We start from the raw sequence: 72089 nt of genomic DNA on the forward strand, positions 1-72089 counted from the left end.
TCCTTAAAAATATCCCTAAAAGATTTCAAAATATTTTATTCTCTTCTGTAGGTCAATAAAATAAAAGTAGGGGCGATAGGGTCTTCAGCCTCTTCAAACTTCTTCTAGAACTTGACCAGATCTTCCAGTTTGATGCTTAATTTATCTGAGGGTTTGTTAAATACTTTGAAACATGTCATTAGTGAAAGCCCTAGAGGATGTGCAAAGACAAAAATGAGTTAATAGAGGAAAAAAATGAAACCTGTACAGTTAACCTTCAATCAAACACCAAAAAAGCTCAGCTTCATGATGTCAGTTCAGGGATTACAGCATTGACATGTGCACACATCAAATTTTATTCCCCAAGCTGAATGACTAATATTGAATTTTACAAATGTTGTGAAGACAAAGTTATGCTATGCTTTGATGTCTCTCTTTGTTATAATAAATTCCCTGAATTCATTTAGATGACCTTGATTTCTTTAATGATAAAAAAGGGGCAAAGTTGCAGCCTTCCCTTGTCTTCTAGCCCTGGCACATCACAGTTTAACATGATGTCATTTCAGCTGAGAATTCTCAGAATATCAAAAAAATCTCATTTACTAATTTAAGGGTGCCCTGAGCAGTCACTTTTTTAATGGTAGGATTCAATTAGGCAATGCTCCACAGGAAGACCAACTTAAGAAATATTTTACAGCAGAGTTTTCTTCCCTCTTCAAGATGTCTCTCCCATGTGGACCCACAATTTAGAGAACTGGCAGGAAGCCACCTCCTTTTCCTTTCCCTTCAGGATAAAGCTAACTTGTCAAACTCTAATGAAGCCTTCTGCATAGTTCAGGTAATTAAGGATAAAGCAAGAGCCTGACAAAGAGAGGAAAGGAAGCTCAGCATTGACATCTCCCTGATGGTGGGAGCTGCGAGCAGAGATGTTTACCACAGTACAAGAAACATACCAAGAGCTCCACCAGATCTGTTAAGGGTTATGAGCTTGGCCCTGTGGAGCCAACTCAATGTGAATGAACATCCTCTCGTGGCACTTCTGTCCAAATGCACAAGTGTTGCAATGCTCCTTGACTGGCACTGAATTTTAAATGCCACTCCCTCTCTTCCCCTTGCTCACAGGTGGACCCTCCAGAGCCACATGTCCATACAGAACCTCACAGTGAGTTCACAGTGCCACTGACATGGCACATGGGAGTTTTGTTTGGTTGGTTTTTTGCTGGGGGGGTCGGGCATCTCACATGGAGACAATTTGAAGTATGAGATGTTCACACTGCAAATCCTGATCCTGGTAAGGAGTGAAATTCCACAGACATCTTTAGGAAAAGTCTAAGTGCTCTTTTACACTATATCATGATGCCTGACCACCCTCATATTTAAGATCAAAAGCCTTCCAAAATTTTACTGTTTTTTCTAGTCAGGCTGTTTACAGTTATTTGTGAAGCCTGAAGACATGAGTAGGAGAGTGAGAGCAGGCTGCTCACAGAGGGGTTTCCCTGCCATGTGTGGGCTGGGATTGTGCCCACCAGCAGGGCCTGTTCCATCCTGCTGCCCTCCCAGCTGTAGATGCAGCAGTGCCACTGCCTCAGCAAGTCCAAGTCTCACAGCCACTTACTAATTACAGAAGTTATCAACCACCACTTGAAATACAACGTCCAAACCAGCACTTAGTTCAAGATCCATGAACACTTCCACTGTCTGTGCCCAGATGGCATTCTGAAAATTGGGAGAGCTGCTCCTACCAGAGTTAACCCAGCCCCCAAAGCAATTCTGCATCACAGTTACCAGGAGTTACAACTAACTGGATCTACTGAGGCACTTAAAAAATGAGCCTTTGGGTTTTCACACTCGTTCTTTCATGATTGTGAATCACTCTGGAGCTGACTGCAGATATCTGACCTTAGGAAGGGCACTTTAGAGCATTTATGATGTGTTAAATAACACTGTACAGACCTGCCAAGCCATAGGCTTTCTGTGCTGTGCTAGCAGGAAACTCCACAGCAAATAGCAAAGCCCTAACACCACTTCTTCTTCTCATTCAGCACTTACCTGCCTGCCTGCATTTGGTATCAAGAGGCTTTTGGAACAGAAACCAACCACCATGACAAGAGCAAAGCAGAAACTGCTGCCTTGCAGCATTTGAAGCACATTTTACTTAGATTTTATTTTTTCATTTTAAAACAAGTCCACATAAAAGCTTTTTGCTTTTAAAGAGAAAAAAAATACACAGAAATGTTGTTTGAAGGTCACAGGAAAATACCCCACAGGAAACAACAGTGGACATATTTACTCAAACAAGGCTGTATCTATATAAGGCCTTTCAGCTTGGGATTTCAAAGCACTGGCCCCCATGGTGAGCATTGCACTCTGCAGTGTTTCTGCAAGAGCATCCCCACTTCAGCTGCCCAGTTTATACCATAAAATACCTTAAATTTAAAATGTCTCCATATCTGCTTTAATAGTTTTTTGAAACAGACACACACAAGCTGCATCTACTGCTGGAAGTAATAACATAACATTCCAGAGCCCTCTAAAATTTGAATTCCATTACAATCACTGTGTCAAATATTTTCCTCTGTGTTGTAGTAAAGTATTTAAAGATGGCCTGTCTTTAAAATCAGGAATAAATATAAAATAACTATGCAGATAAACTCAATCCCTCTATCCCATATTAGTTTTACACCAGAAAAAAATCCCATCTGACTTGAATTGTCTGCTGGGCAGAAATAAACTCCAGAAGCCCAAGAACAGGTCTAAATCACAAGATTTGGACTGGACATTAAGCAGAGCCAAAATTTAGGGTGTCCTTTACAGGATACCAAGCCATCATACACTGACCTAAATTTCAGGAAAAAAAAAAAAAAAAAAAAAAAAAGAATTGTGGTTGTACTGGCCAAATTACTGAAAATTAAAAGGTATTATAAGACATCTCAATTCCTCTATCCCCTTCACACAACAACACCCATGGCAATGTGTCATTTAATTTCTCTCTCTCTCTCTCTCTTTTTTTTTTTTTTTCTTTTTTTCTTTTTTTTTTTTTTTTCCTGCTGTCAATAATACAAACTTTTAACAGTTGTCCACTTTGCAAGGTTCCCTACATGGCTCTACACCTTTGGCAAGTGTGGGCAGTTTATTTCAGAGACATTTGTCACACGTTGCCCAAAGGCTGCTTCCCACCAGGACATTCCTTCCCAATGAAATACTGTCTTTGCCTCCCAGCACAGACTGCAGGGCACAGCTGCAGGCAGAGATGGTGACACCTCAAGCTGCAGCTGGTGCAAGGCCAGGAACCACCCCAGGGCTGTGGCACAGGGCTGGCCTGCATTAACCAGAGCCTGGAGGACACCTCCACATCTTCAGCTCAGAAGAGTTTAAATTTCTCACGGACTGTTAGGGTTAAATTTAATTATGACTCTCCCTTCCTCTCACTGTGTATGTGGGCAGCTATATCTAGAGTTTAGTTTCACTTGCTAAGAAATATTCAGACTTCCTTAATGGATATGGCCATTTGAGAAATTAACCTTTCTTCTTTTTTTTCCACTCCCCATTTTTCCTTTTTGCCTTAAAAAAAAAAAAAAATCTACAAGACATGTCAGGGCATGTCATGGCCACTTAAACTCCTCTGACATGCAGACCAGTAATAAAACTGCAGTATAATGCTCAAAAACAGAGTGATTTATGGGCAAATCTAAATGGATTCAAATGGAAAAAGCAAAAACTGCTAAGGTACCATACAGATAATAGAAATTGCACAGACTATTATGTAAAATATGAATAAACAACTATTAGTAGCTCAGCAACAGCAATAAAAAGATGAAAAAAATCCCAGAGGTCATGTAATGTGCTCTGATGTACACAAAGTGGGTTAACTTTCCCAAACTGGGAAAAGGCCGCAATTAACCTTCTAAAACACATGTTTAGAGGTCTAAATATAGAAAAGCATCATAGGAGTGTTGGTTGGGGATTTTTCTTGCTTTTTTTTTTTCCATGAATGATTTGAAGCATTATTTCTCATGTGATTTCAGTGGACTTTTGATTAATACCATCAGAAAAATAATGCAGGAATACAGCACATTTATGTTTCCAAGCTTGACAATTTTGCTTGAAGAATTGTGCTCCAAGGTATTTTTAATAGGCAAAAGGCCCAATATATGCCAGAGAACTTGCTCTATTTGTTAACTGAAGATAAATATCCATGTGACCAATCTGTAAATTAAACACAGGAGAAAAAAAATCCCCAGGAGTTACTGAGTTTCAGACGAAGATATCTGTAACTCCTCTGTGCTGGGGCATATCAGGTGTGCTCAGGTATAAAACAGAGGTGAATCACATAAGCTGTTTGTAGTTCCAGGTACACTTCCAGCCCTGAACAACCTTTCAGTGTGGGGTGGGGGATGACATGATAACAATAACACACAATTGAAAAAAGTCACCAAACCATCAAATCTGCTGACTGACTCCACAGCTACAAGACTGGATCTTTTATTGCCTCAAGAGAAAAGAATTTCATTTAGACTCAGAAAACTGTTTGCAACTGTTTGTCAACTTTCAGACCCCGGAAAACTCCCACTCCACCAACTGAGTTTCATAACTTCTGGATTCAGGCAAAACAATTTGAAATGAACCAGCAGCACATCACATTCTAATCCTCTTAGTGTGAATTGCGTCTACTACCAAACCGCACAGAGAACACCCCTCAAGTCACTGACAGTTAAACTAAGCAAGCTTAGCAGAGATAAATACTCATTCCCTGTAAATGGCAAATGTAATAGCAACACAATAATTTTCAATACTATTTTTAAGACAATGCCAGAAGTACTCTCAAGACCTTCTGGTTTTCTGACTGAGCTGGCACAAAATACTAATTACAGCTCCACAACTATAGATATACAGTTACTGACAGTGGTTTAGGCAAAGTTGGCTTCACAAGTGAGCATGTCTTCCCTTACGTGTACACAGTAAAACTGAAAATAGAGGCAGGAATTCTCTTTGTTTTGCTTACCCAGCAATGTCCAGTTAGTTTTGGGAAGTTAGTCCCTTAGAGTTATGGACAAATACACATTACATTTATGCTTCCCAAAATCCTGAAGTAATTTATTATCTTCTCTCAACAGAAATCTGAGTCTGGAAAGCCAAACTGGCTCATAAAGACACAACAGGCTGAAGGCAGACGAGTCTATATTAAGGCTTGAAGCAGTTAGAAAAATAAATTTTAGAACCCTTTATCATAGTGTCTTTATGCTGTCCACATAAGCAGCCTAGCACAGATACTCTTCATAATTCAGCAATCCAAATAAACCACTTAGAAAAAATGAGGAATTGTTGCTAATCAAAGCACATGGGCTGCTTTGACTAAAGTCTGAGCTTCTTTATGTTGAGATTACATCAATCCCCACTACAAGATACCTTTCTTAAACAGGAACAAAATACTGGAGACATTGTATTTTATTAGGAAACATTCCATCCCACACATTTGTTTTCTTTTCTTCTCAAATGTTGAGGAGGCCAGATACACTGTCTGCAGTACCTCCAGGGTCTCCTGGCAGAACTACAATACCTAAGAATAATAATCAGCCCAGGCTCAATTATTACCCAGACATACACACCTCAAAAGACTCAATTAACCTAATGAAAAAGCCCTGCACATTTTCAAGTTGCCATGTCAGGAGTTTGGCTTTATTTTCTGAAGTTTGTTTAAGGTCACCAAATGGTCAGATCAGTTTATCACCAAGACATCCCAAAAGTACACAGGTCCAGAATTGCATAGTTAATCCTCTCTTCTCACGTATTTCAGCTTTATCTATGACATATAAGGTAAGAAAATGGTACAGAACACACACAAACCTGACCCATAAAATACTTGCTGCTTTTTGAGAGAGACAGAATATTGCTATCAAGTTCCTCTGAGTCTCAAACACAGTTTGTTATTCAATAGTCTGAAAGTATTAACTGTATTATTGACCTATAAAACTTATCACATCTCATTTAATGAGATATCTCTAGTTACTTTATTTCTGTGCTTCCTACACATGCTTAAAACTTTTAACTAATATAAACCCGCACAGGGCTTCTGATTACAGTGAAGGTATGTTAGGGAGCTTCATTTTCATAACAGTATTCATTAAGTGATATTGACAATAATTATTCCAAAATATAAACAAACATCTATTCACCAAGCAACTGAACAGGACTAATTACATATTTAAACCAGAAAATGAGAATATTTTTATTTAAAATTAAATTTTATACTATGAGATTTGTAAGTGTGTTTTGTTTTCTAGAAAGTAATAAAGGAAGAAAGTAAAGAGAGTAAAGCCCCTCTTAAAAATTCTACATTACTCACGTACTCTTTGAAACACACAGGAAAACACCCATTATTGAGTAGAACTTACTCTGTAGCAGATAATGCCTTAAACAAAGATGCAGAAGCACTCAGAAAGACAAACTTCTCCTAAGTGAAAGCAACCTTCAGAGAGTGAAGGAAAAGAAACCCTTTCATCCCTTTGAAATACAGATTAACACTTAGATTTTTAGCTGCTGTAAATCTAGGTGGTACAAGTGATGTCAATTCCCACTGACTTTAAAGTGTTCATTTGAGTTAGACCAGCTGAAGATATTCCTGTAGATATATTTACTTATGGAGACCTCATGCAGCAATCCATTTAGGGAAGGATGGGCCTGCCTGAGAGGAGTGCACAGCTCAAAGTAGAATCCTCTCAGCCTCCACAGGGAAGGCCAGGAACTGGAGTCATTTGTGCAGTTCAGGTCCTGGTCATGTTTGCTTTGCACATGTCTTGCTTGCTTAAAATCAGTGCTTTGCTGCATTGTAAAAGAATTGTCCCATTTCTCCAGAGAACTACATAACAAAAGAAGGCATGGAAATTTTAAGCACATCTCAGCCCCCACACTGAAGGTCAAGGATGCATTGCAGACACCACAACAGAATGTTCTAGGAGATAGAAAGCCTCTGTATTGCCTCTGGGAGGTTGCCTGGTCCGGATTCGGATTCATGCACCTTGCCAAAATTCGTTGCTAGGAATGCAGCTGCCCTAGGCTTTCTGTGATAGAAGTGACTCCAAAAGTGTTTGGTTTGCTCCATCAGATAGCCCTGATATCCCTTACTCTGAAAATGATTTTCTTGTTTTCTTAAGTGACTCCAGTGAAGCTCAAAACACCTAGATGGTTTTACTGCTTATATGAAACCGTACAAGTCAAACTAACACAAAAGATGCTTTGTTACATTTCAATAAACAAGACATCTGAGGCTGAGTGATCCATTCTGCCTGCAATTATCCTGATGTAAATGAAGGAGTTGGGGTATTTGTATGACACGACTAAACGTTAGCCTTGATCTGATCAGATGTAACTGAAAACAGAATTTGGCCTACAGCTACAAAGTGTTCAAGTTTAAAACCCCAGCTTTATCCTCCCAGGCAGTCTGCAGTGCACAAATGCAGTAACATGTAGATTTGGCAAACAATGTACTGCTGGAAAGGAAAATGTCCCAGAGCAGCCCGCAATAACAAATTGTCGCTGTTCAGGCTAATAAGAACAAGCACTTAACAAAGTTGACATGGAGAACTAGACTGATCTTTACATGGTAGCAGGTGACAGCAGCGACAGAGACATTTATGGAATTTGGAACAGTACATGGAACAAGGGGACCGCTGTTCCTCCCTCTGTGAGAATGCCTTAGGCTGTACACAGAAGCATCAGGCTTTAATCTCCTCCATATTGCTCAGAACTGAGACCATAATCAGTATTAGATGAAGAGGTATTTTCATATTTATTTATATTCTGGATGGCAGAGAAACACATGCCATCATTTGAAGTCTTAGAAATCAGATGTACTGAGGGTTTTGTGCATGTGTCACCAAGCATTAAAGAAAAGTATCTCTCACTAATTTGCTAAAAGCTATGCTAGGCAGTTATAAAACAACTTTATAATCATCTGTTCGTGGTGACTGCTCCTTTTCTCTTTGATGCTGCATCTCAGATAGTACCCGACAGCACAATACCTGGTGGGATCATCATTCTGCTGCATACCCAGAGTTCATTTGCTTGTTTTTCCCTCACAAGCAGAAGCCAAGCCTTTGTTTCACTCATTTCTTACCCATGTTATCCATTAATTTAACTGGCTTTATACAGCAGAATAGTAGAATCAGAACCTTTATTACTACAGAAGACCTGAAAAGACTATCACTCCTTAATGTCTGAATAAGAAGTTGAAAAAGGATAAGGATGAGAATGAGGGATGGGGGAGGAATGTTTTGTTCATGGCTAAACAAGCACAAATGGAACGGCTCGAGGTTATAAATGTTTGCATTTTTTAACAGGCTGTTTAAAGGCAGTTTGAAGATAAATGCAGACATAAAATCATGCTTTGAGGACCTCAAAATCCAAACAGTCAGATTTGGAGAACTGCTCAGGATGATGTTGGACTGTCCTTCACATTTCCCTAGAATAAAAAGATCCTTCTTAACAACTGTTAGTATGTCCAAAAATTAGGAATTGATCTCTTGTGTTGCCCCTCTGACCCAAGGTAGTGAATGCAGCAGAACTGGATACAGATGTACAATGCTCTCCCTCAGTGTGCCTGAGGAAGCCACACAGACTGGAAATCTGAGTGCTCTCTGAAAGGCTGACCCTGTAATCCAGCCTGAAGGGGCCTGGTAAGTGGAGAATGCTGCTCCTGCACCAGTAGAGTATGGGGTACCTGTCCTTTCAGATCTGCTTCCAATTTACTGATTTGTACAGCAGCAAATGATCTTGATCTAAAAAGACTAGTGTGGTGGGCTTCTGCTAAGTCTGAGAAACTGAATCTCTCTCCAGAGTGGTGTCACTCCCAATTGCATTCTCTGGGACACACATAAAAAAGTTCCTAAATTTATGCCAACAGGCATTTCCTGTTTCTCTGCCCTGGTATTCACATTTCTTCTTGGACCAAAAGTTAAGGGTAGAGGGTGCCTTTAGCTTAAGAACATAAGAAAACCATAATATTCAAATAAAATGCAGGCTGTCCCAACAGGTCAGGAATGCATGTCTAAAGAAGAACATGAGGCAATAAGCCCATATCATGTCTTTTCTATGTATAAACTTTACGAGCTTCTAACAGTCAGTGTCTCAGGGGTACCAGAGCAGGAGGATGCCTTTAGACCACTTTGACAGAAATGGATTGATCTGTGAACACAGTAAGTTCAGTATGAACTCAACAGGCTTAGTCCTAGAGTTAGGAACAGATCTGGCACCATTCACCACGACTGTATGCATATTAATTAACATTAACATTTTCTACCTCACCTTTGAGGTGCAAACACCGACTGCAGAGGTTGTATTTCACTGCTCAATGCAGTGAATAACAGGTAGTTACACAGCCCAGCTTGACATTGTTATTTTGAAGCTGTTCATAATCTTTCTTGCTCAAGAGTTCACAGATATGTAGCAGAAGAGTTTTCATCACCACATGCTCTTGATCAGCAGCTCAAGCATTTGAGGAAACAGAGCCTACCTGGCAGTTCTAAAAAGCCATGACTCAGATTTTCTCATGGCCCAGGACAGGGTATGGAGCACACTCAGAGGAAGCAGAGTACCAACATAACTCCTAGGTCGCAAGAGAGCTCACATAACTGAGGGATAGCACTAGCTGCCCTCCAGATGTGTTTCCTTCACTGTTCACAGCATCTGTATGGATTTACTTCTGCTGTCAGTTTAAGGGCTGTAAAGGTCATGTTTGCCTTGGATTAATTTTAAGTTTGGCACAAGGAGAACAAATTGCAATCTCCTACTTTCATGCTATTTCCCTGTATCACAATCCCATGCACACTTACCAAATCTGACAACATTTACCATGGCTCCTTTCTCCCTACACTTCAGCAAGGGAACTTTTCAGAAGAAAGTCTGACACAGGTACCTCCAGAGAGGAAGTATTAATGCTGCTCACTTACACACTGTCCAGGTGATGTGTTCTGCACAAGGGCCTGAAAGTCACTCAGAGCTGGCTCTAGCAAACTTTACTAGATCTCAGTGTCCCTTCAGATATTTGCGATGCCTTTATTAGCACTTACTGCCTGTAGAGACAAAACTGTCTGGCAATGGTCGATACAGAAGACCAAAACAGATGACAATGCCAAATCTTTAGAATGTCTCTATTTCTGCCACTAGTTTAGATGATCTCTGAGTAAATACAAGCCTGGAAAATATATATTAACTGTAACTTCAGCAAATTCTGTTGGTAGATAACAGAGATAACCCTTTCTACTCGCCAACTTCACACGTGTTGAAAGTATTTAGATGAAATTTAACAGTCTTGAACTATTTGAGCTCCTTATTCTTATAAATATTTATCCTCAGCATGAATCCAAGACAGTGTCTCTATCTAAAAATAGCATTCTGATTTGTGGCTTTGCAAATATGAGATGGGAAGTCAGAGCATCACAAACTAAATACAGCAAGTGTGTATAATTATCCTCATTAAAACACTTTGAGTGGAAAATTTTCATTACCCTGTGATATAAGAGAAAGCAGCACAGACATCCCCTGGATCCTGGTTGCAAGACTCTTTTATGAAGCCCATGTAATCCTGTATTTCTAGCAATTTGCTCAGACTTTCAGGGACTTGCTTCCAGCCCTGCAGCTACAACCTGTCCATGCAGAGCTGAGGCAGATGCATGGCCACTTCCTGAGTAAATCCCTGGAAAATTACTCCATAGTTTTCTAGGAGGCTAGTGGGGAAACTCTGGTCTGGATTTCCAAGTGTCAGACTTGCAATTTGAAAAATCCTATGTTAAAGCTCTCAGCAGGACAATTAAAGCTCTGGTGTTCCCTTACTTCATTGTTTTAAAAGCAATTTGCTTGAATACAAGCTGAGTATTTGTTGTTTCCACTCAATGGATTCTGCCTACAAGTGGGATCTGGAAGCAGAAGTATAAATAAAAACATCAGTATCCCATAATTGCAATCTGTCTGATATTTGTAGTTGCCTTCAGGGGAATGGACATTTTACTCTCATTCTCCTACCATCCAGTTCAGTTTTAAAGCCCAAATCCTCAGCACACATTTGCTCTCCTACCCATTTAGCCTTTTTCCTTTTCCCCTCCAAACACCTTCCCAATGTTTCCCAGTGAACCCAGGATGTTTCCTGCCCTACTAAATGAGGGACCACGATCCTTTTCGCTTCTGCTCTGAATGAAAGCACAGCAGGAAGGACTCCTCTGGTAATGTTTATGCAGCTGTGAAAGTCTCCTAGAGGGAGTAGCAGAATTGCTAACACCTGAATCATTTAATCACCATACCCAAAGTACTGCACAATCTGTGTCCTCCACTACCAGAGTACAGCTGATCCTACATTGTCCAAAACTTCAAACTCGTGCTCCCTTGTTTGAAGAATGTAAAATAAAATACAAATTTAAGAAAAAAAAAATAGAAGTTGTGCATCAGATCTTCTTACTAGGCAATAAATGCTTTGTTAAGCTTCTGATTCTTGTCCTTTCCAATCCATGTTGTATGGAGATATACTCAGTTTGTCTTTCCTCTGCAGTAGATGGACACTCCGAGTACAGATACTTAAGGAATGGCTCAGGATAATTGACTGCAATTTAACAGCTTTAATCCTCCAATACACTTCTCCTCTAAGTACTTAGTTATAAACCTGATCTTCTTGGCAAACTACTCTCTCTTCCATTTTCAGGATGTCAGACCAGGGTTTAACACTTCTACTCATTTCATTGGCACATACATGTACCCACAGGAAACAAGGCACACACAGTGGAAGTAATCATAGTCCTACTACACATTTAGTGTGTGTTTCTGCTGTACCACAGCTCTTTGGCCTGGGGCAGAAGCAGAGATAAAAGATAGCAGATAAGGAATCCAATTCACATGGCTCCACAATGCCCCTTGCCTGACATTTTCTCATGTTTTCACTCATTCTGCACACATGCATGACAGTAATCCAAAGGAGGATGCACTTACTGGCTGTTCAACTTTTGAAAGTTTATTGCTCCTATTACTGGATTATCAACACTGCAGTGGAACACATTTTAATGACCTATATATTAAATCTGTTTAGTTAATTTCATGTTGGTGTGAATGCATAAAGTTTAGATTATCTTTTTGTTTGTTTGTTTGAATCTTCAGAGTAAGAAACATCACCCCAATCTGCACTTGCTGAACCAACTGGGGCTCCAAATAGTTAAAAACTTAAAGGGACAAAAAAAAAAAAAAAAAAAAAAAAAAAAAAAGACATTTTTTCTTTTGGGCTTCCTCACTACAGCTGAAACTGAAAACAGAAGGGCCAGAATACCACAATAAAGGGTGCTCTTACTGTATTTTTGAACTGCCTAGAAGAGACAGGAAGATGAAGAAATCCTATGAGAGATAATAAAAGACAAGCACTTGAAAACTGAATTGTGATGTGGCGACCAGAAATACCACTCTGAGAAACAAAAATACTTGCAAGTGTGTCCCTAGAGGATGGGCTGCCAAGCCCTGGCTCAGCAGCTCTGCTGGATTTTTTAAGACAGATTATGCAAGAATCTTCTGTGAGACATGGAAGGGAAAAGCAGCAGTGGATTTTGTCAAGCATCAAGCTATCATGAAAATCTAGGAATTACCATATCAGATTAGGCTATGCCTCCTATCAAATTCCTCTTAGCAGTCATTAGCCCCAGATGCTCCAGAGGAAACTGAGACAGTTCTAGTATATCATATTCCCCAGGAGATGTTCCAGCCCTGTTTCTCATAGTCAGGGTTTGGATAAAGCACTGGAGCACCAGAGAAGGACTGACTCTGTGTGCCCCAAAGAGCTCTGAGGAAATGCATGTAACTTGGCCCCTAACTCCGGTAGGTCTGGATCTTTTCAGAGTAACTCAGGGTAAGCTCTAGTCCAAAGAACATTTCATTCATAAATGTTTTCAATAAAGCAGTGGAAGCCACCCACACCCTGCTGGGACAGTATGGGTTTGTGTTTATGAACTCTTTAACTATTCCAGAAAGAAATTATGCACACCAGAGTCCTTTTAAATGTCTGATCAGAGAGTAAGTGTTATTTGGTACAGTGAACTATTTAATTTTTTAATGAAAAGGAGTTATCCAACTTTTTCTATAAACACACAACAGTAGCCCCAACTCAAATGTTTATGCAAGATGAGTACACAGCCCAATTTTTTCCCTATTACCTTTTGAGAGGCAGCAAGGCAGCCTCAGGCAGGCCTCTGTCTCCTTGGGAACATCACTAGGGAGCTGTACCACTTCAGACTCCTTCAATAGGAAAGCATTTCAAAACCAACCACACACTTTAATTACTGGCAATTAGAAATTCCTGGGTTTGTGTGTTTACAGCTGAAAAATGTTAATGTGTGCCAGTTGTGTCAGAAAGTTTGATTAAGCTCTTTAAACTGAATTTGAAAAACTTAAAACACTCCAAAGACTCTGATCAGAGTATCTTGGGGGGCTTTCCAAAGTGACATGTAGAAGTCAGAACTGCTTTAATAGTCTCCTCACTGCTCCCAGTGGACCAGAGCTTGCCTTGCAAAGACACACACCCAACATAGCTGGCAGGAGAGATTTCTATCTGACAGTTTCACAAAGACTAAGCAGCATTTTCTTCTTATTTAGGATCACTATCTGGATGGCAAACTGGAGTTACAACTGAGGTCCCAATGACTGTCCCTGATGCCAGTGGGGTTCATAGGAGCAGCTATGAAAAGAGATAAAGGTGAATAAAACCCATCCATTCCACTGTACAGGTTAGCTGCTTTTTCAGCATACAGCAGAGCTGTGTCATTAGTTTTCTTAGAAACTGAAAAACTACAAGAAACACCAACAATAAGAGAGTGATATTAGACCAAGTTCATAGGCAAAATACAAAGAGAACAAAAGGTACTTTTTCCTGGCCTAACAGAGATGATATTTCCATAGACATGTAAAGCTGATGATGAATGCTTGCTACAGAGCTCTCCATGTGTCATAAAATATGAGCAATAAAATAAAGTCAAAGAATTGAAAAGACAAATGACAAGCCTCTGTGCATCATTAATGAATGATGAGGGTAGAAAGGCAGAAGATAACCCTCCATGCATATAATAATGATGTCTTTGACTGGTGGTGCTTCTCTATGCCTGCACGTTTAATAAGATGTGTTAGAATTAAAAATTTAAAAATCAAGTCCATGTGCTCCATAAAATATGAGGAAAGAAGCAACTCTAGCCTAAGTTAAGATCTTAGCATTGTACATCCTATTAAAGAAGGAGATGTGTTGATTTATGCAAATACTCATAAATGAAGCATGACAGTATTCTAATTCTGATAACAAACCAAGTCATACAGTCAGTAATCTCATGTCTCGTCAAAGGAATTTTGATACTCAGCAAAGAGTTGGAAGTCTACAGGAAACCATCTGTTATTGAATCAAGTGACCTTTCTTCAGCTGCTTTATACCCAAAGCTGCTACAGATCCCAGGTTGACCAGTGGGGTTTTGTATTTTTCCCTGAATAACATAAATGAATTCCCTGATAACATTAGCCTTAGTGAGAAGATACTAAGAGTTCATGTTTTGCTCATAACACTGCCCATTGTAAAGGACCTGAACACACTAATTAATGAGAGCATGCCTACATTCTCCAGACCTCTCGGTAGGACAAGTACTTCCTAGTGGAGAAATGAAAGTTCTATGTGACAACTTTTTTTTTTCCATATCTTTATGAAGTGTCTTTATGTTGGGCTCTATCTAAATATTTCTTTACCTGGAATCAAAGCTGTATATCAAACTTTTTTAAGGATTATTGACATAACAGGATTAACAACTGTTGAACTCAACAACCTTAAAGATCTATTCTGACACAAATGATTCCATGTTCTGTGATCCATTATGCTCCCAAAGGCATCCTCAGCCAAACATACAGCTGAACTAGGTGGCTAAATGGGGCTGACAATTGTTTTGCATTAACAGGCACAAAAAAGGAAACAAACAAAACCAAAAAAGCCACAAAACCTCCACATCTTCCAGCTCTAACTCTGTACATTAAAGCTGTACTGAACAGCAAAGAGACAGCAGATATTTTCTGCCATGGTCAGAATATGGAAATGGCTCACCGCCCTCAAAGTTCATTTGCTTATGTATTTTTAGACTTAGGTATTATGCCAAGCCTGCAGCAGTGTCTGCCTCCCACAGGTTGGAGCCTACAAGGAATGTGTTTATTTGAGAAAGATGAGAGATAACTTTGAAAATGTCACATCTGAATGAAACAGTGACACGTTCTTTAGAAGCCTGGGATGTGGCTGGAGTGGCACAAAGAGGAGTGGGTGTGTAGCCACATGATGAGGTGGAGCTGAAATGCTGGCAAAGAGGCACATCATAAAACAGGCCACAGAGAAGATCATGTAACAGCTTTTAAAAAGAAGGACCCACAAGCCATCATGATATCTCCAGAGCTTGATGCACTTTTTTCTACAAACAGCATTAATAGCTCTCTTTGCTCCCCACCAACTTTGAAGTTAAAAATCAGGAAAATGCGCTTTAATGAACCATTAGTGTCTCTCAATATCTTCCAGGCTAAGTCTACTCAATTTATGAGGCAAGGGATTTTCTTTTCTCCCTTTTTTTCCCTTTCTTCTTCCATGCTGCCAGCTGTGCAAATGCAACCTGGAATCAGAAGTCTAATGCTCAGGGCTCAAATATCATCACCAGTAATAAAAATCAGTAACTGAGATTTACCTGAGAGTGGTGCTGTCAGTGTCACAGACAGAGCAAAAAACCAGCTCACTTTCCCACAACTATTCTGCCTCTTAATTGCTAGCAATAATAAAAGCACAATTCTGATAAGTAAGCAGATACATCAGACATATGGGGAGCAGGTCTAGGGGGCAAGTGCCATAGTCATTTTCCTCACTGTAATGGCACTTAAGAAGTTAATTGCAGCATGTAAACTAGAAGACATGCATGTAGGCATTGTGTGAGAGGGATGACTAAGAAAAGCATCTGGCTTCTATACAATAGAAATATTAAACCTTAAAGCAATCAAAGATTTTAAAGTAAGGAACCCTGTCTTGTTCCCCAGCAAAGTGAATGGCCAATATTCCAAGGTCTACAAGAGGAGGAATCAAAACTTCCAGGAGTAAAAGACCAGATACTTGGGTTTTACTGAACTTGAAAAGTCCTTGGTCAAAACACATAGGTTGTAAAGAACTCAAAATTTTGAGGTTCTTAGACAATTTTCCTCAGGATCTAGAAATTCCAGTTTGCAGCATAATGAGAAGAGCATTACTTTTAGTATCACATTCTATGCAGTGACTGTAAATGATTCATTCTTATGATTCACAGCTGGCAGAGGAGACCCCCAGGGGCTGAGAGAGAAAGAAGTTCACTGAGTTGTGTGATAAGAAGATTCTGGCCATGCTGCAGGAAAGTACATTACACATCTTCTAAATATACATTGCTGCACAGCTCTCACAATGAGAAGCAAATAACAGACTTTACATCTATGATATGCCCATAGGTGGGAAACTACTTTTCCACACAGCCCTGCCTGTTCTCACTTTTATTATAGCAGTGTCCTAACACTGGACAAGGTGACTTGGCAGCTCAAACTTTTTGTTTGGTGGAAGTGAAAAGTAGAATGAATGCAGTAAACTTTAAATCCAAGGCTTAGTGTCATGGGAGACAAAAAGGCAAACTTCTAATAAAAGGATCTTGGAGAATGGCGAGCAAGAGCTGTACTGAAATCATATTTTTAAATTATTTTTATCCTGTTGAATGACAGAGCTTGTCACTTCTATGTAGTATAAATGACTGAATGGTTCATATGAGCAATAATACTATGGCAGATTGAGGCAAGCCAAGATTTGATTCTTAGCTCTGCTACCAATTCATGCAGATAAATCATTCAAAGTCTTTGTGCTTTGACTTTCCCATCTGAGAAAGGAGATATTCAGCTTAGTTCACAGAAGTGTTGAAATGTTGATCATTTTTATGCACACAGCAATGTGAACTCATTGGGTGAAAGGTGCTTTGGAAGTATTAAATATTCTCCTTGCTAATATGCCTGCTTTCCTCTTCCCACTGTTTATGAGTAGTGCTATTCTTTTGAATGAACTTCAGTCCATTAGAATTTGACAGTAGAGAATTTACATTCTTTGCAATGATAAATGCACTTAATTTTCCTCATCCAAATCCGTTCCAACCCAGTATTTAAGCATAAGACTAATCTCTTCAGTTTCACACGACTATTGAATAAAAACAAGTGCTCAAGTGTTCTGTCAAATTGAGACCATAAAAGTTTTTGCAAGAATAAGCAGCAACTAGCAGTTGAACTCTGTGATTTGAAAAAAGTTCTCTTCCAAATCTTGGAGAAACTATCAATAGTTTGGTTGTTATCCCACCAAAATTAATGTGGTATCTATATGCACAGGTTAAAAAAACTCAAACAAACAAGAAAAAATATATTCATTTCATATAATAGACTCAATTCTTCCTCTAGAACTTCAGTATTCCCTGTTACACCTTGTTCTGACTTTGGTGGGGAAAGCAACACTAATTGAAACTCTAAGTTAGAGGGAAGATGATATGCTTTCCTTCACCTTCATCACAGGGACCAGGTTTTCTTCTGCAGTTTTATCAGTTGTGGTGCATTTCCTACATCTACAAGAATCTAATATACCAACAATGTCTCTGACTACTTCTGCTCTTCTGTTTTACTCATCAGTAGTAGTTATATTTCTAACATAATCAGGAGATTGATCTGGTACTTAAAGAGGTTTGTGCAGTGTATGAGCTACAACTCCTGAATTCCTCTGGAGTTCATGCAGTGTATCCATGCATATTTCATCAATTCTGATCTGAATGTTCACCTTAATAACAAACAACCGCTGTAAATCAGTTCTCATGCTCTCTGCAATAAACCAGAATGTAACATAAACTGAGCTCACTTAGACTGGTTTTCCTGAGATGGTGCATTAGGTCAGAGACTCATTGTGAGAGGGCTGCAGTTGGTAATCTGCAGCATTACAGAATATTAGGATTTCATTGACTTCAAAGGCAGATTATCTCCCTTTCTGGAGATGGTATCAGGGAGGTTCCTAAAAAGATCTTGCCAGTTTTATTGTAAAGACAGATCTGATGAACTTCAATGAAACAAATGAAAATGGAAGTTTCTATGTAAAGGAGCCGATGTACCTATGAAACAGCCTGGCACAGAGTAAGACTGAATTAATGACCCACATACTTCTAAACACTTATTGAAATGGTGAATTCTGAGAGGCAAATCTAGGACTTTTCTGTCTGGAGGAGAAAACTGGAAGAGCTAATGTATAAAAATCTCCAGTGGACATGCAATGTAAAACCTAATAAAGTTGAGACACCTGAAGAGCCCTCCTTCCCTGAAACTTAGGTATTATTAAGGTAAGCAAAAATTTAATTCTGCCAAGATGAAAGATATTGGATCTGTTCTTGTAGGAATTCAGTTCAGATTAACATGCAGTTGGCAGCAGCAAATGCTGAGTGTTACTATGCTCAGAAAGCAGTACTGAAGAAGTAGGACTCTATCTTGGACCAAGAGTGTGCAAAGAGTTCTTAATTTATGAGATCTCTGTATTAAAAAAATGATAAATATTTAATTACCCAAAGAAGGCTGAATGTCCTATCCCCCCCTTAGGAACTCAGAGGGTTGGGGGTTATAAGGTTACAGATTTCTGCTCTGTGAATTACCCGAGAAAGATTTGTAGACTGCAGGTAGAAGCATCAGAGGAGTGGATAAAAGCTCAGTAAAAGAAGCATCCAGAATGAAAACACTCTTCTGGGTAAAACATCATCTCAGGTAACATGTGGACTGGCATTCCCAAAGTTACTAAGGAGATCAAGCAGGAAAAAATAATTAGCTACAACTGTTGAGGCAAAAGCACTCAATATGAAGAGCATGAAAGCAGGACAACTCAATGCATTTTAAAGTCTATCTCTTCCTGGAAAAGGAAGATGACTCCATCACAGATGGTAATGTTAAAAAAAGTTCAATACGGCAAACTTAGTATTACCGCACAGGTGCTGCCAGAAGATGCCATGTTTTCAGTAATGCCTGTTAATCCATCATTTTACATGGAAGTTCCCCCTGCTTATCTTACTATCATCAGAAAAACATATATTGATCTGCTTATGATCATAATTCCCATTTCAAATCTTTGTCTATTACATCACAGTAGACTGGGGAGGGAGGGAGCCTAGGAAGTACAGGGATAAAACCAAAATAAATATTAATTTAAATTTCAGAATAAAACCTTAAGCACTTTATTCTTTGAAACAGAAAAAAAAATGCATGATCCAGATTTTGTGTGCAACACTCGTATTTTTTAATATCATCTTGAAATCAGGAATAAAACCCAGCATAAAGTTGTGCAAATGGCCCTAGAATCAGGGCCTACATTTCCTGACAGGAAAATGTAGGCCTGCTGTATGGTCCATCAAGCTGCTTCTGGAAGTAGTTTAGCCATTTACTTGCCCCGTATTAATAATGGTCAAGTATGAAAGAAATTAACGGCTCATAAAAAGCATAGAAAGAGTAATAAAAGCGTTAAAAGACAAAAAGTTGGAATTTAATCCCTTTAGAGAAACATTCTCCCTGCCCATTAAAATGCTGCCTTTATTCAGTCATTCCCATTAACAAGAAACTCAGCCTGCTGCAGGACAGGCAGGTGGTGCCACTCCTTCGTCTTTCCAGCTAATGGAAGTTTCCCTTTGAACTCGACACCACCACAGAAGCTCTGTGGGCCTGCAGGATTTCCTCACTTCTCCCCTGTGGGATTCCCATGGAGCCCTTAGATTTTGCTCCTTTTTGGCATCTCTGAGGTTGTGATTCTGCTCCTGCAATCTCCATGATGAAATGATGACCTGGTATGACTTGTTAAAGGAAAAGAAGCTGACCTCGATACCTAATTATACCAGCAGGGATGTCACGAGTCTGATCCCCTGAACAGCCTCGCTCCAGCAGCTCCTACCCCGTGAGCAGCACCAGGAACAGGCTGATCAGCCTTGCTATAGACCCTGAGCATCCCTCTGCATACTGCAGATGGAAAATCAGCCACAGTTTTCCCAGTGTGATGCCACAAAATACTGCTCAGCCAGAGAAGAGCCTGCAATTCTATGACATTCACTTTGGTTTAGCATTCTGAATGCTGAGCCTCCACTGCCCTAACGATGGTTAGATCTGCAAAAACTGCCCAGTGCTACTAAGACTCATATATAAATATATCTGCCAAACAAACAGCCTTAAATAATCCAATATGAGTAACAATTTGCTGTAGCAAATTGACAATAAAAACATAAAAAATAAACTTCAAATAAAAATCCCCCATGACTGTGCCCAGGAATTCCATTTTAACAGTTCACAAATTGTAGTTTTAGCAGTTAGTCGAAGTACTACATGAAAAGTTAGTAATATAAAACAAATGAACTTTTTGCAACATAACCAAGAGCAACCTGAGGAATTGATCAGCTGAGGAAATCCTTTCCTCCTTTCCAGGAAAGTTATTTTCTATTTATAAGATATAGTCCTATTTTTATATTTATAAATAAGAAATTATTGCTACTGTAAAGATGGTAACTATAGATGGCTGAATGGTGTTCAATATTTAGCAAAGACATTTTTGAATCGTATTTTCCTACTGTTAAACCATTTATATAGCTACTAAACAAGATATTTCTAATTTTTTACCAGCTTGCAGTGACTAATTTATTCAAACACTATTTTTTCAAATATTCATCTCCCCCTAATGGCAATTTTTTTAAAATACCTTGACATGACCTATTGACTAGTTTCCCTTAGCTCTATTAAATTGCAGATTTTGTTTGATTTATTAGCTTTTGTATATGTAACAGATAGCTGTTGGTTGGTTTTGTTTGTTTGTTGGTTTCTGATTGTAAGATCATAGGTTGGCCTCCATACATAAAGGATGGGGAAACTTGGCAACCTCAGACAATCAACTAATGCCACAGAAAAGATGACCCATCCCTTAGTAAACCAAATGAGATGATAAAATTTAAAATACAACTTACAGTTGTAAAATCAAAGCCACAAATGTCTTCTAAATATTTACTCTCAGTAGGCAGAGACCATGAAATCCATTCAAAGAACCCCAAGGAAATCATGGCAGTAGTGGGATAGCAGTGGAAGTCTCCTAGATAAAAACTGTGTTTTGTAAGGAATTTAAGTGAATCTAGTTAGTCAGTAAGGCCAAATAAACTGAAATAAATTCAACTGTCTTAAGAAAACCAAGCTCCCTGGCACAACAGATTTAATCCACAGCAATAATTCTGCTACATATTTGCTTAAGTCCAGTTATCCCAACATAGGCCAGAAAGACATGTACTCTGTGATCTGTGACATGTACTCTGTGATCTGTGAACCAGGCTGAACTCTTCAAAATTCCATGAACTTCTCCTGCATTATCCAAGAGAAAACACCTCAGTTTCCCTTTATGTGAAATAAGAATTCTCCTACTGCTTTGACAAGTGTTCTGGAGTGAGTACCTGAACCATGCACAGCACTTTTACACACCATCTCTACAAATAATAAGTGAGTATATAAACATCACAAAGAATCGTATTTTTTTTTCCTTAATAATACAGACATTTAAAATACATGAGGATTCCAGAGGGGGAGATGGGGGTCAGCAAGGGGAATCAAATGACTACAGGTCTCTTGACCTTACCGTTTTCCAGTCTATAACAACAGGGACCTCTCAATTTATTTTTTTTTTCTTAAAAAAAAAGCCCATTCTGTTCTGAATCTGCTGTGATGAAATGGAATTTGCATTCAGCATCCATCGCCAGTGGTCAGAGGGAATCACTGTCTCCATCAAAGATTGTGCACTTTAAATCCTCTGCTAATTCAACTGCTATATATTTGATTTTAATTAAAGTTCTGTCATGAATTATAAAAGACTATATCTTCAAAGTCATTAATTAAGGCCCCTCGGTGTCTGAATACCAACACTCTAATGACAAATGAGGTGTACAGTGACTAGCAACAAGCAGCTGCCCAGCAGCAGCAAAGCAAGCAGAACTATTATTCTGACATGTTCAGGATTGCACTTGCCCATTGTTACAGCAAAGAGATCTCCCATGAATACAAACAGAACAGCAGTGGGGAATAGCCAGGCTTTGGTGTGGCACTGTTTGTGAGTAAAGTGCCTCTTCACAGGATTTGAGAAATGTGTCCCTCAGTGCAGCATTCCTTAGGGTCTGTCTCAGAAATCTGAACAGCAGAAATGGCACAGCTCTGCACTATGGTTTAGGAGCTGATCATGCAATCGCATCTATTTAGCTCTTGCTCCTCCTATGGGGGTAGGGGAGGCTACCTGGGTAGCAAAGGGCTTGGTGCCATCATCTTTACTCACATTTTACACTGCAAGGTGCCTCATGGAGCTCCACAGGCCCATTCACAACACATGGCACAAGGCAACAACAGTGTGGACAGCAGGATCTGTTCCCAGTGCTATTGAGGATCATGCTGAGTTTGCCAAGTTTAACCACATACAGCATAATCAGGACTTTTTCTGAACCACCAGTATCTGGAAGCACCAGTAGAAAACCACCTGTATATTTGAAGACAAATTAGTTCTGCACATAGTATCCACAATATCCAGGTCAAGATCAAATTTTAAAAAAAATATTTTTTATTTAGTAGCAAGTTAACAAATTATATTCACGTGTCAGCAGCACGTGTCAGTCATCCTTATGACCTAACTTACTAAAACAGAAAGGATGAGAGAAACAAAAGGGAAAAATAAAATTGCTACCTTAAATGCTGAAAATCGCACCTGGTGCCAACGATTGACCCTTTGTACATTTTTCCACTCTCACTCCTCCAGGCACACCAACACATGCACTGATTTCCAACAGTTTAAAGACTCCCTCATGTGGTGGTCAGATATTGTGAATTAGATCACTGGAGCTTGAGCCAGTTGCTGAGCAGAGAGCACATCCAGATAATAAATGATGCGGATGTTTAAAGCTTACGTTCTGTTAGGATCAACCCTTCAACATACAGGGCTTAGATGAGCTCACTTGTCTGCAATATAAATGAGTTCTTGCTGAAGTTATTAATCCTTTTAAACTCAGTGGGGACTGCTCTGACTTACCATTGCTTCCTAGAGAAAACCTTACTAAAACAGATAAACTGCTAACACCACACCTTCCTCTGTTCCTAGGGGCACACACCTCTTTCAGCCAGCTGCAGCAGGCACCCACTATTTCTGTTACAGGCACTGAAAGGCAGGTGGTTGGAGTTTAGTGACTTGCCAGTGTCAAACCCCAGAAAGAATGTAGACCCTTAGTGCGTCACTACTGTTATTTGTATAGATGGTCCACCTTCAGGACAGGCACCACTAAGAAAGAGCAGCAAGTAGATACATGATGCCTACACACCCCAGGCTCAGGGGAACCTCAGTCTGGCACCACACTCATGGCCTTTCTACTTCTGCCACGGTGCCCTACAAGTCAGACATGTGGTAAAAGGGATCAAGATCCTTTTTTTAGCCTAGTCCAGTCCCATGCTTTCTTCTGTAAGCTCTTTGCTTTCTTGGTACTTATAAATTTTTCTTCCCCAGACAAGAAGAAAGAAGGCTCTGGAATGCTGATCCAGGAGAAATTGTAAAATAGGATCTCTGAAAAGAGAACGAGTCACAAGGCAACCCTGGAAAACCAAAAAGTAGCCAAAGATCTGGCTAAACTGGACCTTGGGATATTTTCATTGGCACCATGCCTGAAGTTCAAGCAAACTTTTCCATCACCCAAGCTTTAGGTTTTCCAGTTTCTTAGAAGTTCTGATTAAAACACTCTGAGAACACTACAGTAGCTCTGACAACTTTAATGAATTATTTCTATTCCACAAATCTTGCTAAAATCAATGCAAGTCTATCTACATTAATAAATTGTTTTGCTTCCTAAACTAGAAGCTATAAACTAGCACATGACCTAGAAAACACATGAGAAGGGGTTATATACACATACTGCAATAGTTTACTTGCAGACACATCCCACTGCACCCAGTTAGAACCAGCTGAGTTAGTAATCAGAGGATCAGCTGTTTTCTTAAGACCTTAATTGTACTGATGATTATTTATTTCTTCAGCCTAGCAACAGGCTTCAATCTAAAACATGAAACCCCACCAGGAATAAATCCATCATCCTCCCATGGCCTCTGCTCACGACACTCTGCCTAACATACTTTTGTGGAAGCACAAGGAAATCATCTGCTTTTGACAAAATTTTGGAATTAATGACAGTAGGAATTGCTACAGTGTGTTTCTGGAGGGATGACTACTCTGTGAGCAAATTATCTAGGACACCATCTGAAGTCTAATCTTGAAACTGCTGAGTGCTTCTGAATCATTTCAAAAATCATTTTCTGAAACAGAAAAATCCTTTGATAAAAACAGCATGTTAATGCATGCTCATGTTTCTCTTATCACAGTCAGATCTACCTAGATATGTAGCTTACAGCTCAAAAATCATCATGATTCCCTTTTTTCTGTTATTATTGATGTCCTCAAAAGAGGTATTTGCCTTCTCAGACTGTGTGGTGTCTGTCATACAGAAACTATTAATGTACAAAAGTAGACATTTAAAAAGTAAATTGGGCATCTAACTCAAAAGTAAAGATGGTTTAAAATGTTCAATATGGAGTGGTTCTAACTTGAAACAAACTCAGTAACTACAGAGGAGACTCTTATGGCTCAGGAGACATACATCAATATGTATATCAGATAAATACCTAATATAGAAATTATTTGCAGCAGATAAATTAATTTTTTCTACAAATACATAAAGGCAATAGCAGGAGATACGACTCTGTTCATTTTCTGTACCTAATCCAGAGGTGGCATCTGTTTATATATACAAAGCATCTTGTAGAGGATTAAGGTAAGAGAAAGGAGATCTAGATTATTGCTTCAACTCTTCCAAAAAGTTGGTGGATGGCCTTAGGTACTCTTCTCAGCAGGGTTTTTTCTTCTTTCCCTGTGTTTTGTATTGCCTCTTTCCCTAATGTTTAACTTTTAGGAAGTCTACCCAGAAGTCACTAATTACTGTCAGAGGTAATTTCTTCAGAGTAGAGAGGTCTGAGGAATGCACCAAACACTAACAGCAGTTATCCCATCAATCTGTCAATGTCAGAATACATCACTTCAGATCTTTCAGAGTCTGTCTCCCTGACTGGGAACTTATCTAGTCTGAGATAAGAAAACACATCATACCATGTCTTCAAATTCAGCAAGAGTGGTAGTGTGATGGGGTAATTTGGGCTGTAACAGGCCTCAGGAGTCATTTAGCCCAACTTCTAACTCAAAGCAGAGCCCAGCCAGCAGCAGAATGTCCCTACTGCCAGGACTGAGCACCACTGCATTCCCAGCCTGTAAAAGCAGCACCTCTATAGCACACTAAGAACAGACTATGGCATAGAGATTAAAGACAAATACAAGGTAATAAGAAGCATTTTACCCCAAATATAGTCTCAATACAATAGGGCTTCTACTCTAACAAAGTGTCATCAGAATTTATTTTGCTTTGCCAATCTGAAAGAGGGCAACTCAGTCAGTATCTCTGATGTCATGTGCTAATGAAAGAGAATGTTTTCACTGACTGCTCAGAAACTCAATCTATTGGTTCACCCAATACCCATAAATCCAATACTCCATTATGTATTATGTTTCCTAATTGAACATAACTTGCTTAACTGCTCACACACTGAAGTAGTACCAGCAAAGCAATATGCCAGCAGAAATGCAAAGGTGAGAAATAATGCTTCACTGCAGGTCTGCATGGTTTCTGTTGCTTTGCCAATTTCTTTTATGAAGTATATTTAAAAGATGACCTCAACCTACTCTCACTGCCAGCAAAGATCAGAAACAAAATACAGTGATATTTTCAAACTGCACGGACCTCACAGTGTATTCAAAATTTCCTCATCCATTTCTGATCCGATATTCATTAGGACAGACAGAGAACAGAGCATTCATTAGTTTTCAATGAGGCTTATGAGTGCAACTGGAATGTGCCAGGGCACATTTGGCTTTAAACAGATTCACCACAGTCTCCTTCTAAATGAAAGCTGCTAAGCTGTCATAAATTACATTAAAATTCTTATGAAAATGACATGGTTCTCATGCTTTAAGATTTACATCAGCCCTTGACCTAACACAGAGCACAGAGATAACTGCAGAATTTGCAACACGATACATAATAGTTTTACTTGCTTAATTATGGAGACCTAAGAGTAACTTGGCACATGTAGTGAAGGTTGCCTTGGCCTTTGTTCTCTTACAGTGTCGCATGGCCAGATACAAATATGAGCTGTCATCACAAAGCAAAAGAGTCATTCCCTACAACCAAGTAATAGGCTCTGGAAAACTGGATCATATTTTCAGAACTGCTGTTTATTAAGGCAACACTTCAAATGCCCATGGATGTTTGCTGATGGGGAAAAGCTAAAAAAGAATGTGTCATTTCAAACCTGAACCATTAGGGGAAAGTTGTTCACTGTAACTCAAGTCACATCAGATTCACCCCTGAAAGGATGAGTGGGAATAAATAAAAAGCCACTTGCTGACAAAGACAGCTCCATTCATGCACAAAGTTCCCGTAACTCCTCTTTCTCTCCTAAGCTTCAAGTGCTGTTTCCCAACGCTGATTCACCCAGAAGCCCTGCATACAGCTGCTGTGTTGGCACTCAGTGGGCAGCAAAAGCCCCTGCAAATGCTTTCTCCCTGAGCTCCTCAGTCCCCTCTTTGAAATCTTTGCCCTTATGTAAGACTGTTCACTTCATGGACAATGGGGTGCAGTTGGCAAAGTAGTTTGATGTTAGCATAAATCAAACAACTGTCAATATTAGCAATTTACAATCAATTACCAAATATCATCAGTAAACACTAAACACCTGCAAGGCATTTTCATTGACAGCCCTATTTGTTAAGAGGGGTCATATCTGGAAAACTTTCATTTAGCACTCATTGGAAAGCCGTGGCAATCTTTATGGTGACACACAGGTCAAAGGAACTTTCATAGCTGGATTTGTGTTCAGTAGAAACTGTAGACCCTTGGCTGGCCAGAACAGTTTGCAATCATGCAGAATTGCCAACCTCCCATCTTGAAAAATCATGAACCAAACCCCTAGATTAGGGACATTCAGCTAAAATAATATTCCACTTGTAGTAGCACCTCAAAGCCAGCAATATTATGAATGACACAATAAATGGACTGTCCATGACAATGGCCATATTTACACCAAAATCTCAGATTAAGGCAGCTGCACCAGGTGATCAAACCTCCATTTCAAGCAAACACTGATTTTTGTACAATTTCCTTGACATCCTTTATTGAAGCTCATTTCTATTGCTGAATCTGCCTAATTATCTTTTACTCTGTAGGAGTAAGGTGATACCCTATGTCTTTGGTGGCAAAACCTCAAGCTGGTTGTGAACCCAAGAAGCCACAATGATCTTACAGAGAGCTCTGCACGTTGTGCAGAGAGCAGGGAGGGAGCGAGGCTCACACGGAGCACGGTGAGTACAGACCCACATTCTGTGTAGCCTCAGCAGGAGGAGGATAAGAAGCCTTGCTCAGCTGCACTGCCCTGTGCAGGGTCTGTCTCAAAATCCATAATCAAAATGTTTGCTGCAAGGCACTGTGTGGGAGCATAATCACACATGATTTAAGCATATAATCATATCTGTGACATAAAAGTAGGCTGAAAAATAGTAAAAATGCTTAGCCAGAAAAACAAAGTTTAGCAATTTCTTTCTCTCTTTTTTTTTTTTTTTTTTTTTAATTTAAAATATGTGAGACACTTTGTCTTCAAGATTAAATCAGGTTTTGTTTTTTCCTCTTCTCTGGCAAAAATAAATGCTTTCATATATGCGAATGAGGAGAAAATGTGGCTGTTTTCAGCAACAGTAACTATCTGCCTGTTGCTACCTTAAAATCACAGCAATCACATCTGGTAACTGCCCTTTTCTCATGTTTCCACTAGTTTTCAGACTTCCTCTTGTGGTAGCTTGAGACTGCGCATCTGGATGTTTTAAACATACAAAGGAATTGCTAGAGCAAGCAAAAGGGAAAACGGTGCTGGGAGTTAAGATGTGCAGATAAGCAACTGGTGCACTTTGCAGCTAAAATAACGGAGAGAGACAGTGGGGAGAAGGTTTTTCCAAAGAGGAGAGCACAAGTTTAGGCAGAATGAAGACTCACATTGGCTGTGGCTTCATTTTTAAAGTACTATTCATCCAAGTATATCTTTTTACCAAAACTTTAGCTGCACCGTCACCAATCATTAAGTTTCCTGGAGACAGCACTCCCAAAACAGACAAAGAACTAGCAGTGGTAAGTGTTGGTTTCATCTTTGCTTCAGATTTATATTGTTGTTTCATAAGCAGATGTTTCTTTCTTGTTTCAGCTGAGGCTAAGGAATGACTGTAGCATTCTTTCCCTGGAGTCTCTGGAAGTGCTAGCTAGCTAGCAAAGGTATCAGCTTTCAAAAGTTAAAACTGGAGCCAAGTAATGTTTCCTCTCTTAAATTTTTTTAAGCCAGCAAAGAAAGTCAGCTTTTTGGGGATTTTTTTCCCTGAAGTCTCAAGATACTAAATATTTTCATTAAATCATTGTGACTATAGTCAAAAAATTGCAATGGTAAAAGGGGAGAAGGGCAAATAAGAGACATCCATTTTTTTACTTAAATCAAGTAGAAGTGAGGGCAGTCGAGACTCCCTTAATGCATGTATTAATGCATGTATCACAGTTTTCAGAAGTGTATTTTCCAGATTGTTTACTGTGTGTTGCATAAACACAGCTTTAAGGGACACTACAACTGAAAGCTGGCTCAAATTTCAGAAGCCATTGTGACTAGGTTTGACTTTGGAAAACAATCTCACAGAGGTTTAAAGAATTTCTTTTCCCAAATCCAATCTGGAACAAAAAAAGGAGTTTGGATTTCTGTGATACTAGCAAATTATAGTTGTAACTCTACAGCATTTCATTCTAACCTTTTTTTAGTCCTGTGGACGTTCATAAAAGTGACATTATGGGGAAGTCCATTTAAAGGAAGATTGAGATGGATTATCCTTATTTTATTATGTAAATTATAGACTAAATTATAGACTAAATTATTTCTCTTCTTCAGCAGTAAATCCATTTTAAGGAGGATTGAGATCAATTATTCTTATTTTAGAATATAGAGATTTGAAAGTTGCTCACTTTTCTTTAGTTTGTGTGCATCCTGGGGAAGCTTGCCAGGTTAAAAGAGGTCTAGGGGAGGGTAGAGAGAGAATTTCCAGTTGGGAGCTGTGTCGGAAAGTTTAGGAAAAACAGACAAACTGACCCAAATAGGGCATTCCTCAGTCGTTAACAAAACAAATTCACCCAAGGTTTTGCTTTAGCAGCACAGTAGCCAAGAGATGGGGGCAGGGGCAGTGCATTTGGGAGAGGAGAGTGGGGTCCCACGTGTCTGGGAGCAATTTAACCACTCTAAGAGAATCTGTTTTCTTAGACACAGCCAGGCTTTTATTCAATAACTGGAATCCACATCTCCCCTCATCTGTTTCTTTCAAACAACCTATTTATTATGTGTAATCAGAGGAAAATTACAAGCTGGTTTAACACTGCAGTTCTTCTTTGTCTTTCTTGGGGTATTCTTGGGCAATGCTAACTGGCTGCCTTTCCTCACGCCCTCCATCAGAACAGCCCCAACACTCAGCATCAGAACACAAATTGCTATGTTGCAGCTGGACCCTGTTTCATTAATGGGCTGGATCAAAATTCCAGATCACCACAGCTCCCTGCTGACTCTGGGGAAACTGCATTTCACAGCCTAGGCCAAGATGTGGTTTGCATAGACATTACATTTTCTTCAAGATTCTCTCCTCATAGAACAGCTGATCATTGTCATTTCTCATCTTCAGTAAAATCTCCATTTTAGGAAAAACTGAAAGGGCTTAGCTTTTTCTTTAGAATCCTAGCAAGTAAAATTCTTTACCACACTTCAGTTTATATTTTTGATTGTATATCTTGCTCCCAAACCTAAAATGGCAAGAGCAGCAGCCTGGTTCTTCAGTAAATGTCAGTCCTGATGTACAGTCTGTATTACACCATGGGGGATGCAAGTAGAAGCATAGGAAAATCCACCAAACTACATGAAATTAAAACTAGGATAAGAACCAAACTGGCTTGTTTGATTATGTCCCTAATGCATTTCACATAATTTCCAGGCCCCATTAACTACGTGTGGAGAGCAGCTCAGTGGAAGCAAAGGTGAAACCACTCTGTGTCCTTTATTTGCTAATGCCACAGTCTCCACTGGAGAAATACCACATCAAAAATCACAAAAACTAGTCATAGTCTGTGCTTAATCATGATGGATGGAGGACCTTCTGAAGGAAATGATGTAACATCTTGATTAAATCCTTTTCTGAGTAATCCCTGAACCATTTCCTATGCTGGGCAGATGAGGTTAGCCTGGACTTTGTGAGGAAGGTGGTGAAAGCTAGGCTTGACCAACTGCAGTTATCAAATATCCTCTGCTTTATTTTGCTGGTGTTGTGGTTTTATGCCCAGTCTCCTGGGTGAACTTGAGCAATAAATTAGACACATGAAACAAGGTTTCTCTTGGGAATACTTGCTGGCACAAGAACTTAAATGTGCAGTCATTTTGTCAGGCCTCTTGTAATCCTCAGTTTGAAATAGTTCTCCCTGATATTTCTCATATATTTTTGGCAACTATAACTTCATCTTATTCAGGTGTTTCCTCCTTTGGACTTACAGTTAATATTTGGGATACAATACGTGAAGGGTGTTTCTTCCTCAGCTGCAGACTGTTTTTAGTGGAAAACTGTTTTCAGTAACTTGGAACCTTCCTGTCTCACAGCACCACTGGCAAGGGCATCCCTCAGCTCTGTGCAGTGCCAAGCCCCCATCTGGGTGCAGTTTGGGAATACCTGCTATTTCACATGGCTGTAGCTTTTCTTTCACAGAGGGGCATAAAACACTGTAAAGCCACCCTTAAGAGAAGGGGAGGAGACTTTTGTGGGTATTATTTTAGGAAAATAATGTGCTTTTTGTCATCTTTTAGGTCCCTTATGACCACTCTTTTTTAATGAGAAAGAACTTTGTGAACTGCCACCATGGCTGTGGCCATAGTGTGCTGGAGCATTCAATGGAGTTTTAAGTATGCAAATAATTATTGGCTACAGTGTCCAAGGAACTGAGATGTTACCAAATACTTTCTTCCTCAGGTCTTTGCAATGTTTGACTCAAAAGCAAATACAACACATCCAACATTCAAACAACTCTGTCTGGTTTGAATAAAGTATGGGGTTTTTCTTTGCAATCAATGTGGTCTCATTTGTGGGGTTGGTGATTTCTTGAAAAGTTTCTCAATAATGCAGATTCTTCCAAAAAATCATTGCACAAAATCTAAAACCATAAGCAGACTCATACATCATAAAGAAAAATAAAAAAACCAAACCCCTTTTTACTTTGTAGTTCTACATTAAAGCTCTATGCTCTAATAACTAAAAGCAATTCATTAAGTAAAGGTGATAGCTAATAGTGGAAATGATTGTTTAATTAGCAACATGATGTGATCAAGTATGCTTTGTGTCAATTAACAATATTCTGCTGGTCCCTCACTTACTTGTAATTTTGGAAAGAAAACTTGCAAATTATAGGTGGAAAACTAACGTAGAATTATAGTATTTATTTATATATTTATAATGATTAACTACTTATTTTATGAATTTTAAAGTCTTTTTTCTTTGCTTTTTTTTTCCCCAAGCAATACCTGAATAAATACTATGGCTGCCCAAAGGACAGTTGCAATTTATTTGTCCTGAAGGATACTCTGAAGAAAATGCAGAAATTTTTTGGGCTGCCTGAAACAGGAGATCTGGATCAAAATACTATTGAGACAATGAAGAAACCCCGCTGTGGTAACCCTGATGTAGCCAATTACAACTTCTTTGCAAGAAAGCCAAAATGGGAAAAGAATCATATAACATACAGGTACAGACTGGTAATGGTGGGGTCTGTTCACATATACCCATAGCACTTCCAAGAACTAAAGAAGGCACGTAGAAATGCAGTAGCTATTTCAGAGGGCTAGACAAGATTCCTTGAACTAGAACCCTCTGATGTTTGGATAACTACCAAATGCTTTAACGGATACCTCTGTCATTTCAAAGTGTAATATAGCAGGAAGAATCATCTCAACATCAGCTTCCTGGTTCTGGTTGAAACTAAAGAGATTTTGAGTTTACTCTTTGCTCTGCAGCAAGCATCCTAAGGGAGCTGGAGCAGGAGTATCTCACTTGCCCATCTGCTCCAGGAGGACCAAAGTACTTAGTGATTGCAGAGGCCAAACTCTTCTTCATTCTGCAGGAGAAGATTAAATAAATTTTAAATTCAAACAATTGCATTTCAGGTACATACAAAAATGAGTTACAACAAGCCCATTGCAATAAGTTTGGCTTGTTCTAATTTCATCTTCTTCCGAAGAGTTAGGGACCAATACAGTTCTCATTGTGATAAATAATTCATTAACTTAGGTGGTGGGTGAACAAATAATTACCACCAATGACAAAAACCAGCAGATTTGTCTTAGCTGCTTGAGTTAGTCTGCTGTTCCCTCACAAGTTTGGACTCAAAGCTTCCTTTGGGCTGCATCTAACCTAAAAAAGACTGAAAAAACCTGTGGCAGCTCTCACAACCCCTAATTGCTGATGTGTTTCCTCTGAATCTTCCTCATCCTCCTTAGGCACAAAGTAGTTTCCCTTACTGTGCACAGCCCCAGCAGTGAAGAATTGGAAACTTTTCTTTAAATGGATTATAGCAGGTTATAATAGAAGACACTAAGTCCAATTAAAATATATGAAGAAGAAGAAGAAAGCAACACACTTAAGAGTTTTCCCCTTTCTCAAATCAGGACTACAGCTTTATCTTACATGCTTTTTCCTATTTCCCCATGTATCTTATTGCCAATGTATCCCACACACAGCTAAAGGATTAGCATTCCACAGAATTAAACAATATACAGATAGCAATACAGGTGAAGGAGAAGGCCTGCTTTTCTGTTCTTATTAAAGAACACAACCATCCACACTTGAAACTTTCAGAATGTTACTGAGCTCCTTTTCTGGTCTCAGTGCTGATGCAAAACCCAGAATGTTTTGTGCAGGGCCCACTGCCATCCAGGTTTTACAGCCTCTGGATTTATAATTTTCTTCTTGCTGCTGAGTCAATTCCAAAAGAAAATAAACAGTAAGTGCCCATCTAAGCACTTCTCTCAAAGGGAGGTGTTTAGATCTCACCTGCAGCAGTGTCACCTCCTAGCTGATATCACTGCAGAGCCTACTCAGCGTGTTGAGCAGTAAACAATTAATACAGGAGGATGTTTGCGTGTTACTTAACTGTTGCTTCTACCCCTAAGGATTATCGGCTATACCCCGGATTTGGATCCTGAGACAGTAGATGATGCCTTTGCTCGAGCCTTTCAAGTCTGGAGTGATGTCACACCACTGAGATTTAACCGAATAAACGATGGAGAAGCAGACATTATGATTAATTTTGGCCGATGGGGTATATTTTTCTATTTTAACTCATGTTTTTGGGTTTGTTCCTTTCATTAATCCTCAGTTTAGAATGATCCACCCTCAATAAGCAGCACCCATGAGCCTTTCTGGCAAACCTTGTCCTAGCTCACACTTGGCTCATACAAGCTAAGATCTAATTTCACTAAGACTTTTTCTTATAATGAGAGAGAGCAAAACAGAGAGAAAGAAGTATTTATACAATAACTTTACACTATATTTATCTTACCAAAAGAGAGTTGCTAGGGGCAACATTTTATTTTTAAATTTACAAATTAGAAATAGAACTGAGACATATTGGTACAGATCTTTAGATGGTGTGAGCTGGCTTCCTGCCACAGAAGAGAATGGAATGCCACTATACCATTTATTTATAGCTCTGTATGCTGTTTTCTGTGATAGTGGTGAGGGTTCTAACATATTAGAGCTTAAAAATGAATTTGTGACTTACAATTTTGACTCCATAGCTGGTTTCCATTCTTTTAACCTGACAGAATGTAAGATTTCAATGCATTCATCGGTCTTGAAGAAGTTAAAAATATGGATCATAAGCTGAACAATGGTTTGAGTACAGCTGATGATGGGTGACTTGATTCATTTTCACATCTTCTCAATTAATTTTGGTTTCCCCTGAAAGAATGTTTATGACTTTTCAGTGTAAACGTGGGGCACATAATTTCTTCTGGACAGGCACAGAATTTTTAATATTAATGAAGATACTTGTGCAGCCAATTACTTGGGAGGTAGACTTTTGGAGTTAAGTGAACAGTTCAAAGAATAACTGAAATCTTTGTAAAAGCCTTCATTTCAAGCTGGTTTTCCTTGCTTTAGCTACTGATGAGTTGACCTCAAAAGCTGCAGAGATTCTGTACACTCAGGGCTTCAGATCCTCATCCAGACCAGTCCAGTTTTCAAAAAAAAAAAAAAAAGTCTTACAAAAGCAGAAGTGTTTCTGCTGGTTTCAGTACTTGCTGGCTATAGCCAGCTAGAAATTAAGAACATAACACAGCTAAGAACTATAACACAGCTAAGAAACTGTGGGCAAAGAGCTCCTTCCACATTCAGTTATTCCTATTACTTTACTGCATGTCAGATTCACAGGGGCTGAGACATCCATGAGATTTCTTCATTTTTATCCTTTCTCTTCAGGAAAGGGTCTACTTTAAAATAAATGGGAGTACAGCACATAATGTATGTCCAAATCTTGCCCCTCACAACTGACACTCTAGTCTCCTGAAGGGAATTAACTGAACTAGTATTAAGAGTGACACCAGCCTGAAATCAGTAGTGTCAGAGGAGAGAATCAGGCCTGTGTATTTAGGGGTTCTGTTCAATGCCAAGACATCAGACCAAAAGCCCAGAAACGATGCAACTGCAGATGCTGGCAGCCAGCTTTGATGCACAGGTCAGTGTGGTGGGAGAGCTATGAATACCAGGGCTATGCCCGTGCCAGCCTGCCTTACCCACAAGTGGTGTACTTCCAAGAAAAGCCTACAGTGTAATAACAGGAGAGCTGCTTAACCTGCTGCTGCCCTGTGAGCTGCCTGAGTCTTGGAGTGCTTGAAGTGAAGGAGGAATAGGCTCCTTCAGGACTCAGAGAAGCAGCAGCAAGCTGGCTTTCCAGAGCTCACTGCTGAGACACCCAGCTGTGCCTTCCTGCCAGGGTAGTGAGTATCCTGCACAAAGAAAAGAGCACAGAAATCTGAAGTGCAGCAGAAAAGGGCAGCCTGCAAAGTAAAATCTGCCTTTACTTTCCAATCTGTGTTGGAGAGTGATATGAATTAGCTGAAAATATCCCTCATCTACAATATTTAAGTTACAACTCCCTACCAGCCTCCATTGAGAAATAGCACTGTGTAGCTGTCATACATCTCATGTACAATACTTCACTGTTCTTCACAATTTCTGGTTTTTTCCACCATATTTACAAGATAGAAAACACCGTGCCGTGACAACTGCAGTACTGACACTTCATGTTCTTTGAAAGAAATGGTTGTTTCTCTTCTGGATCAGTCTTGCTAGTACAACCCAAACCAGAAAATTCCCTCACTAAAGTATTCTGCTGCTGTCTTGGATGGGAAAGTACACATGATAATGACCATTCATGTATAGACGCTGTCTGAGACCATTACAAACTGCTCTTTTCTGTCTGTTTTCTCCTGCAGAACATGGTGATGGCTATCCCTTTGATGGCAAAGATGGTCTCCTGGCTCATGCCTTTGCACCAGGGCCAGGAATTGGAGGAGACTCCCATTTTGATGATGATGAACTGTGGACTCTTGGGGAGGGACAAGGTACCAGACTTTTTCATGTTTCCAAACACACGGCCTGCTGGCTGCTCTACTTTAATGCCGCATTAAATGCTTTCATTGTCAGAAAATATTAGGAGGTGAAAATCCATTTATGCAATTTAAAATTTCTGCCATTAAAAAAATGCTATGGATAAGTGATTTTTCTATGCATTAGTATATATTCCAGGCCCAGCACTGTATTCATAAGATTACATGTGACAAACTGAAATAAACCCCAGGATCTGGGTGTGTCTGTGTTTCCACCCTGTCCCCCCATGCTACAGCAAATGTCATGCAAGGCTCATTAGAAATACCAAAGTGGTTTATGAGGCACAAGACATGTTCAGCTCATGTTCAGCTGCTGCCTGGAACCTTTGAAACTATACTGAACATTTTAGATCATATTACTTAAGAAACTAAATTACTCAATGTATTAACAGCACGTTTTTAACTTTGCCTTGCCATAGTAACAACATATATATTTTTCTGGGCTGATTCTAACACTTCACCATGAGTAATATCCATGTAATTATTTTAAAATTACCAGTTTATATTTCAGCTATGATCACCTTGCCAATAGAGAGACCAGCAGCATATTGAATTTCAAAGTGGAAATTCAGGCTGCATTTCTATATCAGTATCTTCCAGGAAAAGAAGATGTCCAGAAATTGTATTTTTTGCCTCAGTTGGTGGCTAATTTCACCACTGTATTTGTTCTCTTTATAGTGGTCAGAGTGAAGTACGGAAATGCAGATGGTGAATATTGCAAATTTCCCTTCTGGTTCAATGGCAAGGAATACAACAGCTGCACAGATGCAGGACGCAACGATGGGTTCCTCTGGTGTTCCACAACCAAAGACTTTGATGCAGATGGGAAATATGGATTTTGCCCCCATGAGTGTAAGTAGACCAATGTTTCTACTGTTTTTTTTCCTGGCAGATTGTTCTCTTCTTTGCTCATCCACTTCTTTTTGTGCTTTTCCCACTTCCTTCCCTTTCAGATAAAGGAATGAATGCCTTTCAGATATCATAACATATCAGTATCTGTACAAAAATATTAGAAGTCCATGAAAACTAAGTCTGCAGTTAATTTACAACCTTCTTTGAATATGAACAGAACTCTCTTTTACAAGAATTTTATTTCGTATTTGGAAACATTCATTTGCAGATTATACAAAGTGTATAATGTCTTCATGTAGCCATAACTTTCTGAAATTATACACAAGATTATCATTATTATCTTTCAAATGTATTTATGACAATATGTTTCCTGTTAAAACAACAAGAACACATATTTCTGTGCTTGAAAATCTTGATGAGTCTTTACAGCTTGAGGATATAACATTTCAGACAATTTATTGGTATGAGTGTTAATTTCATCTCCTGTACATCACACAGCAGGAAACCTTTAGAGAAGCAATTAAGTAAAAATGGCTGTAGCCTACTGAGGTAATTTATCAGCAGTGAGAAGAGTAGAGAATGCAAGGTGCTTTCAGCCACTCGTTCCACCTCCTGTTTGCTGGTTCCTGGCACATATATCAACAGCCATTCCCAGTACTGCAGTTTCCCACATTAATTTTTTCCCTTTGTACAAAAATGACTTTTAGCTTTGGGGAATGTTTCATCACTCTTTTTACCTTTCATACCAAGCCCTGGTTCACTAAAACTCCTGCCTGCTACTCCTGGGTCATAACAAATAATAAGAGAATTTTGAAAGAGAACAAACCAGAAAGCAATGGGGCTTTTTTCAGATTCATGCTAATCCTGATTGAAACCACAGTACTAAATTTATTTATAATATGATGGCTACACGCAGTCAGTACAAGGAAAGAGAATGCAGACTGATGAAAGAAAATTAGAGATGCTGAAGCCTCAAGCTAACAAAACATGTTCAGGGGTTTGTCAGCCCAAGAGTGCACAAGTAGAGCCCAACATGTCCCACCTTTCTCCCAGTCTCCTCTTCCTCAAGTTAATTCTTTCAGCCAGAAAAGAGAAAAACCTGGCTCATTTCTTTAAAGTACTGCAAGCACTTCAGATACAGTCAGAAGGAAGTGCAGATTATAGGCAGCTGGAGAAATGGAGATCTACCTACCCTGACTGATACATCTCTGTAACATCCTAAAGTCATGCAAGGCTGAAAATGTAAGCAGTGAAGCACTGTCAGGGAGAGCTGGTTCTGAAAGTGAAGTTCCTGGAAATGCCAGTGTCAAGGTTTCTGAAATGGAACAGAAGGGTTTCAGCCTTTTGTTTCTGATGTAATTGTTTTGCAAGATCCATGAACAGTTATGCACAGATGTTTCTTATTAAATGCAGAGTGGCATTGTTCACTCATTGTTCCAAGGCACCATTTGCTAAATCCCAGCTAATAAATTCAGATAGGGGAGGATTTACATCAGAGAGTCTGTGTTGGGGGCAACATTCCTGGTTGTTGGCCTTTGTTTCTCTCATGTTTAACTCACTGAAGTTAGTTGCAGTTCTTCTCATGATAGAGCCACAGTGCATATATGGAATCATCTTTAATGCTATGGTGCTGTAGCAGGCTTTTCTAAAGTTAATCCCAGACCGGTACCCCAGTTTTGTAAACTGATTGAATTATAGTTTGTCAAAACAGAAGGTAAAGCAGAAAGTTATCTACCTACCACACAAATCTTACACAGGTGTGCTGAACTTCTCCTTTGCCATATGAGATCAAGGGATCTTGATATCTCTCATTTCCAAGCTCCACTGACACTTACAGGCAGTTTAGGCTCCTAACTTTGGTCCTCCAATATCTAGCAATCTCTTCCCTGCCTGTACTCCCTCACACTCATCCCAGTTCCTGCAGGCTGTTGCCTGACTGCTCTCCCAGGCTGAACCCTCCTGAAGCTGCAGCTGCCTCCACCTTGGATCTGTGCCACAGGGCTTTAGCAGCCTTCCAGACTGAGGTTTCCTGACATCACAACTGCTTGATTTTTCTAGGAAGAGCTAAAAGTGAGGTTCACATATTAGTAATGTCCAGTCTGGATCTGCTCTCACTTCAGTATATCTTCCCCGGTATTTAAATTGCTGAGCTTACCCTGATGCAGAACAAGGCCCTTTAAGATCCCTTTACAAGTAAGTTGGGCTTTTGTTTTTGGGGAAACTGCCTCAGTCTCCAACTTTGCTTTACATTAAAGCAATTTTATACTAAGGAGGGGGGGATTGAAAACTTATTGTTACCACCACATGATGTGGCCTCAAGCAAAATGAAAAACTGCATTCTGACTGTGACTCAGAAAGATTGCATGCAAAGTAAGAGACTGGCTTTCCATATGGTTTTTGCAACTTAGCCACATGTAAACCAATATAAAAAAGGCTATTAAAATGCAGAGTTTGCCAGACCTAGAGCTGGAAGCAGCTCATAGTAAGTGAGTCATCTAAACAACCCAGTTTAACTTTGCTCTCCAATTCTATCATTACTTTTTTTTAAAGTAAAGTCCTTCTCCAGTCACAATAGCCACAGTCCTAGTTAATGCACATTTCCTATCTTAGTACAGCATCTGAGACAAAAACCAACATCTGCAGCTTGCTCTTTCGGGGAGGCACAGTGTGTGTTGTAGACAGGACCCCATCCATACCCAGGATGCAGAAGGATAGAATAACTCTCGTAGGCAGAGAAGTTCAGCAAACTTGTGTGTGTGAGGCAGGCCTGCAAAGCTCCAAGTCCTCTCATTAGCCGGACTGGAACTTCTATAACTTACTGATTCAGGTCCCTGATGCTGTGGCCAAGTACTGGTTTAAGTGTAAAAGGCAAAATGGACCATCTGTGTCACAATTCCCCACTGTCTGGGAACCCTTTCCCAGTCACCCTTAAGCAAAAGAGGTCTGGGGGATTTATTTAGTGCTACTCTAAAGAAGCACAGGAATAAACAATGCCTCTCCCCACTGATGTATCAGACTAAGCAAAGGCAAACCTCCTCAGGTCGTACACAAACACTGAGGTTGTAATGGCCGTTTAGTCATCAAAAACAACAACAAAGTTAGAAATAACCTGCCAAGCCTTCCCACGTACACATTTGAGGTTTAGCTGCAGCTTCAAACTGGATGAGAAAGAGGAAAAAGGTGCCCTTGGGCACCTTAAAAAGGCCACATCATGCATGCTTTACACTGGGAATTCGAACAGATAAGTCATTCTGCAGTGCCATTCATAAAACTCCAGGGGAAGTAGCATATGAATGCATGAAGGATTTTTTATCTCTGTTCAGAGCAAGGCCTAGAGCAGTTTGTTGCTTTCACAATTTCCTCTCACCAGCACCTGGCGAAGCACATTGTCCTACCACAGAGGATTCCCACTGATAGAGCAGCCAGCAGAAGGCACAGTCAGATTCCCAAGACATTTTATACTCCAAGCCACCTGCATTTTCATGGAATTCAATTTGAACACACATTTTTTAAATATCAGCATGGGAGATTGTATCTCTCCTCCTCTAGATATTCCAGAAAGTTTAGTAAAATCCTAAAACCAATTGCAGAACTCAAGTCATTTTAATCTGAATCATTTTAATCCCTCATACATGAGAAAGGACAGGAGAAGCCTCCAGTGTTCAGGTTTCTTGGACCAGTCATATGGACCAGTCATACTTGTCCTCTCCTGCTTCTCTAATGAGTGGCTGAGTAGGAATTCTCAGAAATGAGAAGCAAACATGGAGGAAGAATCTACAAGTTATTATTCAATTTTACTGTACACCAGCATTTTAGAGAAACTTTGCCCAGTCTGCCATTCTAGCTAACATCTCTGACAGAAGGCAAATGAATCAGCACAGAGCTAGGAACATGAATGATTTGCTCAGAACCCTCTTTTCTAAATGCTGTTTTGAAAAGAAACATCAAGTTTGTGTTATGAGTTTGTGTTAAGATAAATCAGCCATTCTCTTCTATACACTTGTGAAACTGAAACAGCCCTGCTCTCTCTTGCTAAGGTATTTCAGTGCTGGTGTAAAACAGAGGTTCTGGGTGTGAAGCACATCACACCTGATAGGTGTCCAGTGTCTGTCCAGGCCCAGGCACATGCCTATGGGCACACTGTGATTCCCTGTTGATACTGAGCTTTGTTTACTGACATTTTCCTTTCTCATTCTCCCCACAGCACTTTTTACAATGGGTGGCAATGGTGATGGGCAGCCATGCAAATTTCCCTTCAAATTCCAAGGCCAGTCCTATGACCAGTGCACAACAGAAGGCAGGACAGATGGATACCGATGGTGTGGAACTACTGAAGACTACGACAGAGATAAGAAATACGGATTCTGTCCAGAGACTGGTACGAGGAAAGTTGCTTGCATAACACTGTCTAATTGGTCATTGTTTTAACAAGCCTCCTTTGGCACACTTTCACCAGAGCACACAAAAGTTGATGAGCTAGACACAACTTCAACAGAGGTGGCCCAGGTTGTAAGTGGAACAGGAGCAGTCTGTTGGTGTGTTATAGTACAGGTTTGTCAGGAATACATAAATGGTATTGAACCTACAAATTCATGGCTACCACTGCAGGATAATTACAACCAGATTACAATTTGTTAATGGCCTTGGAAAGGAAGCTTCATGAGACAGAAGAAAGTGTGAATAATATTTTAGCTTAATACTTACCATGTACACTTGTAAAAAGAAATCCTCTTTAGTACATTAAGCATGTGTTAATAGATCTTTTCAGCAATCCAAAAGAACTAAGTGAAATGGTTTAGCCACAAAAAGAAATTTCAGCTTTCTTCACACTCTATACTTGCTAACTTGAGTTTTACTACATAAAGGAACAAAAATTAATTTATAGTGTTGAATAGCTTGGCAGGTGTTCTTTTTAAGGTGTTCATTTTGTGACACTAGAGCCATAAGCATAGCGACGAAGTGAACCATGGCAGTTCTAAAATCTGGCTTTTAACAGAGCCAAGGGGAAGCTACATTCAAACCTACATGCATCCTGCTTTTTGAGTTTTTGGGGTCTCTTGAAAATGGCCTAACCATTTGCAATACAGCTTTAATGGACTGATATTTGGCTTTCTGTTACTTTTGATAACTAGGTGTAACCCTTCCATTTTATATTACAGATGTTAAAAAATAAAAAGGATCAAATTCATTATAACTTGCTAAAATGTTAGGAAATTCTAACGGACCATTCAACAGACAAAAAATCCCAGTATATATAGAATCCATGTATTCAAAGTCCTAGGTAACGCAGTCATTATCACTGGAAGTAAGAAATACGCTTAGTTTAAGATTTTTTTTTCAGCATAAAAGGCTACTAATAAATAATAATAAATAAGAAATAAATACTAATAAATAATTAGGGATATAACCAGCTGTGCCTCTGTATTGCTGTCATGTACCTTCCCAGAAGACAGACCATAATTTGAAAGGATCTGCAATTGCCAGGTAGCAGTGTAAATTAATTTAAATGAGTTTTATATTCTTTTCACATTCTGTTCATGATACCTACGTTAAAATGTTATTTTAAATGCACTTACATCCTCTTCCCTCTAGAAATATTTGTACCTGCTCATAACTTGTACCTGCACATACAAATGTTATTTCTTATATATTACTGCCATATACCACATAGATGAGAACACAGGGGGAAATTTCTCAAGTTTTTGCAGAAATACTTGTTAAAAAAAGTTATCCCCATTTAATATACCCTTTTCTTTAGAAGATGTTTAAAATAACATGATTTTAAACTGTACCCTGATGTCAGGGTATATAAAGCTTATTCTTCAGTGGGACACCCACCAGCCAAGTGGATATTCAACAGCTCTTCAACCTTTCTGACACTAACTCTACTTTCCACCTTAACACTTTAAAATAACACCAGGAATGAGCATTAAGAGATACTTGCTGGGAAATCACCTTCCACAAAACACTGTTAAACTGCTGCTTTCCCCAAGCTGTGAATATGAGTTCAGAGCTCCTTCTCACCCCCACCAAAACTACTGGCAAGCCCATTGCAGTGGCAATGTGTAGACTTTTTCTTTTTCTAATTCTGTCAGACAATTTTCAAATATGATTTTTAATGTTACTCTTCATATTCCTTGAAGGACTGCAGCATTTCTACTTCCTTTCCACTTTCAGCCTAGTTAAGAAGATGCAAAAGGGATCCCCTTCTGACTGTGTTCTCCTGTCATTTTCCACAGCCATGTCAACAGTTGGTGGAAATTCCGAGGGAGCTCCTTGTGTGTTCCCCTTCATCTTCCTTGGGAACAAATATGAATCGTGCACGAGCGCAGGGCGCAATGATGGCAAGCTCTGGTGTGCCTCCACCAGCAGCTATGACGACGACCGCAAGTGGGGCTTTTGTCCAGATCAAGGTAACACCTCCTGTCAGGATGATACAGGGGCCACTGAACAGTGCCCACACCCATGGCAGCACATGTGCAGTGATTTCACACTCATACTTAGCACTCCTGTTGGTTACAGCACTTCTCCCCAGCCTGAAATCCGAGCAAAATCCCTATACTGAAGCATGAGACTACACCTACAGAGTCACACCCAGATCTCGTCTGAAATATTCAGATTTTCTAAAGCTATAGTGACACAGGATCCTTCCAAAACACAAAACAATGAAATAAATTAATAAATCAATAGATGTTTTTCTCCTCACCAGTTTTTTCTTCCAAGGCTAAAAGTCACAAGTACTATAGTATTTCACTAGTATGCAATAAATTATAGACTGATACAAATTAGGAACAAACACTAAAGGTAAAAAATTAATACCTTTGTGACTGATATTGTGAAGGATGAAAAACATGTATAAAAAGTGAGTGAGACAGTATAAAGTTTATGTGGTGAATATTGCTATTTAAAAATACTTTGATTAATTTTTGTCATATTTTAACATGGGCAAAAGGCTGTTTACATATTTACAAAAAATGCTAGATTTGGAGGGTTATTCTAGGAAGAAAGAAACCTACCAAATTTCAGAGACTGTTTGGGAATAATTGATAAAATGTCATCCTATGATAAAAAGTTATTTCTGACCTAACAATATTTGGTACACCAGTACTGATTCAGAATCTGCTTCCATAGACACATTTTTACAGACCTGTTTATCACTTACAAGCCATTTCATGGTGAAAATGAAGATTTGATATCTAGATTGCAAGTTCAATTCTTCTGCACTAAAAGGGATTTCCAATGTTATTTTCTACATTTCCTTTTCTCACAGAAGTATTAAGACTGTGCTCCGAATCACTTGCATGGGAGACAGCAGCAAAGATCACCTACAAAGGAAGGTTTTAGAATCACTGCAGTGAAATGTCATTATTAGCAATTGGTGTGATGTTCACCATGGGAGGCTGCAAATATTGATCATTATTATTTATTGTGAATGACCTGTGTGGCACAATCGTATTTAAATGCAAGCAGCTAACACTGTCTTACTGTGTTATTCAGGGTACAGTCTCTTCTTGGTTGCTGCCCATGAATTTGGCCATGCAATGGGATTAGAGCATTCCGAGGACCCAGGAGCTCTCATGGCCCCCATCTACACCTACACCAAGAACTTTCGACTTTCTCAGGATGACATTAAAGGAATCCAGGAACTATATGGTAAAGTCCTCCCCCATCAGCAGAACTCATCAGAAAGTCAGGCAGCACAGGTTGAAATCTGGGACTCAGAATTTGTAGCAAATCACAAATGGCCCAATCCCACCAATGCCAGAAACATCCTCAGCTCCTTTCCCCCTGCTTTCTTCATATTACTAGGCCTCCTACTTCAATCAAACATTATAACTTAGGGATGACAGGTCACTCAATTTACTGAATGGAAAGGAGCATCAAAACACCCCATAAACAAAATTTTAGGTGAAAATTTCTAGTGCCTTTACTGGGACAATGAAATGCCATGTTTGTCTCTAGCTTGAAATACCTGATCTGGATGGGTTTGGATGTTACTTTCTGCAACACTCTGAGCTTCCCAGATTGTGACTCTCTGCAAGAGCAAAAGGACATTTCTTCCTGTGTCCCAGCTTGGAAACAGTTCACATTGCCTTCCCACAATTCAAACTGTAACATTACAATAACATTTCCAGAAAGGAAATGTGGGAGGTGAAACTTCAATGTAAATGTATAAGGCAGTCTCCTAGAGAAAAAGTGGATATAAGTATTTTTATGTAGCTACATCTTTAACATTTGTTATTTTCTCCACAGATAGTCTTAGTAAAATGCATAAGTAGTATCATGATTAAGATTCCTTTCATGTAGACATTTTCTACCTTGCAGAGGCATCAGTATGCTACAGTCAATTAAGCAGTCATTCCCATATTCCATTTCTCTTTCTGTGCTTTTCACTTTTCTACTGAGAGATCTTTTTAACTGTGACTATATTCTACAGTATTCCACACCTCAAAAATTTTAATAAGAATATGCCAAAAATATTATCACATGAGACAAAAATCTGATTTGAATCTTCACTATTCCTTGTTCTCAGCTGCTTTAATTAAGAATGGGAATTGAGACATAGTCAAGCTTAAGTGAGTTTCTGAGCCCATACTGTGTGTCTTTGATAAGAGTTCAAAACTTAACCCAGCTGTCTTAAAGCATGCTTTAAGTTCCAAGACATCACTATCTTTCTTCCTCTTTTTAACTGATACAACCCTTTACAAACTGCTTTCTATGTAAAACAAGTATTCAAAAAACCTTCTTTTCTTGCTTTATATCACAAATCAGCTACACTCCATTTTTCTCATACAGTAAATAACCCAATGTCTGAGAAAAAGAGGAAAAATGCCTCAAGACAAGCAGAAGCCAAATAATAATACCAAATAAAATAAACCAGATGGCAAAATGCATGTTCTGAAAAGTACATTGTGATTCTTGGTGAGGGCAGAAAGATCACACAAATGGCTTAAAATGCATCTTTGTAACTTGCCAAATATTGGCACTTCTCTAAAAAAGAAGAAATCCACTTTGATGTCTTTCTCAGCAGAGCTGCACATAATTCTGAGTACAAGGACTTTGAAATCTTTATCCTCTTTTTAGAAGCCAGCAAAATAAATACTGTAATGTTCACTTCTGAACCCAGCATAGTCTAATTATCTCTCAGGTTAAACAGGCAGCTCACACACAGGCACCATGTCTCAAATGAGGCCACACAGAGGATTAAGGCAGGAGTGGAAGTCAAGGCTTCCTCAGCTGTGCTCAGCCACCCTTCTTCTGAAGAGACTTTATTATCAGTTTTTCCTTCTCCAAGAACTCCCTCCAGATGATTACCCTTTTAGAAGCCATGGCAGCTCCTGTTCCCCATGTAACCCCGGCAGGCCTTGATTTCAGTGTAACAGAATGTCTCTGTTCACCATCACAGAGGTGTCACCTGATGTGGGACCAGGGCCAGGGCCAGGACCAGGCCCACAGCCAACCCTTGGACCTGTCACTCCAGAGCTCTGCAAGCACGACATTGTATTTGATGGAGTCGCACAAATTAGAGGAGAAACGTTTTTCTTCAAAGATAGGTAAGTGAGATAAATTGCTGAGACCTATTCACCAAAATCTAGACATTTATTATCAGGCACAACATCCACCCTTTGTTTCGTGTATTCAGAAATGGGAAAGTGTCCTAATCAACTCCTAAGGGAAATGGAAATGGTTTAATTCAGGTTGAGTCCAAAGTCATTAGATAACAGCACTATGTGACTCATGGCTGCTGTAATAACACATCAAGGACAGTGGTGATTGGGATAGGCTGTATGTGTGCAAAGACTCTAAGACAGAAGACACCAAAGGCATTTTTGATGCAAAAGCAGAGACATTCCTCATAAAATGAGGTGGCTGCTCAGCTGTGGCTCCCACTGCCTTTGCCAGGGCCTGTATTACCCAGCTGCTCAACAATGCAGAGTAGTTCCTAAGGAGAATGGGACTTGGCAGCAGCATTGTGAGAGACACTAAAGCTCCTTTCTTCCCTGTCATAAATCAATGCCAAATTTGGAATAATTTACCCTCAGTTACCAACATTCTCCCAACACCACTGAAGATCTGGGTCCACACACATTCAATGAGTGTGCCTAAATCAAACACCATCTTCTTTCAGATAAAAACATATACAAGCATCTCAAGCTAAGGGAAGTATTGCAACCCACCTGTTCATTGCTCCTTGCCAGTTGTCAGTTGAAATTTACAAGGAAACAGGAACTAACAAAAAAGTTCCCCTCAGAAAATAACATTTTAAAAATTATTTGTATCTCTTGGTGATATACCTGAGTCCAACCATCTACTCCAGATTCAAATTTTCAGCTAGATATATGAAGCATTTATTACTGCATGGTTTAACTCTACTCACCAGCTTTTAGTACAAAAAAACATGGTTAGTTAGTTGATTTTTAAGAGTGAATGCAATAATTCCATGTATTTCCTTCTAGATCCAATTATATACCCAGAATAATGGTACTTTAGGTTTGAAGTTGGAATTAATCTTTATCACAGGTTTTGTGTTTTAGCAATACAGAAATGGAATTTAAACCTTCTGCTTGTAAGAAGCTTTGATCTGGTGTCAAAAGGTATCAAGGGGATCACCTTGATATCTTTTGTATTTTTTCTCTTGGCCCTATCAGCAGCAGGTTAAGACTCCAGTGATCCCTACCAGCAAGGAACATTCTTTCCTTGGCCACCAAATGGCCCCATAGTACCAACAGATCAGCCTCACATGGAGCTTCACAGGGCTGGCCCCACCATCCCACACCAAATTTGCCAAAAACAGTGCCCGCTTTTGCTCATTTAGACATCAGATTGCTGAAGTATCCTGAGCTCAGTGCCTTCAGAGGAAAAACATTCTCACAGCAGTAAAACTCCTATCAAATTCCACACCATACCCAGCTACTGCTCCTCTTCTGCTCACTCACAGGCCTTGGTTTTGAGCCAGACCTTGACCTTGCTTCTGCTCCTGCAAACCAGTAGTCATGCAAAGGAACAATATAAAATCTACTCCTAAGCCAGCAGAGTGATCCAATATTCTATATAATCCCAACAAAATAGAAGTATTTTGCATTTAGATACAGTAGGTCTAAGAACTATGCAAATACCAAAACAATGTGTTCAGATTGGCTCAGCCTTTATCCAGCATGCAGCAAAAGCAGACAACTGTTGAATTGTTTTGCTCTGGAATGGCTTTGCCTGTCAGTCTTGCAGCTTTCCAAGTATCAGGCAAACAGCATTGTGACTCACTTCTGGAATTCAAGAAACAACTGCCTATCATGTGTTGTGTGACTTTTATGATTCATGAAAATTACCATAGAATCCAACTGTCACATGGTAAAGAGAGTAAATGGCAAAAAGAAGGTCAGATACAATTTATCCTTTCAAAAAAAAAAAAAAAAAAGGTATTTTCCCTCCCCACCTCAAATCAAGGAAAGGAAATTACCAGGAAAGGGGAATTACAGGAGGTGCTGTTAGAGAGCACCATAGAGAACAGTTGAGCTTTTCTATTGGGCACAGAATGCTCAAGAACAGCATTTCCACAGATGGTTTTGTTTTGAGAGTGAACAAAAGTTCACACTTTGAAATATATCAAGACACTAAAAAAGACCCACTTTCAACAACTGTATATAAAAATAATAATCATCATCATCATTGCAAATATAGATTATGTTAAAATGTGATGTAAAATACCTAATGTAACTAAATTATTAAATCTATCTATAAATTTAATATTACAATTTAATTTGAATGATTTAAAACATTTTATTGTGTTTAAACTGAAATGAGAAAGCCAAATAATTAATTTCACCATTTCCTCAGTAAGATGTGTAGAAATAGAAATACCTTCTACCCAATTCAAAAACAAAATAAAATTCAGCTTTGACAAAGTTTCTCTTTCCAAAAGAAAACCTCACCAATTTAACAAGTCCCTTGAAATGTGTGGTTTATTAAAAACCTGGTGTTAAGTCTCTCTTGGACCTGGAAAGTTTGAAATTATGCAGATAGCAATTACTGGAGCTGATTCAGACATAAATCAGGTCCAAACTTGACTGAGAATTCTGTAACTTGGATTTTTAAAGGAACTACTCCTATGAATGTGATGCGATAAAGATTTTCTATATTAATTTCTATTTCATATCATATTGAATCTGCTTTTCTGTCTAAAAAGAGAAGCATAAAATGAACGGTATTACCTATTACAGCACGTCATACGTGTTTTAACGTTTTCAAGAGGAGTTTAGCCACATGGCTTATTCTTTGCCTCTTTTTTGCTAATTAAAATTATGATTCATGCTCAGAGATATTTTTGTACATGTTAAAAATACATCTATGTATATAAAACAAAGATTGGATAATATTGCTATCTTCATTATTGATAAAAATACAGCAATTTGTTAAATTAATTTAAGATTGCTCCTCCAAATTTTAGAAAAAAGAATCCAGTTTAAGATCCTAGGCTTCTCAAAGGTATAATTATTCTAGGCAGGAATGGGTAATGACAGTTTATACTCTGCAAAAAATAAAATGCCAGTAGCACCTTGAGCTTCAGAAACATATTAATGGTAAAAGCAGTTTGACCTCAGAATTTAATGACTATAACTTGGTGCAAGAGCAATTCCACCAGCCTGGTGACTTTTCATTTTACGGCCATGTCAAAACTTTTGTTCTGTTGGAGAATAAAGTTCTTCGTTCTATGGAGGATGAAATAGCAGTGCCATTTTTAATACCAAAAGCCCTCAGCGCAATGCTCTGCCATTTAAAGATAATTAGAGCTTTTTAAAGCTTAAATCAAATTATCATCCTACTTATACATAAAATAGCCTATAAATTATCCTTTGCATTTCTCTAATGAACACTTTTAGTGCTAGCAGTTTCTTTTATAGCCAAACTCACTTCCAAGCACTATGATATACTGCTATTAAATTTGAACTTTTAGTCACTACAATAGTAATTGCAAGAGCAGTTCATGGTATACAAAACTCTGCTTTTGTCAAATGTTCATCCATCTGCTCCATACACAGCAGCAGGAGGGCTCTAACAGTTTAAATGGTGTGTAAATTAGTTTATTTGTATGCTCAATACATTTTATTTGTATACTCAAGGCAAAGGATAAATTTTGCCCTGATGCAAAAAAGCAACAGGAAGTAATCAGCACAGCAATTTCACCTGCAGTCCAGCAGGCAGCTTATGGTGCAGCTCCTCTAGCAACATGCCTTCAAATAAATGAGTTTGCTTTTCAGGCAGTGAAGAGAAGAGTTACAAGTGAGTGCTGCTGTGTGTGCGCATGTGTGTGTGTGTGCATGCTCACGTGGCCTGTGCCAGAAGTGATGAGAAACAGATGTGCTGCTGAATTAGTTCATTGTAAATCTTGTACAATTTTCTGTTCTGCTCAGATTCATGTGGAGGACTATAAACCCCCGAGGAAAACCCACAGGTCCTCTTCTTGTTGCTACATTCTGGCCTGATCTGCCTGAGAAAATTGATGCTGTCTATGAGGCCCCTCAGGATGAGAAGGCTGTATTTTTCTCAGGTATTGGTTTTAAAGTCTATTTTTTTATTTACAGGTATGACCTTTAGGTTTCAAAATGTAAGTAGCCATTTGCATAATGTTGCATTCAAGCTCACTTTCCTCCAAGTCGTACCTGGGACAGGAGCAGCCTGTCTAAGAGTCAGCAGAGCCAACAGGTGAGGTGACAGATCTCCCTATTTCCACACTGAGGATTTTAGGACAAAGGCTGGATCTGAAAGACTCAAAACAGCATTCAGCCTCCAGCACAACAAAAGGAGAACTATAAGCACCTAGAAAGAGACATTCAACAATAAGCAAAACCAAACAAGAATCATTATTTAAAATGCAAAACAACAACAGTGGGAGCTCTCTTTCCTCACTCACTGCTCTGTTTTTCTTGTTTCCTTCCATTTTAAGCTATTATCTCAGCACATGTTGCTTGAGAAGACTACATTTTATTTTTTCTTCTCATGCTTCTCCTTCTCTCCTTGACTTTTGCCAAAGACTGACTTCCACTTTGGCTTCCAAGCATCTTCCTTGGTGGCTCATCAGGCAGCCGTGCAAGCTGCATCCATGGGAGAGGAGGAGGACAGGAAGCTCTGCTCTGTCTGTCACATATGGTTCAGCTGTAGTGGCCAAATGAGCAGAGTGTGAGACTGTTTTCAACATGAAGAACTGAGCCAGCAAAACCTAGGCTCCGGTATCTACTAAAAACATGACTAAACATCTCCAGTCATGTAAAAATCATATGGCAAAAGCTGCTGTGCATTTTCTGTACAGGAGAGAAAAAAGTTATGATAATCTATTCCACATGGCTCAGAGGCCATTTGCTTTACATGGATGGGGACAAAAAAAGAAATTAAAAGAAGTCAGGCAAAGAAAAACACTTTAAATATTGCATATATTATATATAATCCTATCACATCTAAACCTCTCCTTTTCTTTATAAATTCCAGAAAACGTAGCTAACCTGCATTTTTAAAAAAAAAAATACGAAGTATCAAAAAACAAAGACTGGTTTGAAAATAACACAACTGTATTAAAATACTTACTAATTACTCCCACTCTTTGCTTCTGAAAAGTGAATCAGTAACTTCCAAGAATCTCAAATGCTACACTTTTCTCACATTAATATTTTACTTACTTACTTTCCCACTAGCACAGAATGAAAGAAATGTCATTTCCTGAATAAATCTTTCCATGGCTTTCAGAGAATCCAGTGAGGCTATTTACTAAGCAAATTATAATTCTATGTAAAGAACACAGAACGCTACTGCATAGACGACGAGTACATATCTGGAGAGACATTAGATAATGTTTTGTGACAAAAAACAACAGGAACTCTGAGCAAAGACTTCCAGATAATCAGTCAATAACATTGGTCAACAAAACAAATAAAGGGTGAACATGAGCTACTGCATTTGTACATCAGGTGCCCCTGCCTGGTTTCAGACACTTTTCATGATACAAAAAATTTCCAGTTTAAACACTTGTTTTAGCATATAACCCCAACGTACCAAGGCAGTGTCTGCCTCAAAGGTGCATCAGCTAAAAAAGGAGGAAGCAAGAGAAAGGAGGGGACATCCTTTTTTGAGGCAAGGAGCACTTCACTAGCAAAAGCAGTAGTAATCACAGATGGTAAAATACTATTCTTTCGAATAGTGGTAGAGCTAGTGCAATAAAAAGCCACATGGCAAAGCAAAAAAGAAGAAATACCCTTTTGTTAGTGATTAATAAGCAGTTCTTGTGTTTGCCTTTTTTTCCCTCCCCTTCTTAGGAAACGAGTACTGGGTTTATTCAGCCAGCAACTTGGACAGGGGCTATCCAAAGAAACTCAGCAGCCTGGGACTGCCCCCTGATGTGCAGCGTGTCGATGCAGCTTTCAACTGGGGCAGGAACAAGAGGACATATATTTTCGCTGGAGACAGATACTGGAAGTAAGATGCATTGGTGGTGGTAGGATATTGTCAGCCAAGCTGTCTCTAGGGCTGCATGCACCATGAGCTTCAAGAGGCAGGGACCAAACATAGGGCACATCCTCTGGGAATACAAAATGGGCTGCCAGGACATGCTGACAGGAGGAAAGTGCTTCAGTACAGCAACAGGAAACTGTAGAAAGTGTATTTGAGAAAAAAACAGCCTCAAAAACAGCAATGGAAGAGGGTATCTGAGAGTGTCTGTCAGGCTGACCACCACTATCAGCTCATCCCTATGCCCCCATATACCAGCAACTGCCCCACATCAGTCCCTGGCTCTTAAGAGGAGCAAGTTGTCCTTACTGTCAGCTCACAAATGCTTGGAGAAAACTCTCCAAGGAATTTTAAAAATACAGTGACTTCCAATCACTTGAATCCAAACACTGACCAGATTGCCTAGGAAATTCTTTCACTAAGCCATCAGGTTTAGAGGCACTGGATTTCAAGGAAACACCAGTGTGACTACCAAAATGTGCTGGGGATGAATGTAAATCCTTTCAGCAGCTGATCTACCATCACTTACACCTTTGCTCTACTAATATAGTTGGCATTGAGGAAATTTGAACAAACCACAATTGTATCTGTAAGCACTTTAAGAAAAATCTTAGCCTTAATTCATTTTGACAGTCTCTCAATCCTTTTCATGTTTCCAGTGAAATTCAGGTGACCTGCTACTATGCTCTTATCTTATCATCTTAGATTAAGAAAGAATGTCCTTAAAATGTCTCAAGGCTATTACCATGGTAGAAATAAATATCCTACATTACACCTGAAGGGTCTGCTAATTGTATAATTGTATTTAATAGAATTTCATTGCCATAATTCCCAGGGAGATCTGGCACACAAGACCATCTTAAAAAAGCAGAGGAGGAACTTTGTGAGTTACCTCTGTGCTATCAAAATGGCATCAGAACAAAACAGAGTCTCTGACTCCTGCAGTCACTGTCACAGGCCTGTTCCAGGAACAGGACTTTACTTCAGGAATGCAGACATTACACAACAGGCTGGAAGTGGACCCATTCATTAACTGATAATTTAGAGAAAAGTTAAACATCAGAATTAACCACCAGATATCTAAAAGATTCTCCAGCCTTTAAGGGTTCATTCTGAGAAATGTTTTATATAAGATATCAAAGGAGGTCTCAGTATGATTGAGTCTATTTTATGTGAACAATAACTTCATGTTATGATTAAACTGAATTACTTTCTTTATTTTATCCTAATGGCTGTGGATTCCTGTAAGTAAATAAAATATTCTTTCCATACAATTCCCACTCAATCATAATTTTCAATTACTTTAAGGACAGTAATATTCTCCATTACCTAAAGACAAAAAAAACCCTAAAAACTTAAAGAACGTTATTCATTCTTTAATGTCCTATTGTAGAGACCATTTAAACACAAGTAGTTCTAATACAGCCATTTGAAACACTTCAGACTCCTACTAAAACCTACAGACTACGAGTTAAAAAGCTGCTGATACCTCTGTACCAACTATTGTTTTGATTAACTGTACTGCAGGGCCTCCAAGTAATTCATCACTCCGATCACAGACAGTATTTCTATCGAAGAACCTTATCAAGTGCAGTCACTGCAGAATGCATAATTTATTGTTAAGGAAACAAAATGGGATTAAGTGATTTCTATCTGTGTAAAGAAGAAAGCAAGCAGTTGAAAATTATTTCAGAAAAAAAAAGCATCTCTGTTGAACAGATGCTGTAACCCTTAAGTATGTGGCTGCTATGTTTTATACAAGGACTCTGTCAATGGAATCAAAATAGTTACATACCATAGTCCTTCCTGTGTCATTATCACACTTACTTTAAATGGATTTTTTGGAAGCCTTCTCTCTCCTTCATTCCAGCCACAAGCTATTTTAGTGTTATTATAACAAGACTGTTGAGCATAGCAAAGTTTTGTGAGGGAGGGGAAAAGGAGCTGGCTCAGATTCCACAGCTGAAGTTTTAAAGCTACCCAGCAAGGTATTAGATTTTCTTTAAATAGCCCAGAAAAAAAAAAAAAAAAAAAAAAAAAAAAAAAAAAAAAAGGTAAGGAATTTAAATAAATCATTTAAATTGATTTTGACCAACCTACTGCTCGTTAGTACTGGTGTAACTTTGGATATAATCCAAGTAGTTCCATAGAGCAATGAGGGAAAAGTAACCTGAGAGACCTACAGACATGGATAAATATAAATTTGGAACATAAATGATTTTCTCCCCTACTGTCAAAGACAACCTCTCTGAAGTCTCCTGCTCTTGAAGAGGTGCTTGAGCACCTGAAAGGTCTTTGAGGCCTCACATGCTGTACTTGAAGCCAGGTTCAAACTATATTCCATGTCACTGTGCTCAGGACACCTCCACACCTCCTGCTCAGCACCAATTCCCATCCAAATTACATCTCTGGAAAGAACTTTCCTTAGAAAGCATATTTTCAATTCAGCATTGCATTTTTGAAGGCAAGATTTAAAATTTCACAGGGTTTTAAAGAAATCAGCAATAATTCTAATGAAATACGAACCATGTTACAATCTCAGCTATTATATTTCTGTTTGTTTTGTAAAGTCACATTTGCTGAGGACATCCTGAAAAATTATATTACAATTTAACATTAAATGCAGATTTGTAATGTAGAGATATAATTTCCTTCAGGTACAATGAAGAAAAGAAGAAAATGGAGCTTGCATCCCCTAAATTCATTGCTGACTCTTGGAATGGTGTTCCAGATAACCTTGATGCTGTCCTGGGCCTTGGGGACAGTGGTAAGCTGATTTAAGTCACTAACAAACTATCTTATTTGTTTACTGCAAAACTTATTGGAGACTTTAATTTCTTGTGATCCACGAGTAGGAGCCAAATGGAGCCACCCAATGCCTGATGCACAGGATGTCCTAACCCCAGGATGCATGACCGAGCCAGTCCTTGTGGCTTGGACATTTCCCAGCTCCTTGATACTCCCCAGGTTCCTCCACACCAGCACACAGTCCCAGCACCATTTCAGCACATCCTGCCCTAGCACAACCAGAACTCAAGTATGAAAATGTCCCTGATCATAGGCATGAATGGGTTTTACGTTGCAATTTTTCTTAATTTCCTGTGCACTCCAGCTGAGATCCTGGCCCATGGTTTTAAGGGGCCTTAAATTTTGCACAGATATGCACTAAAGTCTGAAAGCAACACTGGTGTCACATGAGTCTTGACTCAGTCACATTTTCAACATCTATTTTGCCAGCAAACATTTCATCCCAGAAAATTCTGGCTCACAAAGTAGTGACCTTATTAAGGCTCCATTTAATAAGCACTCTCCTCTACATGGGATGGGAATTTTAATGTAGTTTTAAAATATATCTTTTTTTTATAATTCAAATACATATGAATATTTTGGGAAATAAGTCATTCAGTTCACTAAGTGTCATGTAATCACAAACACAAAAAATCTTTGATCAAGAATTATGTGCTCCATAATCTGAGGATGTTTATTTATTTATTTTAACAGGATACACCTACTTTTTCAAAGATCAGTACTATCTACAAATGGAAGACAAGAGTTTGAAGATTGTTAAAATTGGAAAGATAAGCTCTGACTGGTTGGGGTGCTGAACCATATGAGATATCAATAACCAAATATTTACTTTTTTGTTATATGCCTTATCTGTAATTAGAAATAGATCTGAATGCTAATTACTGGACCAGTCTGGTACTGGCACCAAAACACTAAGTACCAGTACTGTACACATCAGACAATTTAAGAGTGTTTGCCTCCTCAGTATACAAAGATGTTTACGTATATATTCTGGTACAATTTGTCCATTGTCATGCTAGTCATAGTAGTGCTATGAACAGAACAGCCATCATTCTTTTTTCCCATGGTGCTTAAACAAAGCCTTGGAACCTTTGGAGACTGGATCATGCCCCTCTGCTATTCACATACCAGATAGGCTCAAATGAGATGTACCAGCAGTGCACTTTGATTTTTATTTTTTTTTAAATACAACTCTGTTATAAATGGATGGTTTGTCTTGATGTTTTTCACCCTCTTATGAGTTTGATCATTACTTCCATTTATTTACATAATAATACAGAAAGACTGTCAAAGGCACAGGTTGCCTCAGGATCTGCTTTTTGTTGATGCATGATAGAATCATGGCAAAAAAACTGTGTTAAAGTATTGTTTTAAAGTACTTTTTATTTTAATACCTTAGTTAAATTTAGCAATTTGCTTCATGCACTTTGTTACTACTATATAACTTGTTTATATGGATGGAAACGACTCAGATTTTTGAAGACAATGCGTTATACATAAAAGTCAAGTATTGTTTAATGTGCTTTATTTTTCTGTTCTTTATAATTTTGGGGGGGTTGTTCAATTAGGCTTTTTGCTTATGCATTTGGCAACAGAAAATGTTCTTTTCACAACCTGATAGAATGTTTCTCATTAAAAAATAAACCAGAAGAGAATGTCCCACATGTGAAGTGCCAACAATACCAATAAAATCAAATTACACTGTCAACACTATTCATGGCCAGGCTCCCTTGTATCTCTTGAAATTATAAATTCAGTAGCATGTGTCAGTGCATTACCTGTCACAAGCAAAAACATTACCCCAGTATATAAACACATAGAGGGCTATTTAGAAACACAGGTTATTTTCTCTGTTGGTTCCAAGGTGCAACTGCAGCAATTTAATTAAAGAGATGATATGGCCCCAAGTCTGTGCAAAGCCTGCTACCCTCCCTGTAGAGTTTATACTCCTGTCTGCCATCCAGACTCTATCACAGGCTACTTCCCCACAGCCCAGGCAGGAAGAGAGGGTGTAGGTATCCTATAGGGATGTCAGCTTGAGAAACAGAGACATAAACCCTTATCCTGCCCATGACATCAGACACCATCTGGCCAAGGATCTTATCCAGCTCCATGCACATGAAACACTTCAAAATCCTCTATAGACTGCATCAGGCAAGAGGTCAACTTAGGTCCTTCTAAAAACATCTCTCGCTTTAAGTCCCTGATTCACAGAATTGACCAGTAACTAATATCTGAACCCATGATCCATTGATTTCTTCACATGTCCTCTACAACTTCATGATTTTTACACTGTGCTTTCCTGTTCTAACCAGAGGTTTTTACTATGATATTCTGAAAAGATACTTCTAAAATTCTGCATTTGCCAAATCATCTTTGAATTGCACTCATCCAGATATAACTCTACTTTAGGAAGTTGTCAATTATTATAGACAATCCTCCCCTGGGTGAGCCAGCACTATTTTTACTTATGCCAAAAGAAAAGGTGCCTTATTTACTCTTTGGAACACTCATTCTCATTAGAAATCATTAATCACTTTCATAATTAGTCTTGCACCAGAGCCAACAAAATAAAGCACAAAACAAAGTGGCACTAATTGCAAAATATTAGTGTTGTAGTTTTTACAAACACCTGGCAACCACAGGATCTATTTCAGGGATGTATGACCTGTCCTGATCATAAACATCTTCCTGCACTAGTGCTGAAAATATTCTCTAGCTTCAATGACTGCCAGGCATTCCTTTTGAGTACTGCAATAATTCAAGCTCTCTTTTAAGATCCTCAATAACCATCCCCTGAAGATTTTTTATGTTCTTATGTCAATACTGCCCCAATGTGCCTACTCAAGCATCTGTATTTAATATGGAAGGGGTTTCAAACAAAGATATAGTAGCCCATATTTGCAATGGGCCTTCCAGCTCTGAACTTGCTAAATCACATTTCTACTGATTACTGAAATAGTTTCCTTTTTGTCTACAGCTTACACATGTTTAGCAACATTGGCAAATCTACCATTTTACGTTCTGTAGTAATAGCACCATAATCCTACAAAACTCTGCACATCTGGTGAGTATAAGGAGTTCTGCTCAGCTTCTCCTTTTGTTCTTGCCTATGTAAACCCATTCTCCAATGACTAAATCACTGGCAGAAAACCAGAACTAAATTTTCTATCCTTAACCCGTTGCACACTTCTTTGGGTTCAGTTTCAGGCTGGCGACTTTAAGATTAACACAGGTCATTTATAAACACATCTGTTTCTGTTCATCAACTGTAACATTTGCCAGGAACATCACTTACGTATGTCAGACAAGCTGGGGAAGTACACTGACCTTCTCATTAGCCTTTCACATCTGACCTGGGAAACACTAAGTCACAAAATGTGTCTTGAAAAAGTCTTTGGGTCTAATTCCACTTATTGGGAGCCATTGCTAAAACCTCCCTCTTCTTTTCTGTTTGTAGTGTGTTAACCATGAAATGGAAAGTCCTTACCTGAGAAGCACTGCAGCTCAGCCTGTACCCAACCATGCCCCATGCAAATCCATCCCACTCACTTGTTCTCTGTTTAACTCTAGGTCTGTCCCAACACTGTGGACTTTTCTGATGATCCCTAGACCCTCGGCTGAACCGGATTACCTTTCTCAAGCCTCTTTTTTCATCTCTCTTTTGCTCTTTGAGACTGTGCCCTTGTCAAGGAGGACACTACCCTTGTCTTTTCTGCCCTCAACCCATGTCTCCCAAGACATTTTCATAACAGAACCAAAAGTTTTTACCTACCTTCTTTAAAGAGGAAGAAACAAAGGGAAAAAGGCTTTACCCTTTGAAGAAAAAGTGTTTACCTCAAAGCCACACAAAATCCACCACAAACATTTATCAAACTTGTTCTACTTCTAGAGTTTTATTAAATTGAAGTCAGGTTTACTTAGGACTTTTTTACTTAGGTGTCAGGGTAGAGTTGCAGACATGTCGCACCAAAGCCTGTTATAACATGGAGAGACTTCACACACTCTTGCTCCTTGAGCTGAAGGAAATCCTCTACCACTTATGAGCAGGATGGCCTGCAGGCCCCCAGCAGGGCAGCTCCAGTCCAGTGGGGCAAAGGGCAGTGGTTTAGCAACTGCTCCACCACAATACATAAAAAGCAGCCAAGGCTATAACGAAATGCCACAGCTTAAACACTGAATAGACAGAGCAGCCTGAACTGTGAATCATGCTTAACAGTTTGTGTCCCACTGACACTTTTTATTTGCTGAAAATACATTTTCCTCCTGCTACTCTGTCTTGATTTTGCAAAGCAGCCGTTACTCATAAATTTTAGCAATTGACTGTAACTGTGCTGTTCTTAAAATCAGGAGGAAGTAGGCCCTTTGGGCCCATTTTGGACAAATTATTTCTATTTACAAACTCAGACATGCATGTTTTAAACAGCAAATACTAAGTGAATAAACACACTTCTGCTTTTGGGAGAGCTGAAATCAGCAAACAAGCAAGCACTGGGCTCCGTGCAATCACAGAGATTGGTACATGCAAGGGGAAACACTTGTTCCAGACTGGTTATGTAAAACAATCAGAAGTAATAAGGTGTTTCCAAGTAGAAAACTGTAGTAAGAGACAAAAACAAAATCAGAAAAAAACACTCAACAACCAAGCCAACAACTATGTTTTCAGATCAAGATTCTTTGCCTTTTCAGAGAATTTCCTTCATCAGATATATTATTTTTGGTGGTTTTTGGGAAAATAAATTTCTGGCATAGATCAAATAGGAAATGGATTAAATGAACCAATAGTCTCTTCTAGTCTTGAACTGCTTTAGGCCATGAAATTAATTTATATAATTTAAGATGTGCATATAATAGCTTTTTCTAAATTACATATTAAATATAAACCTACATTTGTACATGCAAATGCACACACAAAGAAATAGCTCATGGCTATATTAGAATATTTTATTTCATATAGATGTCACAATAGAATATTTGATTTGAAGAGATCTATGACAATCATCTAGTCCAACTGTCTGAAGGCTAATTGACCTAAACCTGCTTAGCACATAACCTCAGTTTTCTCCTTCTCCAGAAAATGTATTACAGCCTGAGCAAAGAACAACACAGAGAGATAAAGTACAAGTGTTCAGCCTGCATGTGTGTTCTTCTCTGGTAGCACTACTGGAGATAACAGCCAAGATAACAAAGATAATCAGTAGTTCATTTGTTTTATTGCTCAATCACTTTCTCCATAGCTGCAATTGCTGCATGAGAGGCCACACCAGCACTTACGGGTTGGTCAGCCTAACCAACACTGGGAAAGTTGTATCCACACTGCCTGCTTATGTCATCACTGGATCATTCTTTCACCTCATTTTGCAAATCCTCAAACTCCCAGGATGCTTCTAAAGTTCAGCTTCAGCTAGATTCACCATACTCACACTCAGAATCTTCCAGACAAGCAACAAGCCAGCCTGGAAGAGGGACACAAGAATAAAAGGCCTCATGACACTACAGGTCTGCATCTCCCTTGCAAACCCTGCTGCAGATGCTCTGCACAATGAGCCAGAGGGTGACAAAACAGAACTGTGGAACTTTCAGCTGTCTTTTACTGCCCAGTCCTTTCCTCTGGGACTTCTCAGAATTACTCCCAAATGACTGACTTGCTTTGCTGTTAAGAATTCATTAGCAGTGCCAAAATAAACTAAAATTGTAAGAGGATAATTGTTTTAATTTATATTAGCCTAGAGTTTGGCAGTCTGTCTCTGGAATTATGTGGAGGTGGTCTCCACTTTCTAAAAGACAGGAATTCACAATATTAAGCTACCCAAATGGGGTTATTTTCCATGTCTCTTACCACTGCTTCGACCTTGGACTGCTTCACGGCTATATTCTGCCTTGCCCATGCCTCTTACAGCCCAATACTGCTGCCAAAAGGGCTGAAGCCTGAAAACAGCTTCACTGCCACTCTGCAGCTGGGTGCCAGGCAATGATGCAGACCCAGCAGAAAGTTTCTAATCACCACTGGCCAAGGAACTGGGAAATTCCACCACAGGTCTCTCATCCAGTGTCACATCACACGGTTACTTCAAGCATGGAGACATTATTTCTACTGTGGTTATACCTAAACAATCCTGGCCACGGCCACTCTCCACTGCTCTCCTTTCCAGCTCCCCAAATGTGACTCAGTGGACCTTCCCCACAGCAGAGTTCACTGCCTCAGGACAGCAGCAGGGGAGTGAATAAGGCAAACCAAGTCAAAGGACTTTACCAGAGATGCAAGTCCTGCAGGCAAAAGGAAGACAAGGGCTCTGCTTCCTCTCTGTGGTCAATGCATTGGCTGCTGAACCCAGGCCTCAAAAGAGAAAGAGTTGTGGTGGTGTTAGTTTTTCTCACTAGATGAAGACATGGCAAGGCTCATTAAATTCTAGCATTTTCATGCTTTTTTTTTCCATTAGGAAAATGTACTTTTCAAGGCCACTCATAATTCTATCCATCCGCAGCTCAAAAGAATGAAGTAGGAGGACCCACACTGAAAATCCTTTTTCTGTTGTTTCTAACACTGTCAAAGGGGTTTCTAAACCCCTCATTTGTAGGGGTTTCATCCATTCTCACATTTAGATGCCTTTCTATGTAGCACTGCACAGCATTGTATTTCCATATAAGAGTGTTTGCCAATGCTAAAATTCTTAGGAATTACATTTAAACAGTGGAACATGATCTGAATAACTGTGACATGAGCTAGGCTGCTGTAGACACCCCATGGCACACTGTGAAAAGGCAAATGGAGTCACCGCAAAAATTGTGGTGGAAATAATACAACCAAATTTTGTGAGCCTTACTTTCTCCTAAGTTTGGAATAAGCTGCATCCTCACTAGCCCTACATACAATCCCAAAGCAGGCTAATTCAGAAGGACATTCATGAAATGTGGATGTAAACTAGAACCATTCCTGGAGTTCAAGGGGATAAAAGCCCCTGCAGCAGAGCCAAGAAGTGGCTTTAAAATAATTGACGGCTTTAAAGCAAACCTAGGGAGAGTTATTGCAGTTGACACAGCAGTGCTTCCAGTTTGATTTTCCTTCCAGAGTCGGCAGAGGGGCTGTCACAGACACACTGGGGAAGGGGAGCTATTTTGAAGTTCCTGGCTGTGGGTGCGTTCCGCGCTGCCCGGGCTCGGAGCGGCCCCTGCGGGCAGCGCGGCCGCACCGCGGAGCGCCGGCACCGGGACACGGCTCCCCAAATCCACCGACACCGGGACACGGCTCCCCAAACCCGCCGGCATCGGGACACGGCTCCCCAAACCCACCGACACCGGGACAAGGCTCCCCAAAACCACTGACATCGGGACACGGCTCCGGACCCAGTGACACCGGGACACGGCTCTGGGCCCAGTGACACCGGGACACGGCTCCCCGAGCCCGGTGACAGCGGCACAAGGGTCCCCGAGCCCAGTGACACCGGCACAAGGGCCCCCGAGCCCACTGACACCGGGACAAAACTCCCCGAGCCCACTGACACCGGCACACGGCTCCCCGAGCCCACTGACAGCCGCTCCTCCTGCCCACGGCCCCACAACAGCCCCCTGCCCCAAAGGCAGCACAGAGAACGGCTGCGGCCCCCGGAGTCCTCGCTGCACTGTCAGAGACTGCCAAGCAGGAGGCTTGAAGGATTTGCTCTCTTTGGGCCAGTTATTTTGGGGTAGTACCAAGCTATTTAAAAAGATAAAGAGTGTTTAAACGTGAAAAGGAAAGCTCATTTTGTTGGGAATAAGTATGAAAATTCTTTTACAGAAGCAATTCTGTAAAGAGAGGGAGAATAAAGAGAGGGAGTTCCACAACTCCCATATACGCTTTGCCATATGTACACTCTGTGGTCATTTAGGGGAAGCTTTTCCCTGAGTTTTTCTGTCTTTCCTTCCTGATGCCCCTCAGGCTCTCTATTTTAGTCACCATCCCTCCAAGCCAAATGAGGAAAGTCATCCAAAGCTGCACAGCCTTCAGCCAGGACAGACTGGGAAATGACTGTGCTGGGCTCAAGGAATTTCCTCATTTAGGAGGTAAGTCCCCCACAGCAATTCCTGCCAGTCTGAAGAGCAAATATTGTCTTTACAGCAGCACAGTGTGCTGCCAGTACACCTCTGGCCACATCTCAACACTATCTCCACCACACACTATGGGTATTCCAACCTATTATCTATATTTTTTCCAGACTTGTTACAGTCTTTGTTCTTTAAACTGATACCAGCTGAATGTAATTTTAACAGGTCACCTTGGTGCAATTCTCTTGTATAATTCAACACCTGAAACTGTTTATTTAACATTCTAAATTTTCTTTTAAAAGTAATTCTTTTTAGATCTTGGCATGTGACTAGTATGTCAACTTCCCCTCTCGGAGAACGGCAAATTATGCAGGCCTTGCCTCTATGGACTAAAGGTATGGTACAACTATGGTGCCACAGTGAAAATATAGCCTGAAATATTCTGGTGTGCTTGAGAACACAGGAGATAGAGTGAGAAACCTTCCTAATTAAGAGTGACGACTGCTGAACACTCACATCCCTAAACACACAGCTTTGGGAGAGAAACCAAGGAGGATAGGCAGTGCCACCCAGTCTCACATTAACAGTGCAAATACAGAGCTACCAGTCAGTAACTCCACAGGATAACCCAAAAATGTGAGAATGGCCAAAGCAAAAGAGCAAAGGAAGTGGTAAATGAGTAGGTAAGTAGCCATGTAGATCATCTTCACAGAGATGATGGCTCTGTTTCTCCCTTGAGAAGCCAACACTGGCCTCACCTTCCCCGAGCCATCCCACCTGAACATCACCCAGCACTCAGTGTTGGAGGGGCAGCCACACAAAGCTACATTTTGAATCCAAAAATTATTCTTGTTGACCAGAGAGCTGCTACAGCTGCCTCTGCTCTTAGGCAGATACCAAAACTTCAGGCATCATGGAAACATTAACAAAGTATTGACAGTATGAAATAAATATGCAAGCAGCTCCAAACTCTGAGATGAACTGACTTGTCATTAGAGGGGCAAGGCAGAGGTCTTCCTTCTGCTATTATTTATAGGGGAGGGATCACCAGAAGAGGAATAATCATAAGCAAGGTAACAGATAAATTATTATTAGAGGCAGAACTACTGAATTCCATTCCAGCACCTGGGCATGTTTCACACAACTATGGAGAGTTATCAGGATATAAAATCAATTCAAAACATAGACCATGTTCCTGGCAAGCTCTTTACTGCAGCAGATGTCTGTCAATAAACAGAAATTTAACTGTGCCTCGATGGCATTTCATTATCTGGAGCAGAAGAATAGTACTAAATACTTCACATTTATATAGATTAATCTATTCTCACTTACTGTCTAATATCCATCACAATCTAATCTATGTTGGCAAGACCTCTCCATTTCCCTGATGGAATGGGTGTGTACCATTAACACGAACAGGTTTTATCTGTATCTATATCACCACAGTACTGGTGGCTATTCATAAAAACACTTTCATTTTATCAAAATGCAAGATGATGATATTATTACCATTATTTAAAAAAAAACACTTGACCTGGAATTAAACACAACAGCATTGCATTGTGGATAAAGGAGGGATGTTCTTCTCTTCTTATTTGCAAGGCACTTTAAAACAGCTCAGCATTCATGCTGAGTTTGGAGAAGGGAGGGTTAAAGTGAAGGCCCCCTCCTCCCCTCTCAGAGTGCTTTAAAACAGTACTAATTTTAACATAAATGTGGTACATAAAATTCTGATTGTGCATGTAGTGCTTTTGTATCTTTTACTTTTGAAGGAACATTGTGATAATTTAACCTGATCTCCTTAAATGTCCCCTCAAATTCAACCTCTGATTGATCAGTCATTTTATCCTTGATTTAAGGGCTATAAACAACGTAAAATTTACCACATTCAATGACTGTCTTCTTAAGTAGTTCAGTTTCCACAATGCCATGAATGACAGTTTGTTTTTCATCCAACATGAAGGATATGAGGAAACCACAGGACATGACTAGGTTCCAAATCATGCTGTTTATGAACTATGTGCAAACATACAAACCCTGCTAGCTGAGTGTCTCTCCAAAGCCCTGTATCAGACCTCCAGAGCCCAGGAATTGTGTTGTTCATCCATGTGCACAAGAATTTCATATCCAGTATAGAATAGGCTTTCGACAAATTTGCCCATAACACTTCCTAGTCTCCAAAATTATTGACTGCAGATGTGGTTTTGAAAACATGCTTCAGGTAAGTTCATTGATGGAAAGTTTGTTTTATAATATTTAGTAACTCAGGCTAACCCTGGCGCCCTAAGCAGAAGCTGGAACTACTTGATCTTCCTAGAAAACAAAGTATTAAGTATTTACATTCACATTTTCAGAAGTTAAATCAGAATAAGTTAAATAACACAACTATTTGTTTAAGTGTTTCCATGATATCACTGTGTTCATCTTTTCAGGAAACGTATGTGGTCTGGACTTGTTAAGTTCCAGTAAGACTCAGAGCCAATGAAATGATTCCTCATTAGAGGAAGAAGGAAAAAGCTCTTGTTTTTCTCAACTTGCAGTGTTGCATGTGATCAAGAGATAGTGGAATGCAGAATTTTAAGACAGACAGACTGTTCATTACTCAGTAGTAACAGGGGTTCATTTCACCAGATACACCATTTACCCACAGCAAAAACTACATCTTACCTGCCCAAGGCTTCTGACACAAAGCACCACAGTGAATGTGAAATAATACATATCAGTTCATTTATACTTCCTTTTTCTTATTACTTGTGAAGGCAGCAGTGTTTTCTTTCCAAAGTTTTTATAGCACATTTACTCTAAAAATCAACAAAAACCATTTTCATTAAGTGCATTATAGCCAAGCAAAAGAGACAGACAAGGAATTTCCTGAAGAGCTGAGCAAGAATACAAATACAGCATATTGGCATGGGTTTTCTCAGTCTAAATATTTCAATCAAAGCAGCACTGTAGGCAATTAAAAACAGAATAAATCTAAATATTTTAATGTCAGACAACTTCCGTTCTAAAGTAAAAAAAACTATTTAAAAATTATATGCTCTTAAAAATCAACAGAATGGTAACAGGAAGCCATGAAGAAAAAGTCACTGGAATTCAGACAATGGGATTGTTATTCTCAGGATACACATTTTTTGTAATTAAAAGTCTTCTATCTCTTAACCAAGAGGACGTGCAAGACTTTTAAGTAATAACACCAACAAGACATCAAGACACATTATAAACATGATCTAAAAAACCTATGGGACACTTCTGCAAGCTGAGTTTGTTGTGGAGCTGGGGAGTCAGAGCTGACACAGGAAGAGGCACCAGATCCAGAATGTCACCTTCTCTGAAGAACTGCAGAGCAACCACAGCCATCTGCTAATCCCTCCACCTTTCAAGATTTGTAGGGCCAATAACAGGCAAAGCAGAGCAGAAGAAAGCATGACTGTACTCATAATTATGGAGCTTCCTAATTTTGGTGCAATTATGGGCTGCTAGTGGTTCACTCCTAGTGCTTGCCCAAGAGCCATCAGCACCAAAGAATCCCACTGCATCCTGATTGCCTTTGCAGGAGATGTAGGAATGACAGAATACAGCCTTCCTTTCAGAAAGACAAGATCAGAGTATTCAGTATGCAGCATTATTGATAGAAATTACACAATTATTTATTGGACTTCTGTCCAGAAAACACAATTGGAACTTGTGCACCTGTGGCAATACTTTCTACCCTATTACATAAGAGATTCCCAAATGGGTAAGTCAATCAACACAGAGTGCAATTGTAGCAATTAGTTTTTTCTTTATTCCAGTAACACTTTGGCACTTGCTATACCAAAGCTCTCTGCCCAGAGGCATTAGATTAGACCACCATGTCACAGGACATCCTTTACATTGCCTTAATGAAGCACAGCAAGCTCCATGCACAACTGTGCATGCTAAAACCCCTGGCCTTTCATCTCAAAGTTCCTTAAGCACATTTATTTTTCCCTCAGGTACTTTTAAACTGAGCCACGAACTTTGTGCTCAACCAGGCTATGACATAGCCTGTTTGTTTTAAGCTATCCAAGGATATTCAGAGGTCTTAATATCCAATTCAGCTTACTTGTGCAAAGACAGAACATTTACTTTGGGACAGAGAACAGAAAGATGAAATCTCAAAAAACCCAATGAACTCTCCAATGTTTCCACTCTTCCATCATTAAACTACTTTCTTCCATGATATTATCTCCATAGGAGATGTGCCCTAGGTCTGTTAAAGCAAGCAACTTTGCTTTTATGGGTAAGCATTGCAATTGCCAGTTTTAGCCACAGAAAAACAGATCTAAACCATCTTGAGAACCAATCCAACCTCAACAAATAAACCATGAGCAGATTTAAGAACCCTGCAACTCTAGCCTTCTGCTGTCCATGCAAAGCTAAACAATCACCACATCACTTAAGGTAAAACAGGTGGCATTACTGTTATTGTACAAGTCCCTTACAGTGATCTTTGGAAAAAGAGAAGAGAGAAAGCTCTGGATGACAGGTAACAGTTGTCTTGCCTGAAAAACTACACAAAAGCTCTCCAAAGATATGCAGAAAAGAGCAGTACAAAACAATAAGCAGAATATAAAACTGGAGGGACTGCCTTTCATTCTGAAAATATTCAAGAGATATTTCTGCATAAGATGGAGTCACAGGCTGGCCCTGTTACAATCTACCCTCTTACCTCTGAGCAGCATTCTATGTGATACCTCAGGGTAAAGTAGATAAAAATGCTATCAATGAAGATATGAATAGAAAGCATTTTTATGGAAAATGTAAATGCTTTCTACTAAGGAGTGATAAGCACTCAGAAATAAATCCTGTGCCATACCATCTCTTTTGAGAGTGAAGCCATAGAATCTGGGGCAAGGCATAAAACAATGAAGAGGCAAAATGAGCTTATTAGCACCCTTTAATGGTTTTGGCTTCCTTCCGTCTCTCATATTTTCAAAACTTGAATGTACATGAAAACATTGTGAAAATCTGTTCTCTAAGGCATTCTTTCCCTATGGCCACAACTGGCAACCCAACAAGCAAAGAGAGAGGTTTCAGAGATTTTATTCCATATCTCATGGCCTAAACTGTGTCTTAGTTTGCTTGTAGGATTTACTACTGCAGTGGAATACAGCTTTTAAAGAAAAGGCAAACACTGGTATTTACATAGAAAACACATTGCTATGCCTACTGAAACACAAGCTCTTAAGAAAAGTGTTTATTGAAATTTAAGTATAATAAAGCAGTGGTTCAGTAGATTTCAGATATTCATAGCAGTACATTTTCTTTCAGAGTTCTTGGGTTTGCTTTATCATTCCTGACATTTCATATAGCACACTATAAGCTTTTGCAGGGGAACAGCACTTTTACTAGAGCAGCAAATTGCTCAGGTGGGAGAGGTTGATGCTAAACATTATTAAAAGATCTTCCTTTCCAAAACAAGAAATGAATGCAAAAGCATAAAATCATCTGGGAGCACAATTTTTTTAGAAAACATTAGAAATAAATAAGGGATAATCTGTTTTTTAATAAGAAAGTCACCTGTGCATCTCTCTGCTAACTCTGCTTACTATACAAATCTTCAAATCTTCAGATGAAACACTGCTGTGATATAACAAGATAGTACAGGTAGATTAGAAAACTTTCCAGATTTCTGTCATTTATATGTCAAAAGACTCCAGCTGACATGGCTAAAGCACAATTTTCCAAGACCATTTCCAAGGAGTTCTAAGGCCCCATAATAAAATCAAAATCAGATTTTATTTAAAATACAGACATTAATATTCACTTTTGTAACAACACTGAGATTACCACTACTTATAAATTCTGATAATGGCAGTTTCTGGAAATGATTTGTTGCTCTGCTTCTCCAGCCCATTTGGTGACTGCTTTGATATATAAATTGTTTGCAGATCTATACACTCTGAAATTCTTCAGAGAAATATCCATCCTTCTTGTTTAAGTTCATAACTGTCAGAGGCATCTCCCAAATATCAATACATTTTCAACTTGATTTACATTGGGGTAAATCTCCACAAGGTCATTTTTAGTTTGTGTTTGTGGAAACTTTTCTATTTCTTTTTCTGTTGGTTTCTCCCCATCTTCTTCACTTTTCAGTTTCCACAACAGTGGTGCACTGTGTCTATTTCTAAGTTCTTTCATGGATTGTATGATCCATTTTAATGGCACACATCCTTTTGAATTACTGTCCTCGGTTCAATTAACACATTTTATATTCACTTTCTGCCAAAAAGCCTAGGGTATATGAACCTTCTTGTTCATATGTCTGCATGTTTTGTTTGCAGACAGCAATGAAAGTTTCCTTAAAAATTCAAGTTAATTAGTACCTGAGTAATTAGTTGACATAAAGTGTCTACATTACTAACACTACACTACCTACCAAGGCAAGGACTGGCACTGCACAATTTAGCCTTCCAAAAACCCCTGATCCTTAGTCTTGGAAAGTCTTGTGTTTACCTAAGGCCTGTTGATAAAGCAGCCTGATCCTCTTCCTGCTGAAATCAGCGATGGAATTGCCAGTGACCTCAATAAGAACAAGGTTCCAACACCACTACCCCAAGGCTTTATTATTTCCAATTGTCTCGGTACACATCACAGGCATTAAGAAATGTGTCTCCACCTCAAAAGTAAATCCTTTGGGTGTGCAGCAGTAGATAAAACCACTTTGCACTGAGATAGCACTTTCTGTTTCAATACATTTTACAACTGATTATGCCTTTCAATCCCTCCAGTAAGATAACCACTTTGTACTACAGACTGGAAAACCAGCACAGAGTTACTGTCATTTGCCCAGTGAAGCCTGGGTGAAATTCCAACACCCAGCCCCTTTGGGTCCATGCCCCTCTGCTCCTGGGAAGGAAGCTCACAAGTCTCTGTAACTAATCACCATTTCTCTTTATGAGAACTGAGCTACAGCTTCATAATCCTTTGTTAACATCCACATCTGTGATCTGATTCCACAGAAGAAAAAGTGGTTATTTTTCTGTTCAAGGCCCAATCTCAGTTTGTTGAACCTGCCTCACATATCAGTGTCCAAAAGCTTCTCCAAGCCAGCTGGGCAGAACCTGGGCACTGGTTCTAATCCCACAGCACATTTCCAGACTCAAACCTTCTTTGAAATATAGAATGAAAAGCTTGGGCAAAGCACCTGTAATCAGCATCTGAAATGCCCCTGTTACACACATACACTTCCTCAGAGCTTGCCCTGCCTTTTTGTTGGCCACAAACTTTGGCTACAGTCAGCAGAAAAGCAGAATATTTATTCTTCAGGCACAACTAGCAGCACATCTCTGAAAACCGCCAAGTTATAGTAAGCCTGTTTCCTAGCATTCACTCCTTTTTTTGCAAGACTCATTGTTTCCACCCTTCCTGCCTTTTCCTCTAGAAAAAAATATTTCTTTTAGCCTATATTCCAAAACTTATAATAGATCTCTGCTTTGGGCTTTACAGCAAATTTCTAGGCTGGTCCCTTTGTCAGATCAACCTTATCTATGAGTACCTCTGCAGAAGAGACACTGCTGTGATCCTCAAGAGTCCTGACTGCTAAACAGCAGGAATACTTGGTTTTGCTTTAAATTACCCAGTATCCTCACCTTCAGTATTTGAAAATGCAGTGTGGCTCAGGGAAGATTATATTTGCATTAATTGAGCTTATACACCTGAATTTTGCTGCTCTCCTTAAAATCTTGCAGCCTCACCTGTCATATTAATAGCATCAGAATGGCTTCGGTATTAGCACTTAAAAAAGCAGAAACTGGTTTGAGCAAAGCAGATACCTGTTAACACTACAGAAGAATAGGTAGGAGAAATCTTCCTCCAGTTGCTAAATAAAAAAAATTATCGCATGCCTTCCACTCCCTTCTTAATTCTAGTTATGAAGTTCTTGCTCTCATCAGATACCTCAGCTGAGTCACAGTTAGTGGGTCGACTGGAAATGCCTCATTTACTCTTGCTTGTTCAGTCTCAACTCCTCTTTATAAAAAGAATTGACCCATCTGCATACTTACTCTGCTACTATTGTAGTGTACTTAAAACTCTAAATAATATGACAAAAATATGACTTAAGTATCTTTCTGACATACGGATAGAGTTCTGGAGAGCGCATTTTTGTGGTAAGTAGAGTTTGTTTTCCTTAGCTGGAAACACACAAGTTATACATTACTGTGAGGCAGATCATATTTACAATTGAATGTGCCTATTAAGATTTTCATACTCTCAGACACACAGCAGAGCTGAGGCTGCATCTGCCAAGGCAGTCAGGAGACATTAATGAAGCACACAGAACTCTGCTGCTGTCCAGAGGAAAGCTGATCGTAAACCAACAGACTCAGTCACATGGGTTTGTTATATAATGTTGGTCTTTACTAAAATAGCCAAAATGCCTGGCTGTAGTGAGAGAATCTGTGAAGGAGCTTGTGTTAACAGTGGTGCTCCCAGCCTGGGAACTACTGACTGTAAGAACTCATTAAAACACTCCAGTTTTAGAGTTGACAAAAACTAGTACAGAGGCCCTAGACCTCCTCTGGTGATTAGAAAAGGCACGGGGCAGACTCTAATTTCCCTTAAACAGGGTACATTTTTCTCCCCAAAGCTCCAATCCATACCTCTCCCCATCTGCGCCTGTTGCCCAGTCCTGCTCCTGTTTGCATCACAGCTGCCAGAGCACACAACCAGTTCTGTGCTCAAAGACAGCTCTGCTCTTGCGCTGGTGCAGCCCCTGCAGGAACCACTGGAGGAGAGGTGGAGGTGGATTGTGAAGGTTGTTACTGGCAAGATAATATCAAAATAAATAGGCTATTGGTAGCCTAATTTCTAACAACTCCCTCCTACTGCAAGTCTTAGGTGATCAGCAACTGGGCAAGGGGCCAGGCAAGACTGAGTCTCTGCAACCAAACACAACTGAAATTGTTGAAAGACAATATAAAGGTGTTTTTGTCTCAGCTATCTGAGACAACCCC

General features: G+C 39.4%; 1 protein-coding gene across 1 annotated transcript; it reads left to right on the forward strand.

Annotated features, from left to right (window-relative positions):
• The first annotated feature begins 27517 nt into the window (after positions 1–27517).
• Positions 27518–56867, forward strand: MMP2 (matrix metallopeptidase 2). Its single transcript, XM_083870218.1, has 13 exons — positions 27518–28340; positions 31786–32012; positions 33436–33584; positions 35761–35889; positions 36613–36786; positions 40991–41164; positions 43026–43199; positions 44284–44439; positions 46193–46340; positions 50193–50329; positions 52086–52245; positions 54936–55045; positions 55780–56867. The coding sequence occupies exons 1-13, from the start codon at positions 28197–28199 to the stop codon at positions 55881–55883; spliced, it is 1986 nt and encodes a 661-aa protein (XP_083726344.1). The 5' UTR covers positions 27518–28196; the 3' UTR covers positions 55884–56867.
• Positions 56868–72089: the final 15222 nt, after the last annotated feature.

The sequence above is a fragment of the Zosterops lateralis genome, assembly GCF_965231275.1.
Source record: "Zosterops lateralis genome assembly, chromosome: 12".
NCBI classification, from domain to species: Eukaryota; Metazoa; Chordata; class Aves; order Passeriformes; family Zosteropidae; genus Zosterops; species Zosterops lateralis.

Excerpts from the sequence above, each read along its gene's own strand:
- MMP2 (XM_083870218.1), top strand. The coding sequence starts at position 28,197 with ATGAAGACTCACATTGGCTGTGGCTTCATTTTTAAAGTACTATTCATC. Across the intron at positions 28,341-31,785 it reads CAGACAAAGAACTAGCAGTG|CAATACCTGAATAAATACTA; the intron begins GTAAGTGTTGGT and ends TTTTTCCCCAAG. Across the intron at positions 35,890-36,612 it reads GACTCTTGGGGAGGGACAAG|TGGTCAGAGTGAAGTACGGA; the intron begins GTACCAGACTTT and ends TTCTCTTTATAG.